This window comes from Oratosquilla oratoria, chromosome 7 (assembly GCF_046742065.1).
Source record: "Oratosquilla oratoria isolate Oo_2021 chromosome 7, ASM4674206v1, whole genome shotgun sequence".
NCBI classification, from domain to species: domain Eukaryota; kingdom Metazoa; phylum Arthropoda; class Malacostraca; order Stomatopoda; family Squillidae; genus Oratosquilla; species Oratosquilla oratoria.
Window position 1 is genome coordinate 35,379,449 of NC_134783.1, and position 63,605 is coordinate 35,443,053.

General features: G+C 39.6%; 1 protein-coding gene across 1 annotated transcript; it reads right to left on the reverse strand.

Moving 5' to 3' along the window:
• Window positions 1-15,765: 15,765 nt before the first annotated feature.
• On the reverse strand, window positions 15,766-59,839 carry Rab39 (RAS oncogene family member Rab39). The gene is made up of 5 exons (XM_076187963.1): window positions 59,464-59,839; window positions 22,927-23,036; window positions 22,622-22,778; window positions 18,726-18,875; window positions 15,766-16,888 (listed from the first exon to the last, which is right to left on the reverse strand). Exons 1-5 carry the CDS (start codon window positions 59,569-59,571, stop codon window positions 16,766-16,768), a joined length of 648 nt encoding a protein of 215 aa, XP_076044078.1. The 5' UTR covers window positions 59,572-59,839; the 3' UTR covers window positions 15,766-16,765.
• Window positions 59,840-63,605: the final 3,766 nt, after the last annotated feature.

A 63,605-nucleotide genomic window follows, 5' to 3' on the forward strand; every position in this document is an offset into this window, starting at 1 on the left:
TACCCTGTGTATAGCAGTGGAGAACACAATGACCCAACGGGTAAAGGAAGTGACCTTGGTAAGAGATGGCATTCCCACAAGATTAGATCTGTTACTAACCAAAAAGCCAAACACCATCAGCTCATTGAACTATCTATGTTGTATAGGAAAAAGTGACCATGTAACAATTGAATTTTAGCTGGAGGATGAGGAAACAGAGCCAAGGAATAAATCACACAGGCAAGGGAGACTCAATTTTAGGAAAGCAGATTACTTAGGGTTGAAAAAATTCTTTGAAAAAGCAAACTAGGAGGAATTCATGAATACCACAGGAATAAGGAGGAAATGGGAAATCTTTCTTGACATTTACAATTGGGGAGTGAACAAATATGTGCCAAAGACCAGTGGAAGAAGCAGAAACAGGACTGGTTTAACAAAAACTGTGAGATTGCAAAAAAGGTCATGGATGTGACTTGGGGGAACTGGAGGAAGAGATGAAGCAATATGTAAAAGAAGCTAGGATGACTACACAACAATTCACAGGGGGGGGAGGAAGAAAGCAATTTTGAAAGTAGTAGATAAATGCAAAGTTGAACTGACTGTTTTACAGTCATGGTAAATTGAGATACGGAAGTAATCACCAAGTTGATAGTGGGTGGTGAGGTCTTTGATGAAGCCAGAGTTCAGGCAGAAATAATGAATGTTTCCAATCGGTCTTTACAAGAGAGCACTTTTTTGGAGGAAAGTGAGGGGAGCAAAAAACTAGGTTTAGAAGATATAAATGTAGAAGTGAGGGAGGTGCTCTCTTGGGATCATTGGATATGACAAAAGCTTCAGGACCTGATGGGATTTCAAGCTGGATACTGAAAGAATGTAGGGAATATCTAGCAGACAAGAATCACAGCCTTATTTCAAGTTCATTGAAAGAAGAGTAATCATATATAACAAACAGTGGGAAACATAGACAGTAGTGAAAGAAAAGTAGAAAGTGAAAGACACACAGGAGAGGAAGAGAGTGGTGGCAACTAGGGACAAAACCCAATGCTACTAAAGAAGACTACACCTAAAGAATTAGTGTAAGATACATACTTATGTGAAGAGACTGGTGCTACATAGAATAGTGCATCCAACCACCCAATGCATGCTGACTACGAGGGACGAGCTAGTGAATGAGAGGGCTACTGCAAGGGAGGAGCTAGTGAATGAGAGGACTAGCTAGTGAACGAGAGGACTACTGCAAGGATGAGCTAGCATATGAGGGGACGACTTCAAGGATGAGCTAGTGAACAAGGGAGACACAAGTTTGATGTCCTGCTGAGGTACACACCATACATGTGAGGGACTACAAGGGAAGCAGTCACTTCAAATTGGCATTAACAACTGAAGGTATGGCCACAGAAGTTCTCTGTCGTGAGCTTGTCTTCTCATGTAATAACATTTCAAAGTTTTCAGGGAAAGAAAACACCATAGGAGTAAATAGTTTTTTAAGTTTAATTGATACACTAACAGTGACAAAAAACACATCAGATAATAAAAATAAAGTAAAATTTTTAAAAGAAAATGTAGATCTTGAGAAGGGTAGGGTTAGGCTTATGATATATTTCCAGCAAATGGAAGATATAAACCAATACGAAGATTATAAGGTGTTCACAAAACATTTTAAGTCCAAGTGTGATCAGGATCCTATCAGGTCTTTGGTTACAACAAAGAAAATAAAATCATGTGAAACAAACACAGAATATTTAGCAACCATTCTCCATTCACCCCTGTCTCGTCCTCTCCCGTCCTTCCTCAACAGACATTCCCTTCTTCCCCAAAGCCCCTTTCACCCCATCCATCCATCTCATCCTAGGTCGCCCCCACATGTTCACTCCCTCCACATCTGCCTTCCATACCTCATTTACTAGTCTTTCTTCACTCATTCTTTCCATGTGTCCAAACCATCCCAATACTCTTTCATCCACCCTATCTCCCAACTCCCTTACCACCTGTGTTCTCCTCGTCACCTCCTCATTTCTCACTCTATCCAGCTTAGTAACTCCCATCATACTTCTCAGACACCTCATCTCAAACACATTCAAACTCCTTCTCTCTTCCTCTCTTATGTTCCATGTTTCTGCCCCATACAGTGCTGTTGGCACAATCACTCCTTCATACAATCTCCTCTTAGCATCTTTCAATCTACATTCTACCTCCACCTCCACTCCACCCTTTCCTGCCACATTTGCACCCAAGTATCTAAAATTATCCACTTCCTCTTGTCGCTCTCCCTTAATGCTCACTTCCAGTCTGCTGCCACTTCCCCTTGTACATCTCATCACCTTACTTTTACCCACATTTATCTTCAACTTTCTTTCACACACTCTCCCAAACTCTGTCACCAACTTCCTCAATCACTCCTCTGATCCTGCTACAAGCCCAGTGTCGTCCGCAAACAACAGCTGGCTTATCTCCCACTTTTCTCAATTTTTTTTTTTTAACATTTCCAATCCCTGACCCACCACCCTTGCATTTACCTCTCACACCACCCCATCCATATATAAGTTGAGCAGCCAGGGCAACATATGTTAATACCTGACGAAGTCCCACCTTCACCTCGAACCTCTCACTCTCTCCATTTCTAATCCTGACACATGCTCTACTACTCTTGTAAAAACTCTTGACAGCTCCTAGAATATTTCCTCCTATCCCACAGTGCCTTCCTGTCTACCCTGTCATAAGCCTTTTCCAGATCCATAAAAGCCCAAAAAACATCCTTACCTTTTCCTATAGCCTTCTCACATATCTGTCTCACCACAAAAATCTGATCTACACAACCTCTACCTGTCCTAAATCCCAGAATCAATTAAGATAAAAGGTTTGAAATTGAACCCAGGGATTTATAAGACACACAAGAACAAGGTAGAAATATTAGTGATAAGTATTTTGAATAAAAACATAGTCTTAAGAAAAGGTACCCAAATAGGATGGTTTCAAGTCTATACAAGACCTATTAAGATTCTAAATGAGGGTATTAAGGTGGAATCCCCAATTTCATCAATCTGTTCGTTACAGGAACAATCAGAATTGGAAGAGAGATATACGAGTCAACTAGAGACTACTTGTCCTGAATTAGGAGTAAGCTGGTCTTACATGTGAAGCACAATAAAGCAATTGCTTTGCTGGGGGATGCCTTGGGCAAAACAACTGTTTTAAAACATCAGATCAAATTAACACCAGGGACTCAACCTGCCTACAGATTACCACATTCCAAGCTAGCCATTATAGATAAATGGATCAATGAAATGTTATTGGATAATATAATTGAACCTAGTCTAAATGAATGGAACTTTCCATTGATTCTGGTGACAAAATCAGATGGCACCATGTGTCCAGTTATTGACTATAGGGAATTGAATAAACAGACAATAACTGATAGATTACTGTTACCAGTAATAGCAGATATCTTTTGTAGTTTGGGAACCAAGAATAGGTATTTTAGCACTATAGATATCAAATCTGTGTTCTGGCAGATCGAGTTGCATGAAGATTCAAGGGATTACACAGCATTTTCTACAACAACTGGGCACCATGTGTTCAAACAAATGTCATTTACATTATGTAATAGTCCATTAACTTACATTAGAAAAATTAATACAGTTCCAGAGGGGTTGCTAGGAAACACTGCCAGTGTATTTCTAGATGATATTTTAATAGTTTTCCAAACAGCAACTGCACACTTTAAGAAATTTGATTTGGTATTCTCAAGAAGCAGGGTTGAAAGTGAAACTTGAAAAATGTAAGTTTTTGCAGGACAGTGTAATTTATTTGGGACATAAGATAGACAGATATGGACTTAGCTACAGTGAATTCAAAGGTAGAAACAGGTAAGAACAATCCAGTTCTGAACAAGTTAGAAGTTTCTTGAGATTGACAGGGTATTATAGGAAGTTTATTACGAGTTATGCAGACATAGCTAATCATTTAAGTTCTTTGTTGAGGAAAGATTTAAAGTTCATTTGGTGATCTGCACAACCAGCTTTTGACTAGTTGAAAGATAAATCTACTAGTTCTCTAGTTCTCATATTTCCTGATTATGATAAGGAGTTCATTCTTTGTACTGATGCATCTGACATAGGGTTAGGAGGCATATTGATGCAAGAGATGGAAAATTGAATCTGATAGCTTTCACATCGAGACTTTGTAATAGTGCAGAGAGAAACTATTCCATTACAGAAAGAGAAACATTTGGAAGTAATGTATTCAATAGAGAGTTTTAGAGATATGATACTGGGATATCCAATCAGAACAAGGACTGATCATACAGCTATCCAGAACTTGTTCAAACATAAGAATCTTAGGGGTAGATTAGCCACATGGTTTACTACACCTCAGTGTTATGAGGTTAAGTTTGAATATATTCCAGGTAGGAAGAATGTTGCAGCAGATGCACTATTTGGAAATATTAGCTAACCAATGTCAGGGTTGATAAATTTCTTCTGCAGTATTAATGAACTAGTAACATTAGATGAGTAAATGATGAACCCGTGAGGTATTCCTCTAAAACTACCAAAAGGGTATTAGAGGAATTTCTTTTGATCAATGGACTTTTGTATAGAAAAACAGTTGTAAGTGGGAAGGATATTTAATTCCACAAACTCTTGTACAATAGGTATTGATATTACGTCATGAAAGTGATTGTAGTTCTCACCCAGTAAAGGATAAAACTTATAGACAAGCACAACTTAAATATTTTTGGTCAGGAATGAAGAAAAACATTTATGCTTATATAGAAAATTGCTTGAAATGCACTGAGATAAAAGGAATAGACCTAAACCTACTCCTATGCTATCATATCTCATTCCACAGAAACCTTAGGAAAGAGTTCACTTAGATACACTGGAATTAGGTCTGAAAATGGATATAAATATGGATTTGTTGCCATTGATTATCTTTAAAGATTTTGTATTTTACAACCCACCAAATAAGAGAGTTGAAATAATTGCTTCAGTAATCTATGATCAGATAATCTGTAATTTCACTTCTAAGATCTTAGTTTCAGACAATGGTACTGAATTTAATAACAAAATCTTGGAAGAATTATGTAGGTTATTTAAGATAAATATCCGGGTAAATCATCCTCAGAACAAAGGGGTTGTAGAAAGGTTAAATAAGAAAAATCTCATTTGTGTTAGAGGTTTGATAAGCCTACATAGTATAACTTGGGATAGTTGGATTCCATGTGTTAAATGTGCACTTAATAAATAAATTAAGATAGCTACAGGAGAAACATCACATTTTATTATATATGAGGAAGACAAAATTCTCCCATATAAAATATTGATTGCAGAACCAAACCCAGCATATAATATAGATGATTACATCTGGAATAGGATACATACATTTCAAGCCATATACCAAAGAGTTAGTGAACACATGAAGGATTATACACACTTGGAAGAGAACAACATACTAAACCCCAAGCAATTTGGATTTAGAAGTGGAAGATCATGTACTACAAACTTAATATGCTTTTACTCAAGATTAATAGAAATAATACAAGAAAGAGATGGTTGGGCAGACTGTGCCTTCTTGGACTTACAAAAGGCTTTTGACAAAGTACCACACAAAAAGCTACTAAGAAAAATTGAAACAATAGGTGGAATACAAGGAAAATTATTGGAATGGATGAAAGACTTCTTGAATGGAAGAAAAATGAGGGTGGTACTTAGAGAAAAGAACTCAAATTGGGTAGATATGATAAGCAGAGTCCCCCAAGGCTCTGTATTGGCTCCGATAATGTTTGCTGTTTATATAAATGACATGGATGAAGGCGTGGAATGTTATATGAACTTCTTTGCAGATGATGCGAAACTATTGAAGAGAGTAAGTACAGAAGAAGATTACAAATCTTTTCAAGAAGACCTGGACAAAGTCTGGAAATGGAGTATAAAGAATGAAGTGAATTTCAACATTAAGAAATGTAGTATAATGGAATTTGGAAAAAGCAAAAATAGAATATCAGGTCAATACAAAATTGGTACAAAGGAAGTTACAAAAGTAAACTCAGAAAGGGACCTAGGAGTAATTATCTCAAATGACATGACACCAGACAAACATGTAAACAAAATAGTTGGAGAAACTTACAACTTAATAAGATCAATGAAAGTGGCCTTTGACTACATGGATGAGGAAATGGTAAATAAGATATTACACTGGTAAGACCAAAATTGGAGTACACAGCATCTCTATGGACACCTAGTACAAAAAGAAAAAATAAAATAAAATAAACTAGAAAGAATTCAAAGAGCGATGACAAAGATGACACCAACACTTTGCAAGTTGACATACGAACAAAGATTGGACAAACTAAACTTACCAACTCTAGAACAAAGAGGAGAAAGAGGTGATCTGATAACCATCTACAGAATTATGAAAGGGATGGAAATCCTTGATAGGGATAACCTACTAAAATGGGACAGAAGAAAAACAAGAGGACACAGGAAGAAACTTAAGAAAAACAGTTACAGAAGAGATCTGAAAAAAGAAAAGAAAAAACAGCTTTCCACACACAGTAATAGATATGTGGAATGAATTGAAAGAGGAAATAGTGAGTGCTAAAACCATACATGATTCTAAGAAAGAACTGGATGTGGAAAGATACAACCATGGGTCACTAAGAGCATAGCTCTCCTCCCACAAAATACTAGGTAAATACAACTAAGTAAATACAAGGGATGAGGAAGTAACAACATAAAATAGCACATAAAATATTTACAAATAGGAGATTTGGTCATGGCCAAAATACATACAATCAGTAATAAACTTTCACCAAGATACTCAGGTCCATATAGAATAATTTATTTTGCAGGTGGAAATAAATACAAGATCTTACACTTAGAAACTAGGGAAGTGTCAATTAGACATGTAGATGATTTAAAAAGGACTAGGATAGAACTTGATAATGATGATAATTGTGACACTGAGGATTGTAAAACAACTCTTCTTGTGGGAGAAGAAACAATGTATAAGTTCTTTGGGGGAAATTGTGAATTGTGATGAGTATTAGGAGTATGTATATAGCATCATGGGGGAATTGTATATTAATACTGATAATTTTCACAGATAAGACTGGATCTGTAATGTTGTTATGCATAGTGCATGCCTGGGATTGGAAACCTGTGCTACTTAGAGCCTTGGTCAGTCATGAAGACCTGGATCCTTGGTCAGTTTTGAAGACCTGGAGCCTTGCCAATGTAAAAACAACACCATTAAGTATTGTATGTTTTTGTGTTCCATGAAGCATTGAAAATTCTTATGAAGCTTCACTAGTATGTGTCAATTGTTTGCTACAACTTCATGACAAACCAAGCTACATTTTCAATTTTTCCCAAATATAACCAGAGAATCTATTATGTCCTAGATTGAAGTCAGTTAAATGTACTATCTCAGTTCTGACAAGTGTGAAACAAATGTGAAATTATGCAGGAACACTCTCCACCATTGATAACACCCTTAATACTGTACAGGTAACCTATGTAACATACCTCAGATAAGTAACTCACCACCTTTTAAAAATATGAAAACCTCCTTTGAGATCTAACACAAACAACTTTTCTAATAATGTAACTATCTTAACTGTGCTTTTCTCCTCAGAAGGAGGAAGACATCAAATACTGTTTGAAACTTTTTCCTTATTTTGTTATTAATAAATTATGACATCTTCAGACATTGATAGTTGTGAGTTTTTGCTGAAACTGTTATATTAAAATGTTTTGTTTTCATAATTTGAATAGGATGTTTTAAGGATCAGTAGGTATTTGGTGTTACATTTGTACATGTTGGAGTAGTTGCATATTTTGGGTTACCATTAAGTTGATGACATCATCCATTGAAGGATATTTCTTTTAACCTTGTTTAGCCAGTTTATGCAGAAATAGTTTTAATAGTTCCTTGTATAAATATTCTTATCAAATGTGTATTTCCAGGATAGTGTTATATGCCAAAGCCCTGTAAGAGGGTAGTAAAAAGGATTGGGCAGGACGACCAAGTGGTAGCTGCTGAGCCCTGTAAGAGGCTGGTAGAGAATACGTAAAAATAGGTAGAGGGGTAGAAGGTGTGGGTTGCATTTTTATGAGTTGGGTGATTGGTAAACAACAATTCATAAGCAAGCAGTCGTATAAATTCGCTCTCTGCCTTGAGTTATAAAAATGGCTGGGTGACTGTATGATGTGTATGTTTTTCTGACCATTTGTAACCTTAGTGGGTTATGCAGAGATCTGAGATTGCTTAAGTATACAATATTGTAAATAGACTTATAACAATGAATCTGATTAGAGAAAGGGTGGTGAAAACTTAATTGGTTCACGACTGTAAGATCATGCCCTTTGGGGAGGATCTTAAATATAAAGTTAAAGATCATTGGACTAAAGAAATCACTATGTCACTGCAAAACTTACCTAGGACTTAAAATGCATGTTCTCAGGGGATTCATAGAGTGTACCTCAGAGTAGCACAATTTATAAGTAACTTGAAAAAGATACAGAAGGAAAAACTCTACATCTAATTTATCCTTGATTGAAGACTAATCACACATAACTGAGGGAAACAAAGTAGAAAGTGAAAGATGTATGGAAATGGTGGTCGATAATCTATATATATATATGTATATGATGATGATATGGTTTAACATCACAAACTCCCCCCTATCAGGAGGCTAGGATGGTGCATATATACATATACAGGTAAACGTCGACTTACGATGGCATTAGGTTTCGTAAGTCGATCCCCACTCTGTTCCGTGGTCACTGTACCTAGCCTACCTGTATATTAACCACCAGAGATACTGAATATAGCCTATTAAACATGTACAGTAGTTTATTTAATTATTTTTATCCTTTTTACCATATTCAAACACTATAATATGTATTTTCAGTACGGAACTTAAATCTCGCGGGCAGCAGCCAATGCCAGCCGTACGACTTGACGTAATAATACTCGCATCATAAAATATAGTCACCGCTTATATCGATCGTTCTCTCTTTCACCCGCGAATTTTGAAAACCACAGAGAATGGGATTTAGGGCACATTTGAGAGAATGTAAAAACACAGGGGCGACTACAATAAATATAATCAAGACGCCGATATGGCAGCGTCGCGAATCCACTTGCTCCTCATGACGCCTACGTGTGCGGCACCGTATGGAAGGGGTTAAATTATCATATCGTCGTCGTCGTCGTCATCGTAAAGTCGAACAATCGTAAGTCGCGGCCATCATAAGTCGACGTTTACCTGTATACAGTCACTATCCGAGTTATGACCTAGATCGGTTCCGACCAACCAGTTGTATGTCGGATTTGTCAAGTCGGATCCCATTCAAAATGGCTGACACGAAGGTTACACTCTAGGATACATGATATCAATCTGTTGCGTTTTTAAGTAACTTTTTCTATTGAATACTATTATATACAAACTGTTTACTGTTTATCAATTTTATGCCTTTTAGTTTCATTTTATAATTTTTTCTTTGTTTTTTAATGTTTTAATACTGTACTGTATTTCAGTATATGTATACAGGTACTGTATGTATATACTATACCTGTATACACACACACACACATGAAATATAACCTTGCTTACAATTTTTAAGGTTTTTAAATTGTAGCTTCCTTTCAATAATTTTTTCTTAACTTTTCAACAGTTATATGCACTCTAAATATATGTGTATTTTAAGATCTATCTTTCTCATCCATTTTAATCCATTTTAAGTGTAAGATATAGGTACAGTACATTTATCTTTGTGTACAGCATTGTTTTCAGTTGCTTAGTTGTTAATATGATATGGTAGGTTAAAGAAAGAAAATACTTATTATAGAGTATTCTTATTAGTGACCAAAAATTCAAATTCACTACAAAATGCAAAATACAAAATATGCCTGTAAAAACAAAGAATTAAAGTTCATTGGTGCATGGTTGTACGTTATCTACACTTTCTTCATGCGTACAATCGAGAGAAAGATCAGGCAGTAGGTCTGGTGAGACAGGAGGGGGGGATTCCCCACAAGAAGGGGTGGTATCGATGCTGGGTGATGCAGAAGGGGGGCATTCCCCATGAGAAGGGGTGGTATTGATGCTGGGTGATGCAGGAGAGGGGGTGGCATCGCTGGTAGATGAGGCAGGCTTGGGGGTTTCCATGCTCGGGGTAACAGTTCTCTTTATAACATGCTCAAATCAGTTTGGATGTTTCGCTTTATCTTCTATTCATAGATCTCTTTGTACGGCCTCATTGTTTCTTGCATTGCTCTCTCTATCTGGGCAAACCGTTCATCATTTGGATCCATGCCTTCCAGTTTTTGTAGCATAGCGTTCATCATGGACATGACTTTGGATAAGCCCTTTACAGTAAACTTTCAGGCACTTCTACAATTTCCTTTTCTGCCTCTCTTCTTTCTTCTTCTATTGCTAACAGTTCTTCATTTGTTAATTCATCAGGCTCCTCAGTTATCAGTTCTTCAATTTCTTCCTTGTCACATCCTAACTCCAGCTGAATTGCCAAGCGAACAACTTTTCCTCAGATATTGCTTAATTCCTCCTGGCTATCAAACTCTTCCACAAATGCCTTAGCTGCAGGCACATCACTGCTAGCAGCCTCACCTTTCGACAACAAGTGGTGAACCTAGTAATGCTCTCGAAAGCGACAAAACCATCCAGCACTCACTATGAATTCATGTGAAGTGTATTCTACACCTGCACGTTCTTTCAACATGCGAAATAAACTTGTAGCCTTACTTTGCACTGCTTGCAACATCACTCTCACATTTCTTTGCCTATTATCTCCCAACCACATGTATAGCAACTTTTCCATCTATGCAATTGGTCCTTCATGCTGTTTTGTGATGATAATTGACTTAATTGGGGCTGCTGATTTCACTGCTTCCTTAATGCGGTCCTTGTCCTTCAAAATTGTAGGCACCGTGGAGTGGGAGAGATGGAGATCTCGAGCGATGTAATTTACTTTTTTTCCTCCTTCATACGGCTTTATCACTTTCAACTTCATCTCCAATGACAGTGCCTTCCTTGCTTTCTTGGTAGAATTGCCATCTGATGAATCGGACTTCCTCTTGGGGGCCATAAAAACGGTGTAAAGTAAATGAATGTACAATTGTACTGTAAAAGAGATGTTACTGCGATGGTATCTACTCACTGAGTGTAGTGGTAGAATGCTGTGAAGTGGGAGATGCTGGAATGCTGTGCTGCCATAACTGTTGTATGTGATGCCAGGCTGCCACAACTATTTTATGCGCTGTGCTGCCAGACATATACAGTAAACTCATAACAGGCATCTGCTAGATGTGGTCGTAAGTACAACCACTCCTCGTTTAACAACGACAATTGGGACCAGCGCGCCGTCGTTAACCGAATTGGTCGTTAAGCGAAAGTGTATACATATACGTACATGTACTGTATGTACAATGTCCAGCAATACATGCATCTTTATTTTCGTGTATTTTCCCTCTTTTATACAGTACATTAAAGCTTTATTTGTTTATTTACGGTGGTTAGGTTCCTGAAATTACCGTATATGACCACATCCGCGTATGCTGACATTCCATATTGAATACCGGGGTATTTTTTTAGTTTCGACCATGGGCGCAATATAGCAATAGAAAATTAATTATTAATTTTGTAAATTAAAATGTATCAACGTAATATGCAATTTTGTGGGCGGAAATGAAAGTAAAAAATACCTTGCTACAAGAAAATATGCTAATGAACGAAGTCGGTAGCATAGGATCGGGACGCCATCTTGTCGTCTGCCAATGTCTCTCACGACGACGACAACGAGGACGAGCCGGATGACATTTAATTTGCAGGTAATGATTTATTAAACACAGGTTAGGTTAGTTTAGTTTAGGTTAGACGAATCTATCATCCTTTAATTTCTTCGACATCGGCATCTATCATAACAAACATGGTGTACCATTCGTCCGACATGACTTCGTTACTTACGAGATCTGTTTTAGCATTTTTTTTTATTTCCGCTCACAAAATTGCATATTACGCTGATACATTATAATTTACAAAACTAATAATTAATTTTCTATTGCTATATTAGGCCCATGGTCGAAACTAAAAATTTACCACTACCGATATACAGTATACTGTACCCCAGGTAGTTTTTGCAGCTTGCAGGATGGTAATGTAGACCTAAGCTTCAGAACACTTTACTTCACAGGTAATATCCACCGTACAAGTTCATTTATAACATCATACAAATTTGCCTCAGCCAACTTGATTATCGTACACGACGTCGCAACTTCGGGAGATTTACGTTAAACGAATATTGGTCTGTCATAAAGCCCGTCGTTACTCCGAGTTGTCGTTAACCGAGTAGGTCATTAAACGAGGAGTGGGTGTATGTATATATCCTTCATCCTTAATTAATTTATCAAACTCTTCCACAAATGCCTTAGCTGCAGGCGCATCACTGCTAGCAGCCTCACCTTTCAACTACACGTGGTGAACCTGGTAATGCTCTCAAAAGCGATGAAACCACCCAGCACTCGCTATGAATTCATGTGAAGCATATTCTTCACCTGCACATTCTTTCAACATGCGAAATTAACTTGTAGCCTTACTTTGCACTGCTTGCAACATTACTTTCTCATTTCTTTGCCTATTATCTTCCAACCATGTGTATAGCAACTTTTGCACCTCTTCCATAACTGTCGTATGCAATGCTGGGCTGCCACAACTATCTTATGTGCTGTGCCGCCATATACAGTAAACTCATAATAGGCATCTGCTAGACGTGGTTGTAAGTACGGGTGGTCATAACTCATGTATATCGTAACTCAGATAGTGACTGTATATATTGTATATATATACTGTATATATACAGTCAACTCCCCATTAACGAGAGGGTTACATTCCTAGAGATGTCGTGTTAATGGAAATCGTGTTAACAGAACATAATTTCTCCATAAGAAATAATGGTAATAGTAGGGGTTACATTCCTGGACAAAGGGAAAGCCCGTCTATTTTGGGATTTTATTGCTAAAAATCCTAAACAAACACACTACTAATAAACTTGAAGGTTACAGAAATAATAAAAAACACACATTCTTACTATATTGGTATTTATTGTGCAATAAAATAAATGTTTTTATGCATGTAAACATTATGATGCATCCCTGCCATCACTGTCGCTTGCCGTGCTCCCGTCCCCAACCTCGCTCCCATCTCCTTCCTCACCCCGCTCTGCCTCCTCACCTCGCCCTGCCTCCTCACCTCCCTCTCCCTCCTTGCCAAACCCTGCCTCCTCTTCCTTGACTGTCTTTTTTTGAAAGAAATGGTGAAGTTTTGTCTGTGTTGTCTTTTTCTTCCTTTGATCTAACATCACTTTGTAACAGTTCAGCTTCGACATAACTTTTCTGGCCACTGTTGCACTTCTGTTAATACTGTATTTGGATCTTTGGCTTCCAAGATATCCAGTCCTTCTCATATAAACGACTGCTTTTTCAAGATCACTTTTGGTCAAGACTCTCTCGGGTTCTGGGGTTTCTGATATAGGCCGAGATGCAGCTGCCTCCAACTCTGCATTCTGTATCGTCTCCATCTCTAACAGTTCTTCGTTAGTCAGTTCCACTGTGTGCGATTCGTGCCATAGTACACGAATTTATGTAACACAAAACTTTGAGAAAATTGTTTATGAGTTCCACACACTGTGAGGGCTGGCTTCACACTGAGGACAAGAGGCAGAGAGCGGGAGTGCGGGAGTCAGAGCATCTCTCCTGAGCTCTGGCAGTGAAATATTCAACTACAGTATGCAGGAAATTCAACTTGCATAACATCAGACATTTCGTGTTATCAGAATATATATTAATCAATTTTAAGTCGTGTAAGATCGAAATTGTGTTAACAGAACTCGTGTTAATGGGGAGTTGACTGTATGTATATATATATATATATACAGACGCTCCTCTACTTACGTTCATTCGTTTTACGTTTTTTCGATTTTACGTTTGAACTGACTGTAAAAAAAATGGTAAAAAAAATTGGAGTGAATTTTTTAGTTTAGCGCGCTCTCCGTAGTTCAAACGATACACGCATGACACTGCGTCCATTGTTTACATGGCACAAACGACAGACTGAACGTGCCTTGCCTCCTCCTCCTCCTCCACCATCTCAATTTATGTTGCTTGAATTTAATTTATTTGAAATTAGTGTTACAGTAAACTCGCACTTATCCGAACGCATTTTAACCGAATAATCGCATTAACCGAACATTTTCTCAATACGGGAGCCATCGCTTCAACCAAACGTATTTGGATCTCAACCGAAAATTCAAACACCCCACCGCCTCTTCCGCCACCCGCGAGCTTCACTAAGTGCTCACACGGTGGCAGTACACTCCATGTTTACACCCGATCGTCTGTTTATACTCTCGAACAGAGGCTGCAGCAGATCCGAGGTGAATATAGAATATGTTTATGAACTATTATAAGCATTTCCATGTGTATGTTAAGTTTACAGGTATGAATATTGCAGCCGACATTACCGCATAAAACTCCACGGGAATGAAACATACAAAGTAGGATTAACCGAACATTTCGGTTAATCGGACATTTCTAATCCCCCCTTGGAGTTCGGATAAGTGGAAGTTTACTGTATTTTACAATGTTATGTGTATAATTAATGATTTAGGGGTGTTTTATAAGATACAGTAATAGAATTTACGGATGTATAGTACAGTATGAACGGTCATACATTACTAGAATGTGCATTAACAACTTACGTTCATTTTCAACTTACGTTCGGCCGTTCGGAACGTAACTAAAATGTAAGTTGAGGAGCGTCTGTATATATATATATATATATATACTGTATATATATATGTAGAGAATGGCAGATTTCCTCTCAGACATATCCTATTAAAAGCAACAGCAAGTGTTAATAATCAACTTCCTCTGTGAGCTCTCTAGCTTCTGAAATGTAGATTTTTGTAAAGGGGAGAGGGAAAAAAGTAAACCTCCAAGAGTCATGGGACAGTGGTTTATACTCAACAACCATGCCAAGTGTTTACTTCACTACAAGTTGCAAGTAAGGTTTGCATACAGGACCCTGTTACTAAGAACTGAGTTCTGAGTGGGATTGCAAAGAATACGAAACCTAACTGGAGCTACCTCATTAGGCTACACTCTGGGAAAGTCTTGTTGTGAAATTGCAGATACTCCACCCAATTCCAGAAAATTCCAAAGACCCTGACAATTCCTCATTATTTCTGTTTCTGGATTAACAAGGGCCCTCTCAGGTAATGAACAAATTCTATGGAGAGGAACTTTATTCCAGTCCCAAAGGGAGACTTAGTGGAAACAAATATTGACAAATGCTCCAAATAATTTATTAAATTTTAACAGAAGCACAAAAAAGTGGGGGTTGTGGGTAACATATATAATTTATATACAAAATGTATGTACAATTGGCATATATTAATAACTGATATACTATATACTTGAATAATATCTCATATATTCTGTATACATCTACAATTTCTATCCCTCTTGCATTCAATCTCCCTTGCTCAGAAGTGGCACCATTTATAATGAAGTAGGGCATGTAATTCTATTCTCTATTCTTTAATGTGTGTGAAGTTGGTGTGACTCAGTCATCCCATTATATGGACGAAAGAGCCTTTATGCATGTATCTATTTTTCTATGTATTCTACTTGAAATAAGCATTGTAACTTTACTTCAAGTATACTGAGTAATAACCCTACACATACTGGATTAGTAAAACAAAATGGTTTAGTCTTACTGACTATATTATATGCATGGGTTACATTAATACAATTACTAATTTACAGAAGATCAATTCGGCTATTTTCAATTTATAAGCATATACAACATTTTAACTGTCCTTTTACAATAAGTATAAAATAACTCAGATATATTTCCAAAGTCTAGATGAATACTCAAATACTATATTCCTAAGATGGATTGCTGCCCTTCAATATAATTCATTAAATATCTATAATTAAATATAATGCATTACTACTATATCTAAAACATGAAAATGAAATGCTAAAATTTTCAAAGCAAGGTGACACTAAAATGAGTAATATCTAGGATTACCACAGAGAACTTCCTTATTTTTTTTGTGATAAATGATCAATGATACTAGTCTTGTTCTAAGAATGAAGTGTTGAAACATTAACTAAGCAACAATGTAACAACCACTATCGGGGGATTCTAAGCAGTACCCTACTTCACTAAAAATAAATGAAATGACTGGGATTAGCGATGATCTTTGGTTATGCAATGAAATATTGCTCCATGTGAATCAAAGTAACTGATCCATTACAGTACACTGCTCAATTTGAGAAAGTTGTCCAGTCCTCTAAACCACTCACCTTAATGTTGTTTATATAATCAACACCCCAATGCTACATCTTCAAACATTGGTAAAAATTAAAGCATATGTCTTTATAAAAGAAATAGTAATGGACAGAACATATTGCCCATCCAACGATAAGGAGGAGAGCATTGTACCATACGCACTGTACAAAAATGAGCGAATTGTCTTAATTGGTATTTCCTCTTACAATCCTACAATCTTTACTTACAACACACTCATTCAGTCCAAGCAGACACATAAAATAACTTTATTATAACAAACTCATGTGACCAAGCACTATACATGGATTCAAAAAGCTTTATACAATCTTCTCATTATATTACAACCATTTAGCATGTGCATCACACATAAAAAAATAAAAAAATAGAAGAAAAAATTATCACAATTCCTTAGCAGCAAAAGCCAGACTTAGCCGGTTCTGCTTCAATAAGGTTGTAAGAGTGGTTTGGCCTGGAGAATCCTGTTTTGATACCATCCCAACCATCCTCTACCTTGAATTCTCCATTCTGAATCTGTGGTACAGAAACATGTATTTGTACAATTACATTTCATTAAAATTTAACAATGAATATAAATAACAAAGTAAATGTTGCCCCAAGCTTCATAGACTGGAAACCTCCTGCCTCACAGTGGCTGGCAGTGGTCCTCAAGCCCTCCCAGAGAGATTTTGTTGTCTGTGTTATATTAATGTGGGGTTGTTTCTACATCAACTGAAAGTAGCAGGAGGAAGAGGGGAGCAATTGCTAGTTGTTAGCTCTTCACATATAAAAAATTAGTGGAAATACAGTTGAAGATATCAGACATCTTGGGGTCAATCGAGAGACTGAGTGTCAGGCCCAACCTTTATTTACATACATACGCATACACACACAAACATATATATATATATATATACACACACACACATCACAAGGCTTCTTTCCTTTAACAAGGGTGGTAGCCAGACAAGGCATGCACCCACTCCTACCCATCAATCATTTCCCTTTTATCATAATTCCTTGTGGATGAAGGGTCAGTGCTGTCCCCTGCCCAGGTTAGAACTAATGTGGCGAGACACAGCATATCCACAACAGAGCCAGTCGCTTCATTTATATAGCAACCCTCCCTCCTTATCCCCTCACACAGAAAGAAATAGGATGAGTAAATATCTCTTTGGGCTGCATCCATTTCTTTTTTATTCACAACCATTTTCCCTTTATGCCTATCTCTTACCTTCTTCCTTCCCTGCTCAACAGACATTCCTCTTTTACTCAAGGCTCCCTTCACCCCATCCATCCACCTCATTCTTGGTCTTCCCCTCAAGTTTAATCCAGCCACCTCTGCCTTTCACACACTCTTATTGCTAGTCTGTCTTCACTCGTTCTTTCCATATGCCAAAACAATCCTAGTATTCTTTCATTAGCTCTAACTGCCAGGTCCTTTTCCACTCCTGCTCTCTCTCCTACTGATCTCATTTCTCACTCTACCCAGCCTTGTGACACCCATTATACTTCTCAAACACATTCAAAATTCTCATTTCTGTCTCTTTTACATTCCAAGTCTCTGTCCATCATAACATTTACTTGTTTCCCTCACTACAGTTTAACTTCATCTTCATTCCTCCATTACCTGCTACAAGCAACTCTAAATAAACTATACACCTCTAGCCTCTCTCCTCTAAGACCTACTTTCAACTTGTTGCCACCCTTTCTTTGTACCTCAAACCACCTTGGTTTTACTAACATTTACTTTCAATTTCCTACCATCACATACTTTCCTAAGCTCTGTTACTAACTGCCTTACACCCTTCTCTGACCCCACCACAAGCACAGTGTCATCCACAAACAAAAACAGGCTCATTTTCCATTCCCCTTCACTATTTCTAACCATCTCCAATCCTTTGCCCATCACCCTCACATTTACTTCTCATATCCCATCCATATACACACTGAATAGCCATGGGGACATGAGAGGCCTGATGCAGTCCTACCTTCACCTCAAACTACTTGCTTTCACCATTCCCAATCCTACCACAAGCACTACTATTATAAAAAATCTGGACTGCCCTTGGCAGCTTTCCCCGATCCCATCATATACCTGCAATATCTCCCACAGTGCCTTCCTATCTACCCTGTAATATGCCTTCTCACAAATCTGATTTATCACTACCTTTCCTAAACCCACATTGCTCCTCACCAATTATTCTCTCTATTTCTCTCAATTAAAACCCTCATATATGCCTTTCCGACTATGCTCAACAAACTAATCCCTCTAAAGCTACAGAAAAAAATCTCTCAAATATTTAAAAGACTCAGAAGGGATATTTTAAGAGATAGATGAAAAATGTTAACAATATTACATAAAACCTACCTTATCATACACCTCTTGTGTTATAATTCTAAATGCTTCTTCCACTTTGATCCCCTTCATTGCACTTGTCTCAATAAATTTGATTCCATAGAAATCTGCAAGTGACTGAGCATCCTCTGTCTGAACCTCACGTTCATCATCCATGTCAATCTGAAAAAAAGAATACATGTACACATGTATATATGAAATTCTAACATTATATCACTTTCAGCTCTGAAACTGCATTTGGCTGTGCAACCTTCCATTCTATGGTCCTTATCTATATCAACTTTATTTATAAGTGCAACAATGCTAATGCTGTTGCTCTTATCTCCTAATATGAAGTCTATTTTGTTCTTTATCATTCCATTTGAACTTCTCCAAGTTCACTTACGACTTACATATTTTTGGAAGAATCTCCTCTCCCTGAAAGTGTTCATTATTCTCATGTTGTAATTCTCTGCAAAACTGACCAGCATCTTGTGTCATCTTTCTCACCAACTCCAAACTTCCAAATGCATGATTCACCTCTCATATTCTTCCCCAGTTTATCACTAGTCATCAGTGTGCATATAATTCTTTTCTCATTCTATTACCTGACTTACATCATCATAGGACTCAATTTCATCTGAACTCTGTGAAGTGGCTGCATAAACCTGGATTATACTTAGAGAATACATATTATACAGCCTCATCGCAATCTGAGTTACACAACCTGATACACAACTAAACTTCACATTACCAGCAATCTCTTAACCTATCAAGAATCCTACTCCATTAAATATTTTTTCACCTCTAAAGTAGAATATCCCAGAGCATTCCATGATACAATGACTCAAATGTCTCCTTGAGATAAACATATGCTGTAAAAAACACTTGTTGAAACATCAGTGCTTTGCAAGAACACAACTAGGATCTGATCAGCTGTTGACTTACCAGGAAGCCTAGACTATTCAGGCCTTTGAAATTAGCAGATGTGAATGAGCCCATGTCAGAAGAACATGGATGAGCACCTTACCTGGCACAATGAGGAGTGTAATCCCATACTTTTTGTTGCCGTGTTGCAGCCCTGCTGGTCACCTTTTCCCTTCCAGATAGGGATGAACCCTTTTTCCAGTGAGAGGGAATGGTACTGGATTGACAAACAGCAGACAGCATTGCATGCAACCTGCAAATCAAGGCCTCTCCTCTGGCTTTCAGCAACTCTACAATGATGTTGCAGATGCCAGCTGCCTTTTCACCCTTCAACTTACAACCTCTTTAGGCCTCCATCAGAGGGTGGAGACTTGCCAACTGAATGCCATCAAGGGGAAGCTGTCTGCTTGGAGGGTCACCTATGAACAACTGCTCAAAGTACTTGGCAAATGGGTTTCACCCTTCCACACCTGACACTAGCTGCCTACCAGCTACTCAGATTGTGCTCCCTTGGGACATGGATTTGGAGAAGATTTTCTTCAGTGCTTGGTAAGCAGGACTGGAATAGTTTGGATTATAATGGCTCTCAACATCCTTGGCAATTCTCTTGACAAACCTCACCTGATCAATCCTCATGAGAGCTCTAAATCCAGCTTCAATCTCAGCAACATCATATGCTCATTGACCAGAATAACCTCTATTATGGCATACTGTAGTCAGCTAAATATATCTGCACCTACTCCAGTGAGGTGGGGCCCATCAGTGCTGCCTGACCAGAGGTAGGTGTAACTCTCATTACTAACCTCATCACTACCTTGTCTTCTCATCTCTGAGAGAGCCACTATACCCAATCTAAGCTTCCTAAGCTCCACTGATAGAAAATATAGCCAATTATCTCAAGAGAGGCAATATTCTAAGTGCTCATACAAAGAGCCCACTGGAAGTTCATTCCACACCTGGCTTGACATGCTTTTGGCTCATTTGCAACACCCCAGCAGTCGGTGCAAAACCACCCCTACAAATGCCATTTATGGATGCCCTATGCACATGTCTAAGATTCCCCTCTCTTACCCCCCCTTCACCAACAAGCACAACAGGGACAGACAAGCTTTAGATACACATTTTAATCCAACAGTCCCAGGGGTTGTGGGAGAGTATTAACACCCACCACCTTGGCACTAGGGGGAGACAGCAAAAGACCATGTGGTATCAACCCAGGTGGTAGCTGCTTGACTCAGGGCATGCCCAACACAAAGGTTCAAGTCAGGTAGTATACGTGTAGTTCAGCCTTAATGGACTGCAGGACTGTCCTATCCTCTGAGTGATGATACAACCTCTGCACTTCACCACGGTGGCTTAATCCGGCTTGGTAAGGTTATATGTATTGTGAGAAGTGCATGAGAAGTTTTGGTATGTTGGAATGGCTGTGGTTGTAAATGAAGTCTGAAATCAGAGTAATCAGTTCAACCATACTGATTACATGCTAGTAAATATATGTGACACTGATCTACTGCACCTATGATGTCTGCCATTGTGGAGAGGGATTGGAAAGCCATGAAAGTGCTTTGCACTTATTGTGGGTTGAACATGGACCTTCCACATTCTGATGCAGGAACATTAACCACTGCTCCACATGTGCTCTTCAAGTCAGGTAGCCCAGTCAGTTTGTCTCTCTGAGTCCACAGGGGCTATCCATCCTGGCATGAACAGAGGACCAAAGAGGTGTGTTGTTAGTCCCCAGCAAACCTCAGTACAACCACAGCAGTAAGACATCACTCAGTCTCCAGGCTCTGCAGGGATGCCACACACAGCCAATACATGAGTTAGTGACGCATGACAGGGTTCAATAGCCAATGACCGAGTTCATCTTCATTTATGATATTTTTCTTTTTCTTCCATCTGGGAATCCAACACATCCTCATCACTGGCCAGGGCTGGTTTTGCCATTGACAGTCCAACTATGCAGCAGGTATTATTGGGTTACATGGTACCAGTAGAAGGACAACTACAGACACTGCCTAACTTACAAATGAGTTGCATTCCAAATGGTCATTCATATCAATAATTGTTTGCAAGTTGTTTTTCAACATCATTTTAAGGATACTGTACTATATATGGTTATGTATGATATAAAATCATATATGCTTGCTGCTTAGTTGTTTTGTTACAAAAACTTGATCTATGCATCCTGTTCCTTTCCTTCAAATCCACACAGCTCTATCCCAACTACTCCATTCCCCACCTCATTCACTTAATCAATACCCTCTCATACTCCTTACTGACAACATTTAACAGACTATTCCCTCTAAATCTGCTACATTCACAATTGTCCCCTTTCCCTTTGTATAGTGAAACTATAAATGCACTCTCCCACTCCACTGGTGCACTTACTTTTCTTAGGCACACATTAAAAAATCTCACCAGTCATTTCAATATAACTACTTTTCTCTTTATTAGACACTTCACATGACAATTCAAACTAGGTACCTTACTAGCTTTCAGTTTCCATATTTAAATACTCTTTGTATCTCCTCTTTCCCTATAGCTCTACCATTCTCCTCTCCCATCACATCTTCCTGGCACCTCCCACGGTCACAATCAATGTCTTTCTGTCCTCCACTACATTCAATAACTCATCAAAGTATCTTACACATCTTCCACTTACTGACTCCACTTCCATTAACATCTGTCCATCTCCACCCCTTACCTTCTCCTCTCTACCTGACTTGCCCACCCTCACTTTTTACATTTCCTTCCAAAATACCAACAATATCAATAGCAACAACAGAACCTTGGAATAGAAATGAAATTAAACTATTATGAATGGAAACTGACAGATGTGCAAATGAAATATCATGGGCACTTCTTTTTGAAAAATTAAACTAAGTGAATCAGTGTAGATACACTACAAAGAATATAAATATATGTACACAACATAACCAAAAGGAATTGTTTACATACAATATAGCTCTTCTGAAATAAAAATATAATTATCAGATTACCTTTGTGCCCACCAGTAGAAAGACTGCTTCATGAGGTTGAATGTGCCGCTTAGCCTCCATTATCCACATAGGCACATGTTCTAAAGACTTTTTATTACACACATCAAATACAACAAGAGCTCCAACAGAATTTCTGTAGTATGTTCGTGTAATGGATCTGCAATGAGAGGGAAAAAAAAAAAAAAAAAAGTTACAAGTTGATAAACTTCCTGTAGGATATACAAAGTAAATTATATTTCTAAATTCTCTTAATCTGGAAGTACATTTTTTTAAATTACTAATATTAGCTGGTATCAAAATCCTACCTAAATCTTTCTTGTCCAGCAGTGTCCCACAACTGTAACTTTATGCGAGTTCCATCAGATACTTGAATTAGGCGAGCAAAGAAGTCAACTCCTACAGTGGGGTCTGAAATCTGTAAGAAACAAAAATTGTAGTGATATTTTTTTAATTAGTACCTGCAGTGACCAACTAACTTTATTTCATATAAATGCTGTACTAATCTAATCATACATATAACTGATAATGGCCTTCATAAAGAGCTCCTCACTCTAGACAATAAAGCCAAGAAACATTCTTTTATTTCTGGAAACTAACCTCCACTCACAGAAGAATCCTGATAACTTTTAACTTCTATTATCCTTCTTTTCTGATACCCTCCCTAAATCTTTCCTTTACCATCTATTTGGTGTGATATAGTCCCCAAGGATTGAAGCAATGCTTGTAGGAGACAAGTAGAACTGGGCAAAAGAAGAGAGTCCCAAGTACAGAGACCAGATCTCATGCCTTAGATCTGTTAGGCTAAGAATCAACAAAATAGAGCCAGTCAGGATGGGGACACCCAAGCATGACCTCTCACCATGTTGCCATGATGAGGTGTCATAAGTGAGACAGGTGGGATGACAGTAATGATCCAATAATAAATTGGTGGTCAAATTAGCAATGTCACACTCAGGGTAATTCCCACTTCTGCCCCACCCTGAACAGACTCCTTAGAGCACATTGACTACAGTACTATAGAATATGCTGAATGTTCTATGAAACATCATGGACAATTTCATTGCATTTTGTTTTTGTTTTCATTTTCTGTAATGTTCTAAATTTTCTTGTTAATATAAATTCCCAATGTCTATTAGAAATTCATTTCTTCCCCTTTTCTTTCACCAGAAACCCACTTTTCGAAAGCTAGAAAGCTTGCAGAAGAAATTTATTACTAATTCGTTTGTTGCAACTCAGATAACACAATGTAAATTTTTTTTTCTCAGTTCCTGGCTTGTAATCACTTATAGTAAACCCTCAATATAACAGATGATATGGGGACAGGAGTCTGTTGTTGTATCCAAAGATCTGTTATAACTGAGGATCCCTTATATCCGATGGAAATACAGGACAGATCTGTTATATCCCAAAGTTTGTCCAGTATTAGAAATTAGTAGAATTAGAAATTACAGTAAACCCTCGATATAACGGACAATACGGGGACAGGGGTCAGTTGTTATATCCGAAGATCTATTATAACTGAGGATCCCTTCCTATAACAGATGAAAATACATTATAGCAAGGGTTTGTCGAGTCAAATTTTTTGTCCGTTATATCCGATATCCAGTATATCAAGGGTTTACTGTATGTTACTTAGGTCCCCCCCCCCCAAAAAAAAAGTTATTAAATCAGTTATAAGTTTGGGTTTGTAAAAATTCTAGGCTAGTCACTAGCATTCAACCTAACAAAATTTTAGAATTACAGACGTTCCTCTACTTACGTTCATTCGTTTTACGTTTTTTCGATTCTACGTTTGAACCGACTAAAAAAATTGTAAAAAAAAAAAAAAAAGTGTATTTTTTAGTTTAGTGCGCTCTCCACAGTTCAAACGATACTTACGCATGACGCTGCGTCCATTGTTTACATGGCACAAACGACAGACTGAACGTGCCTTGCCGCCTCCTCCTCCTCCACCATCTCAATTCATGTTGCTTGAATTTAATTTATTTGAAATTAATGTTATTATCTTACAATGTTATGTGTATGATTAATTATTTAGGGGTGTTTTATAAGATACGGTAATAGAATTTACGGATGTATAGTACAGTAACAACTTACGTTCATTTTCAACTTACGTTCGGAACGTAACTAAAACGTAAGTTGAGGAGCGTCTGTGCATTAAAAGCAATTTATGTTATATTTTTGAGTGCAATTGGTGCTATTTAGTGCTAAAAATATTTTTTCAAAATTTGATGACTAAAGCCTGAATTACCCTACTTATTTTATACATGCATGTTCATTAAACATGTTTATAATTTATATTTTCAGATCTTTAAGATCTATATTTTCTGGATACATATATTTCTATATTTTCATATGGTTTCAAAGGGCTGCTGGACCCCCCCCCCCCAACTCCTTTTGTTATATATGCAGATAGTACATAAAGAAGAGAGGTAAAAAATTCTCCTTGGAAATGTTGGTGAAGTTTTGTGATGCCTACCAGAAGTACTTCAGGATGCCAGCTGGGAATCAAAACAAGCCCTGGACCCCTCACTATTGTTGTGAACACTATATGAAGATGCTGGAAGGGTGGCTGTGAGGTGAGAAAAGGTACCTGAAATTCTCCAACCCACAGGTCTGAGTATTGCCAACAGACCACTCCACAAACTGCTTTTTTTGCATGGTGGATGTTAGCAAGTGGTGGAAAGGAAAGAATGCTGCTGTGCATTACCCAGATCTCTCATCATTAATTGCTCCAATTCCTCATGGCTCCAAATATCCCGTGCCAGTGCCACCTGCTCCAGGTGAAGTCCAAGACAAGTATTTTGATGAAGAGGAGATGGATGCTGAGGACTTGATTTACGTGCCTAAGGTACCAGAGAAAGTTCCTCACTTCCCAAATCAAAAAGAATTAAATGACTTGGTCAGGGATATGACCAAGTCTAATGCAGAGCTATTGATCTCTAGGTGCTTGAGTCTACCTAGTTCTCCAATATGCTCAGTAGGATTGAGAGAACAGTATGGAACTGTTTCATAGCAGTTGTCAAGGGCTTCCTGGGCAACCAAAGAGCTGAAAACTACCAGCAGCTGGTGCAGGATCTGGTAGAGGCTTTTGGCACCATGGGATGCAGGATGTCCCTAAAACCTCATATGCTGGATGCTCAGCTGAACAAATTCAGGGACAATATGGGCACTTACTCAGAAGAACAAAGTGAGTGATTCCACCAAGATATGAAGGAAATATAGTGGAAGTATCAGGGCCACTACAATGAGAAAATGATAGGAAACTATATCTGGGGGCTGATGTGGGAGTGTGACCTGGACTACAACCATAAATCCAGGAAGTCCAGCCATTTCTGACATTTAAGTTGCTTTATAACTCATTTATTTTTACTTGTTTGTTTTTGATAAGTTTGTCATAAAATAAATATATACTATGTTGATTTAATTATATGAATTGATCAATTAAAAAAAATCTTGAAAAAATATAAAAAAATCAAAATATCAAAGTCCTGATCACAAACCCAAACTTCTGATTAAATGATAGTGCTTTTTTATGATAATGGAATATAACAAACCAGAAAATGACACTTAGAACCGGGGAACAAAAAATGTGTTACATGGTATGACGAACTTAGGCCAAAACATTTGCTAACCAAATTCACCCGTCTTCTGTCCTCTCCCATCCTTCCTCAACAGACATTTCCCTCTTTCTCAAAGCCCCTTTTACCCCATCCATCCATCTCATCCTAGGTTGACACCTCATGTTCACTTCTTCCACCTCTGCCTTCCACACCTCTTTTACTAATCTTTCTTCACTCAATCTTTCCATGTGTTCAAACCATCCCAATGCTCTTTCATCAACCCATCTCCTAACCCTCTTTCCACCCCTGTTCTCCTCCTCCCCTCCTCATTTCTCACTCTATCCAACCCAGTAACCCCTATAATACTTCTCAGACACCTCATCTCAAACACATTCAAACTCCTCCTCTCTTCCTCTCTTATGTTCCATGTTTCTTCCCCGTACAGTGCTGTTGGCACAATCACTCCTTCATACAATCTCCTCTTAGCATCCATTCCCAAATCTCTATTTCTCATTACACTTTTTAATCCACCAAGACATTTACTCACTTCTCTCAATCTACACTCTACCTACCTCCACTCCTCCCTTTCCTGCCACATTTGCACCCAAGTATCTAAAACTATCCCTTTCCTCCAGTCTCTCTCCCTTAATATTCACTTCCAGTCTGCTGCCACTTTCACCCCTTGTACATCTCATCACCTTACTTTTACCCACATTTATCTTCAACTTCTTTCTTTGGCTCACCTTCCCAGACTCTGTCACTAACTTCTTCAATCCCTCCTCTAATCCTGCTACAAGCGCAGTGTTGTCCGTGAACAACAGCTGGCGTATCTCCCACTTTTCTCCATTTTCTTTAACCATCTCCAATCCCTGGCCCACTAGCCTTGCATTTACCTCTCACACCACCCCATCCATGTATAAATTGAACAGCCCAGGTGACAACACATCGCTGACAAAATCCCACCTTTACCTCAAACCACTCACTCTCACCATTTCTAATCCTGACACACACTCTACTACTCTCATAAAAACTCTTGACAGCTCCTAAAAGCTTTTCTCCTATCCCATATATCTGTAATAGCTCCCACAGTGGCTTCCTGTCTACCCTGCCATAAGCCTTTTCCAAATCCAAAAAAGCCCAATATTTGTCTTACCACAAAAATCTGATCTACACAACCCCTACCTGTCCTAAACCCACACTGTTCTTCACCAATTACTCCCTCTATTACTCTTGTAATCCTCTTAATCAAGACCCTCCCATAAGCCTTCCCAACTACACTTAACAAGCTGATCCCTCTGAAACTACTACCAAAATAATTATGGTAAATGAGCCAAAGCACTGCTCAGCCAGTGGAATTATGTATTTACCTAGTTGTATTATACGGGAAGGGAGCTATGCTCGTGGTGACCTGTCTTTGTATCTCTCAGCATCAATTTTTTTCTTAAAATCTTGTATAGTGTTTGAACACACTGTTTCGTTGTCTAATTTATTCCATGTATCTATCACTCTGTGTGGGAAGCTGTTGTTCCTTTTTAAATTTCTTCTGTAACTATCTTTTTTTAGTTTCTTTTCGTGTCCTCTCGTTTTACTGTTGTCCCATATTAACAAGTCATCCCTATCTAAAGTTTCCATTCCTTTCATTATTCTGTAGATAGTTAGCAGGTCACCTCTTTCTCTTCTCTGTTCCAAAGTTGGTAGTTCTAATTTGGACAGTCTTTGCTCATATGTTAGTTTGGAAAGAGTTGATGCTAGTTTGGTTGTTGCTCTTTGTAGCCTTTCTAGTTTTTTAATGTTCTTTAATGTGTACCAGCATATATGTATGCTCCAAAGTATCATTCATTAAATGGGGTATATATTTGTTATCTGAGGTTTTCAACTGTGTATATACAGTATGTATACATATATATATATATATATATATATATATATATATATATATATATATATATATATATATATATATATATATATATATATGCATATATATATCTGGAGTGTTTGGGGGTGCCAGGAGGCATTGCACCCTTGTTTTTCAGGGCAGTTGCCTCTGTTGGGAGGGTTTAGGAAGTGTGGTCACCACTGGCACCTTAACTCGCACTTGTCTGGCTCCTAGTGCCACACCACAGGTAACTATCTCGATTGATAAGCTAAACAAAGTGAGGGGCCCAGTGCCTTATGGGTTAGTCCTGGAAGACAAAAAATTAGGTGAGCCAACCCTAAGCAATCTGCATTGGAGAGATGTGTTAAGCATGCATCAACAAACTGACGACCTGGCACACTCCTGCGGCTGGACTTAAGCCAATTGTCTGGGACCCCTTCCCTGCCATTGGATTAAACAAAGGACAGCCAAGATGGTGGACCAAAGCTAGTACATCTCCCTACCACCTTAAACTTCATCAGCTCAAGTTCATCACCCTTAGCACTTTTATTCATCACCATTCCAGTCATTCTCTACTAGTCATCACCCTGAAACTGGACTGCAGTTCACCTTTAGTGTCTCTCCAGGTGATTAGTAAGCCCTGTTTAGGGATGGCAACTTCTGTGGTCAATTATCTATAAAAAAAATATATATATATATATATATATATATATATATATATATATATATATATAAATATGATTTTTGTTGCCTGTCAGCTTCAAGAAATATGGTGGGAACACCAAAACCTAAATAGCCTTTATAGACCTTGCAAATCCTTTTAATATGGTTAATTGTACATTACTGTGGGAGGTGCTTCGAAAATTTGGCTGCCCTCCAAATTCCTAATCAATCATACTTTCTGCCCTCCATGAAAGTATGAATGCTGTCATTGTTGCTGGAAGGAAAACATTTGACCCTTTTGAAGTATCTGTTGGGGTAAACCAAGGCTATGTATTAGCCCCTGTAATATTCAACCTTTTCACTGCAGCTTTGACAAAGGATGGAGTATCAATAAACTTCAGACTAGATGGAAGTTTGTCCAACATCCCCTGTCTTAAAGCTAGGATAAAGGTCACCATAAAATCCATCTTCAAACTGCAGCACAGTGATGGTTTTACCTTTATATGTCACACAGAGGAAGGGCATCAGAACATCTTAGACTCTGTAAGTGCGATCTATTCATAAATAGGATTGATGATCCCTGACAAATCTGAAGTCCTTTATCAACACACATGGCACAGTGCCCTCGTAAACGAGGATCCACAAATCTCCATTAATGGCAATCAACTCAAAGTGGGACCCCATTTTACCTATCTCAACTACAACCTAACAACTGATTGCTCCATCAACTGTATTACAGCTTTAGCTGCATTTGGCAGATTGTAAAAATGTGTTTTCCAGAACCACAATCTAACTCTTGCTACCAAATATTCTGTTTACTCTTCAGTTTCCCTTCTCCTTATGCTCTATGATTGTGAAGCCTGGACCTTGCATAAACACCAAATGAGAAAGCTAAAAAGCTTCCATATAAAATGCCTACAGCGCATTCTTGGACTCCACTACTGGGACAGAATTCTTCACACTGAAATTATACTTCAAATCAGCATAAGAACATAAGAAAGGAGACTCCCAGAGACTAAGGCCTACACTAGGCAGTTTCATGCCTTCCTTAAGAGAAATTCTACAAAGGCAGCTCTGTTGGACTGACCATGTCATCTGCCAAACCAGACACAGACTGCCCAATATCTTGTATGGAGAACTTTCAACTGGAGGACCAAAGAAAAGGCTGAAAGACAATGTCAAAGCCTCAAAAAAAAAAAATATATATATATATACATATATATATATATATATATATATGACATATATACATACATATATGTATATATTTTATATATATATATATATATATATATACAGGTAGTCGTCGACTTACGACCTATGCGACTTGCGACTGATTGACTTTACGACCACGAGATAGTGCAATAATATTTAACATTTAATAGAGTAATAGAATTGCAATGTTATGTCTGGCAGCGCAGAACAATTACTCCGCATGCCGCGAGACTCTAGTATGATAGTTTTGGCAGGCTGCCGACAGCGTCAGCATCCCAGCCAGCTAAATATTCTTTCAATTTTTTGTTTGAAGTAAAATCTTTCCTAATTTTGCATTGCATTTTGTATTTTTGTATTTCTATATGTTTTGCAATTAATAAAATGTAACAATATCTTTTTATGCCTAGGCTAGTTTGTCGATAACAGTATGTTCGGTACAGTACGTAAACGGAAAGAATGTGTTTTGAAATAAAAAAATTTCCTAATTTTGCCTTGCATTTTGTATTTTTAATGTTTTGCAATTAATAAAATGTAACAGTAAAACTTCTTTATGCCTAGTCTGTTGTCGATAACAATATGTTCGGTACAGGATTTTGTATTTTTATGTTTTGCGATTAATAAAATGTAACAGTAAACTTTGTTTATGCCTAGTCTGTTGTCGATAACAATATTTTCGGTACAGTACGTAAACGAAAAGAATGTGTTTTGAAATAAAAAAAAATGTCCGAATTTTGCCTTGCAATGATTTTATTGTAACCAACAAAAAAGTATTTGTAGGTCAAAGATAACAGGACTTTATTCAGTATGCATAGGCCTAGGCTACGTTTCCTAACGAAAATTATAAAAAAGTTAATGAATATTAAACAACGTAGCTCAAAGATAATAAGATTTTATTCAGTATGCATACGTTTCTTAAAGAAAGTCTGATGGTAAAATAATAAAAAGGTTAGAAAATACTCGTACAGTATTAGATATCATAGGTTAAAGATGATAGGATTTTATTCAGTATGCTTATGCCTAGGCTACGTTTCCCAAAGAAAATCAGATAAAATTATAAAAAGGTTAAGAAATACTATACAACATAGTTCAAAGATGCTAAGATTATTTCAGTATGCTAAATATAATATACAATATATATATACAGTAACAAAAATATTTAAAGGGTAATATATACTGTATATATATATAAAGACTGACTTGCGTCCAGATCGACTTACGACCTGTCTGTCGGAACCGAACTCGGTCGTAAGTCGACGACTACCTGTATATATATATATATATACTGTATATATAAATATTATATATATATATATATATATTTATATATGCAACAGTAATCATATAAAACACGCGAATAAAGATATTTTACTTGAAACCACGAGGAAATCGAAGATCGGAATACTGAACATTTTCATCTATTTAAGACATTTTCAAAATGTCTTAAATAGACAAAAACATTCAGTATTCCGATCTTTGATTTCCTCATGGTTTCAAGAAAAAAAAATATATATATATATATATGCTTGTGGTAGTCCTTCGGTAACGAAGATGACGTACTTATCCCCTGAATGATGATTAGTAAAAGGATTAGAATTGTAGTTACAATAAAAACAATAATAGCAGTAGTAAACAGCAGTATTAGCATTAATCATGGTTTAATGCTTATTCCATCTTTGGTATAGTAGTTTTGATATCAGTTTTAGGATCTAGTTTCTTTGAAGGTGAATTCTTTGGTGACTTCTTAGGCCAAACTCGGAGGCACAGATCCTACCGCAAGTGGGACAGGGAATTCCTTGTGCCGGGTTAACAAGACCTCGTGCCATGCGTTCATGTCTGCGGTTTTGTCGCTCGATCCTGATATTCGTGCGAGCGGCTTCAAATATGTCGACAGCCTGATGGACTGTTAATCTCCAGCTTTCTCGGTCACTGGCCAGAGTTTCAAGTTGGTCAACAGAGATGTTGCATTGTTTGAGGGTGGCCTTTATTTGGTCTTTAAATATATATATATATATATATATATATATATATATATACACACACACCAATAGGCTTCTTCCCCCTTACGAGTATAAGGGAGCTAGCCAGCTGAGGCATGCACCCATTTTCCACCCAACCCTCCTATTCATCACCCATTTCCCTTTCATCTTAGCTGCTTATAGGTGAAGGGTCAACCCTGTCCCCTGCCCAGGTCAGAACCAATGCAGCAAGACACAGCACATCCAAAGTAGGGTCAGCTGCGTATTTACACAGCAACCCTCCCTCCTTGTCCCTTTGTGCAAAAATAAAGAAGACAAGGAGAGATCCCTTTGGGCCATGTCAATTTATATTCCATTCTCTACTCTCACCTCTTTCTTGCTTTCTCCCTTCCTGCTCAAACGCCGTTCTCCATTTACTCAAAACCTCCTTTTCCCTATCCATCCATCTCATTCTTGGTCTACCACTCAGGTTCACTTCATCCACCTCTGCCTTCCACACCCTTTTTGCTAGTTTTTCTTCATTCATTCTTTCACTGTGCCAAAACCACCCCAGTATTCTTTCATCTGCCAAAGGGCAAAAATGTCAAGTGGAAGACAACAATGGAAGTCGCAGCCTCAATCCAGCATTTAGGTGGTTCAGGATATTGGTCATCTGATTGTCAACCCTAGAGATGACATCACTTCGCAGCACCCTGAACAACCATGCAGCCTTCTCTAGGAACACCACTGCTTGCTCCACAAGGAGTGGGGTCCTGAAATAGATGGACTAAACAAAGCATATCTACACTCCCAGTTGGTTAACTGTGGTCAACAGGCACTTTCTCATGCAGTTAGACAATATCAAAGAAGAGAAAGTATGCACCCACCTGTAAAGGTGCAAAAGATATGAAACTCACATACTGGAACATCAGATCCATGCTTGACACATCCAACAACAACCACCCAGAATGCCACTCTGCTTTAACCACTTCACTGTGACTCAAATTCTCACATGCAGCATTGGCTGCCATATGTAATTTGCATCACACTACTCGCAGTATGAAATATAAAGTTGCTGTTGTATTACTCATTCTCTTTTACTCTGAGTAATAATAAAAACAGAAAACATGATCAAACCAGTTCACAGAATAAGGGGATAACTCATGTACAACTACAAAAAAAAGTATAATCAAGACACTGACGCCGGCATCCTCATGTGCCCACCTGTGCCTCATGACACCTATGTAGGTGTCATCGTACCAAGGTACAGTGAGTCCTCCTTATACAGTAATTCTTTATCCAGTAAATTCAGTTATGGTATTTGGTAATTACTACCCTCGATTCTATTTACGGTAAGAAAAATTCACAGATACGGTATCTGCTAGATATTTTGAAGAGGAAAGAGCAGGGAGAAGGTACGTCTGCCATATCCTATTATTACATGTTATAATGGGTTCGGTATATGGTAATTTAAATTTGCAGTAAGGTTTTCAGGAACGCATGCATACCGTATAACTGTATACATCACCATTCTCATGCAACACCACTCAATGTCCAACCTCACAGTCTGACTGGCGCCTACCATATCCGCTCAAATCGCTGAGTTTGCATGTTACCAGCCGAGCGCACCAGCCAAGCGCCCACAAACGGACTCACGAACACACACACATAATGGATGCCATTAGACACGACCCACATAACACACGGAAACATTACATATTAACGAGCCACCCCCTGGATATGTATATATTATGACTTATATAAAAAATATAGTAGGTAATTAGTGGGTTGTCCTAGCCATGTGAGGCGATGGACTTTCAAGGTAGAATTATTAAACAAAAGGATAAAACGCACCTCAAACTTTGCTTAGTCAGCCGTTTCCGGTCAACAAAAAGGCTGTGCATGTCTCAAGAGACAGGTTAGGTGTGAGGTGCTCCAGAGATTAACTCAAAAGAACATTGTGTAAGGTGGTCTAGAGACAAAAGTGTATAACCAAGAAAAATGTGTGCCAGTGATGTGTTGTAAAAAGTGACTACAGTATAGTGTATACGATGGTATCATGATAAACTCTCAATTATAATAAAATAATAAGAAAAGGAGTCGTTCAGAGTTTATCTTGCCCGCACTAAGTCCTGCCTATGTTACCCCCAAGGAAAGGAGGTTACATTAATGGCGGCAGCGGTGCTCCCACGCTCTGAATAGAAACTAGGTCCTTAGCCATACAATCAAGGTTACGCAACCACTCAAACTGGCGAGCGTTAGTTTCATTTCACATCTCCGAAGAGACAAGCCATCATATACCACATAATACTAATTACACTCGCGCCTACCACAGAAGGCCGAATAAAACCTTCAGCCATCAAAGACTCAAGCCACGCCTACCAGCTCCACGCAGACCACCCGTGTCAAGCAAGCAGCACGTCTACACACTCCCCCTCCACCAACCACCCCCTCCGAGACGGCAATCTGACTTCTAAGATTGCAGCTTGGCAGTCCAATCTTAGAATCGGTGGTAAAGTCGAAGGCTTTCGATTTCAAACCACCTGGTGGCAGTGACCTGCCAGTCCTATACTCTGTAGACAGATGTCTGCAGTGATACCTCTGTCAGAGTGAATAACCGTTCAACCCTACACGGCACCCCTTCAAGATTCCAATCCAACTTCAAACAAGACTCCCAATCAAGACATTATACTTCAAGCAACCACAAGATCCAATCTCCGAGAGAGGATACTCCACCTCACCCCCTACCGTCCTCAGCCGAGAACGACGCAGACATACAACATCAGCATATCGGTCACCAACTCCTCCGCCATTTCGAACAGCGCACCACCTCCTACATTTACACACCACGACTTCAGTCAAGACGCAGTGGACCCAGGCCGACGAGACACGTCCACAACTACCGTCACCAATCACCGTGAGTATAAAAATAGACTCCCACTAATTTTCCCGTTCTTTCATCAGAACCGGACGAGCATCTAGTTCCACCCCCACTCCCCCTCATTATCACCTAGACCTAAAAGCTTCGCCCTCATCCCGGACCAGGAGCTTCACAGCAGTTAGCGGGTCAGCATTCTCGCTTACACACACCAACCACCGACCGCCACCTTCGGCCGCCTACATTTGCTTAGCACCGCAAAACCGCCCCTGCTAGACATCGACGTACCAGCTGATAGGGCTCGCCATATTTAGGTACCCCTATTCATTGATATATCCTCTGTATATTTCTAGATAGCCTGTCCACGTACCAAAGGCACGTAAAATTTACGTTAGCCTCCGTAACATTAATAATTAACAACAGCCTAACTTCATTTTCTTTTTTTTAAATAACAATACATCCACTAGTGGATTAATAACTTAAACGAAACAAAGATCATTATACTTAAGTTTTTTGTTGTTGTAACATCACTAAGATAACCACTCACTTATCTTTGCAAATAATTAAGTTAAGAGATTAGTCACTACGTAACATAGTACTATAATAACTACTTAGTGATAAAAAAAAATTCCTCCTTACATTTAATACCTTTTCAACTTTTACAATAATTAATATAGTTATAATAATTATATGTACCTTTTTTTATAATCTTATCCAATTACTACTACAAACCCATATTATATATCCCATTGTATACCCATTTATATTTTATATCTTTTCAACTTTTACAATAACTTATATATATACTATGTCATACTTTTACCATATTGTTATATGCACCTTCTTGTATATTCCCATTGTATACCCATTGACACCCTCTAATCTAAATAGAACACACTACCTCTTAGGTAAGACATACCAAATTCTTTTAAATTAACTATTTCAACTTAGAACTCCCATCTCACCTAACTACTTCCTATACCTGTTAAGTGATACATGCATCTCTAGTTAGACATTAACATGGCTACAGGTACGAGAGCCAAGGTCAGAAATTTAATTGAAGGATTTCTTTCCGCATCTAAAGAAGAAAAACCCTCTCATGACTCAGACCATGCCACGACTAAGGCAGATTCTCAAATAATTCCTGAGGATTACTTTGACAACCTACCCTTTCACCATGACCACTCACAGGAAGACCCTTTTAACCCGACCCAACTACAACACCCCCCCCAACCCCCTCCCCCACTCCACACCAAAAGTTCAAGTTACCCCTCAACTAGACCCTCAACAACGACCCCCCCACACCTCACCGCAACCCCAAATTCCCCCTTATGTAGACCCTCAACAACGACCCCCCCACACCTCACCTCACCCCCAAGTTGCCCCTCATGTAGACCCCCAGCAACAATCCCTAAATCCTACAACCCATGCATACGAGAACTTAGCCTTCCCTTCTCCCAACTTCCCGTCAAATCCAACAGCCTTCACCCAACATCCCTACCCAGCACCTAACCTTGCCCCAACCCCATTGCAACATCCTCACCCACAACTCCAACCTACAGTAATCAATAATTACCAAACCATTACCCCTCTAACCGAAATCCCCACCTTCTCTCAAGCTAGCGGACTCTCCATTACTGACTTCCTGACGGCATGTGACCTTTTCTTTTCTAAAAATCCAAACTACTCTGACTTAGATAAGATCAATCTATGCCGCCAGAAAATAGAAGCATCAGATGAGCACCGATCTACCGCTCGGATGTTAGACAATCTGATAGCCACAGGGATCACATATAGCGATTATAAGCAGCATTTGTTAAATGTCTTTCAGAGCAAACAAGCAAACAACATTAACTTTCTCTTCACATTTCTAAATAACACTAGAACTCAAAAACAGACTAACATCAAAGACAATGTAGCCAACGCAATCAAGGAAATTAGAGAAAATCTAGAAAATAACAGCCCTTGGATCTGTACAACCATTACAGGAAAAAAGGCAGTGACATTAGAAAACTTTTACACATTCCTGGAGATAGGCCTTTATCTTTCCCAACTCCCACCAAAGTGTCAAAGAGAAGCCACAAAAAGGGATTTAAACACTAGAAACCCATTAGCTTACACATACATATTAGACATAACCAACGCTTGCAACATCTCCCTCTCTGACCAGCACCATTTTGCTAGACTAAATAGCCTTCAGTCACACCAGCCCCCTAGCTCCAATACAGCGCAACCATCTAACTGGTGTTCCTACCATCTTTCAACAAGTCACAACACCAGAGACTGCATACAGAAACAACAAATGCAAGCACAACACCACACTACCCCTTGCTCAGTTCATGGAACTACTTCCCACACGGATTCTCAATGTAGAGCACAGCAATACCAACACCCGCAGGCACAACACCGCACTACCCCTTGCTCAATTCATGGTACTACCTCCCACACAGATTCCCAATGTAGAGCTCAACAACAAATCAAACAACTCACGCCCCCCCCCCCAGACCCCCCAACATGTCAAAACCAACACGGCCAGGCAAATACGGCAACCTACACAAAACCACAACTCACTCCAACGACGAATGTTCTCAACAAAAATCAACCACAACCTCATCAGAGAACAAACAAACAAGTTACCGCACCTCGACAAACACCCTCCTCCCACACAACACATACAACTCAACACCGATTGGGGGAACGTGCACCAGCCTCACGCACCAGACCACCATAGGAACGTCCGACACACCACACAACTATATCACCCTAAAGGTGACATTAGATCAAACTACTGTTGACATGATGGTTGATACAGGAACAAACCTGAACCTCATCCCCAGAGCTCTTTACGAAGCACTAAATGACCCACCCCAAATCCAGTATTCAAATACGGAAGGCCTACTGATAGAAGGATCAACCATATCACTTCATGATATGATTGATATAAATATAGAAGTAAACAATTCCCAGGTAGGCTTCACATCCTTCCACTTAGCTGATGAATGGCGTCTAGACCAACAAGGTATAATAGGTTTAAAGTCCCTACGAGACTGGAAGTCCATCATCAACTTAGATACCAACAAAATATCCTTCCGAGATCAAAGTAATGAGTCAACACTTCCTGAAACACCCGACCCAGACACACAACCTCTTTCATATCTATCTACCTTAAATAAACCTTCTCCAACCAAGAGCTACTCATTCCGTCCACCACCTTATGTCACCTCAAAAGCACTGATGTCTAACACAGTCATCATACCCCCTAGACATTCAATAACAGTTCCACTATACATACCCAGAGCAATAGAACATCAGGATGTCATAATTGACCCAGATACGTCAAGAATAAATAACATAACCCTAGAATCTTCATGGGATGTAGTGTCAGAAAATAAACACCCTAGCTATGTTAACGAATCTCTCAGACCAACACCGCAAAATTAAAGAGAACACATACATTTGTTCAGTCCATCTCCACAATTCCCAAATCCAGGAACCACTCCCTCAACACATCAACACCGTTAGACAAACACAAACCCTCACTCCTATCCACCCCAACCAAATCACAAAATCAGCCAATGGAGAGATGCGTGACAAATTACAATACATCCTACAAAGGAATAGATCGGCTATCGCCTTAGAAGGCGAACCCTTAGGCAAATGTGATATAATCAAACATCACATCCAAATTCCCAACAACACCCCCGCTTACCGCATACCCTACAGTAGGAAAACACAAGTCAACAACAGTGTGCACGAGATGTTACACCAAGGTGTAATTTCTCATTCGGACAGTCCGTGGAACAGTCCCCTCTTCCTAGTCCCTAAGAAAGACGGAACCTTACGCCCTGTTGTAGACTTTAGGAAAGTTAATCACCTAACTCAATCTGACCCACACCCCCTCCCCGCCATGCAAGATGTCTTACAATCCATTGGTAACGGGAATTCCGTTTTTTCCACAATTGACCTTAAGTCAGCCTTCTGGCAGGTGGAGCTCACGGAGGAATCAAAACCCATAACTGCATTCTCCACTGATAAGGGACACTTCCACTTCGAGCGTATGCCCTTTGGCCTTAAGAATGCCCCCTCAACCCAACAAAGATTAATGACTCGCATTTTCAGCGACATGATAGGAATCTCATTATTCGTCTACTTAGACGACCTCATCATCTATAGTCCCACACAAACTGACCACCTTCATACACTAGAGATTGTCCTCAAAAGACTCAAAAACACCGGACTGAAAATCCAACTAGGAAAGTGTAAATTCCTACAGACGGAACTCACCTTCCTAGGTCATAAAGTCGATGCCAGGGGCATCCATACCACCACAGATAAAATAAAGGCCATAGTCAGTTTCCCAACCCCCAGAAACGCGGATGAAACTTTCTAGTTTCATAGGACTAGCATCATACTATAGACATTTCATACACAAATTTGCAGAAATTGCATCCCCTCTGACCAAATTCACGAGGAAAGGAGAGACCTTTAAGTGGTCTGAACCGGAACAGCAAAGTTTCGACACCCTTAAACATGCTCTTACCACAGCCCCTGTCCTAGCCTTCCCTGACATGAAGAAAGAATTCTTTCTGTACACCGATGCCTCCTCTAAAGGAATAGGCGCAGTCTTACAGCAGAAAGATGAAAACGGGAAAGAGCACCCCATAGCCTACGCAAGTAGAGTACTGAATAAGCCTGAAAGTAACTATTCAACTACCCACAAAGAAGGACTTGCATTGATATGGGGCTTGAAACATTTTAAATATCTTATACTAGGGTATAAGATCACAATCTTCACAGACCACCAACCCCTAGTCTACCTCTTTAATTCAAAAGATCTACATGGCAGAATAGCTAGGTGGAAAACCACCTTATTAATATATGATCCCAAGATTACATACCTAGCTGGAAAGGCTAACATAGTAGCTGACTCACTTAGCAGACAAACTCACGTGTCAACCCTAGCAAAAACAACCTGTATCCCTATGCAAGACCTTAGAGAAGAAACAGACAAAGACCCGACATGGTCTAAAGTAAAACAACATCTACTTTCAAGAACACCCTTACAGTCCCGACCACCTGTCCCAATAGAGGAACTCAAACTGGTCGACGGAATTATAAGGAGAACCACTAACAGCAGGGAAGTAACAATCATTCCCAGAGCCCTAGTTCCCAAGGTCCTACACATATTGCACGACAGTGCAATGGGAGGCCACTCAGGCAGGGATAAGACACTGAATACCGCCAGACAGTCATACTTCTGGATCAAAATGAAAAAAGATATAACCACACACATAGACTCGTGTGTAACTTGCAACCAATTCAGAGGACCTGACCCAAAACAACTCAATATCAAAGACATTCCACTCCCAGCGGAACCATGGGAAACACTTGGCACTGATCTACTAAAAATGCCAACGAGCCATCAAGGTTCCAATTATGTACTCACGGCAGTTGACTATCTGTCAAAATACACCATCCTAGTCCCTTTACAAGACAAAACAGCAGAGACTGTGGCCAAAGCATTGGTTAACAACATATTCTGTAGATACAATATCCCAAGACAAATGCTGTCTGATAACGGTTCTGAATTCAAGAATGAGGTAATGCGCGAAATAGCACATCTTTACAACGTAGATCAAACCTTCGCCACTGCCTACCACCCACAAGGGAATGGATTGACTGAACGCACTAACCGAAAAGTGCTTGAAATCCTCAGACCTTTGGCCAACGATCTTACGGACAGTTGGGAAGATTGGCTACCACAGGTACAAGCCAGTATCAACAGCACAGTCAACTCCGCAACAAAGATGTCCCCCCATGAGATCATTTTTGGCCAAAGAATGCGCCTACCCTACCAAATCTTCAACCAACCAACCCCCCCTTATACAATCTAGATAACCTTACCCAATGCCTAAAACAAGGCATGCAAAATATATACAAACAAGTCAGGGAAAACCTCAAAGTAGCTCAAGAAAGAACAAAAACAAAACAACACAAACGGTCATCTCCACTAAACATAACACTTGGAGACACAGTCATGGTCAAAGACTCTAATAGAACTAACAAACTCAAACCCAAGTTCTTAGGCCCCTTCACAGTCACAACCTCACTCCCCAACAATGTTTTCCTGTTAACGGATCCTTCCGATCACACAACCGTAACCATACACGGAGAGAAATTGAGAAAGGTTAAACTTAACCTCGACCCAACCCCACCTCCCAACTACAACCCACCTACTGCACTAATACATAACTCACCCAGGCGCAAGTTCCATCACATGACACTACGTCGACGCAACTAAACATGCACTCTAGCTCTCGCCCCTGAAGATGCAGGACGTCATGCACCCCTCAGTGGAGGTTAAAATGGCCAATTTACAATAAGAACTCCCTTCCGCATATCTATCAAAACTTCTCTACTTCCTTCCGACCACTATAACCTTAGCGAGAGTCAGATAGACATATCCTCATTCACTAAAACATAACCTTCATCCACAGGATGCCTCCCATACTTCTGCTACCCCTTCTCGTCCACCTCTCCCTCTCCACCCCCATACTGATACCAGGAGCAATCGTCAACAACCATGGCACCACCGCATGCGTAGAGGATTCCATAATGGTAAAACTAAGGATTTCACCTGAACTGTTGATAAGACCCCTCATAAAAATCCACAAAAACTTATTACAAATAGAGCAACAAATCTCCACCCAAATACCCAACACCACAGATCAAAACTATGAAATCTCAATGACACTATACCACAACGTCAACGCCCTACACGAAAAAATGAACACAATTAAATACACAATATACCACCTTCCCAACCCAGAAAATGAAGACCCAAAGAACAGTAGAGTCAAACGTGGCCTGTTCGATTTCATGGGCATCATATCTAAATCCCTGTTCGGGACTGCAACTGAACAAGACATAAAAACAGTCCACTCACACATAGGAAATATAACAGAAGTACTACACAAACAGGGTAAAATCATAGATCTAAACTCTAAAAACATCGATCTCCTCGCCACCTCAATAAATTCAGTAATTGAAAAAATCAACCACCTCACAGCATTCACAACTTCCCAGTTATCTAAGATTGCAAATTCACAAATAGCCCTTTTCTTCCTTCACCACCTAAATGAACTAGACAAACAACTAGACAGGCTACTGAGTCACAGTAATCTTATCCAGAGAGATATTTGGAACGCCCACGCAGGTATAGTCAACTCTCAAATGATCACTCCAACCCAACTTAGTCAAACATTACGACAAGCTCACAATACATTGAAACTCACCCCCTTCTTCCTCCAGAATGAAATACAACACTACTACCCCATCCTAGCATCAACTATCTTTCAAGAATTTATTCTTATCAACATACCTATGGACCCGATCAAGAGATTCTCCCTTTGGGAAATTTATCCCTTCCCCTACCCTTATCAAAACCGCACAATGACCCTCAACCTACCAACCTCCACCATCCTAAAATCAACAGACGGCCAGTGGATTTCACTGACCTCACCAGAAACCATGGCAGCTTGCAAGATAGCACGACCCAACTTCCATATCTGTCCAGCTTACCCCTTCCATTTCCAATTAACCAAGTCTCAACCTTGCCTCTCAGAACTCACAACACCCAAAGTCAATTTTTCCGAGACATGTGATTTTCGCTTTTCAGACAACACTCAAATACACCACACCCACGTAGGACATAAACACTTCATATTTCTTCCCCACCCCACATTAGTATCAGTAATATGCCTACACAAACCACCCTCCCATCATAAGATCAACAGCCCTATCACTCTACCAGACACCTGCCACATCTATATGATGGACTCAATGCTCCTCCCCAACAAACTCCATTACCAAGGCACTCTCAACACCACCCACGATCTAGGTCCCATAACCCAACTAACGCTTCCACCCCTCCCTAAGATCCCCGATACCATCCTCCCAAGTAAGATAGACATGGTACGTCTCCTAAATAAATCAACTACTCTTGATATGGACTCCTTAGATCTACACTATAAAATTTTACCCTATGCCTCCACTGCCCTCTCAATCTTAATCATCATTTTTATATTAGTGATACTAACGAAATTCTTTTGCATGAAATAAGACCATCAAACAGTTTTTTTTTTTCTTTCCTCTCCCTTTCCCAAATTGCTGTAAACCTAGGATAAGTTTGGTCTTGTGTCTCATCCAATATCTTGAATACCATAACAACATATATACTCATACAAACTCGTGATAAGAGCTTTCCAGAAAACATAGATTGTGATTTACAACCAGTGAATTGTGAAGTACCATATGAACTCCAGTATGATATTTGAAAATGTGATTTCCTACAGTGATATGTGAAATATCGTATAGACCCTTGTATGATGGTAGAAATTATGTGTAATGTTGGTGAGACACAACCTTATTCCCTATTCAGAGACACAACATCGCATACCCATCCTTCTAGTTCAATGTGCCCTCTTGGGACCTCATAATCACCTCAACATCACCCCCCCCTCCTCCACATATATCCACCCAAAGATTTTGTGTCTCTGGCTATATAACTATATAATAGTATATATGTATCAATATTTTGTTAACCATGTAACCTTAGGTGCCGGGAGCCACCTAACCCCAGGGGGAGGGCGATATGTATACATCACCATTCTCATGCAACACCACTCGATGTCCAACCTCACAGTCTGACTGGCGCCTACCAATATCCGCTCAAATCGCTGAGTTTGCATGTTACCAGCCGAGCGCCCACAAACGGACTCACGAACACACACACATAATGGATGCCATTAGACACGACCCACATAACACACGGAAACATTACATATTAACGAGCCACCCCCTGGATATGTATATATTATGACTTATATAAAAAATATAGTAGGTAATTAGTGGGTTGTCCTAGCCATGTGAGGCGACGGACTTTCAAGGTAGAATTATTAAACAAAAGGATAAAGCGCACCTCAAACTTTGCTTAGTCAGCCGTTTCCGGTCAACAAAAAGGCCGTGCATGTCTCGAGAGACAGGTTAGGTGTGAGGTGCTCCAGAGATTAAATAAAAAGAACATTGTGTAAGGTGGTCTAGAGACAAAAGTGTATAACCAAGAAAAATGTGTGCCAGTGATGTGTTGTAAAAAGTGACTATAGTGTATACGATGATATCATGATAAACTCTAATTATAATAAGATAATAAGAAAAGAAGTCATTGAGAGTTTATCTCGCCCGCACTAAGTCCTGCCTATGTAACCCCCAAGGAAAGGTTACATAACGAAGACTTACTATAGTTAATTGTGCACGTCAAACCTTAACATTGCCATTGCTGCCCTTAGTAAAATTTGCCTCTGGTTTGATGAGAACAATGAGGGAATTCTAGAATTAGTGGCAAAAAGAGATCTACATATATATTGAGTGGCAATATCGTTTACATACAGTTTAATCGTTGCTCCAGTTGTTCCGTCCGTTATCTTACCTGTTTTTGTCTCTGGAAACCAAATCGAGTGCTGAATACTAATTAATAACAAATATGAGTGCATCAAGAGTGCCTACAACAGCTAGGACAGTGAAAACAAGAGCTTCAAGTATGGAAACTGGACAAGATAGGGACGGGGCAGTTGGAGGGAACGGCTGTCAGCGGACTGAAGGGATACAAGATGGCGTCGGCGGTCATGCGGAAGACAAGTTTGACAACAAAAAGGTCTGCCCAAATTGCAAAGGCCAGATTAGTGATGATGATCATGTACTGGAATGTAATTTATGTGACATGTGGCACCACATAATGTGTGAGGGTATATGTGAACCTGTGTATGAATTTTTGAAGAGGAACGAAGAGGGATCTATCCACTGGTATTGTTCAAAATGTAATGCTGTAGTTGGTAAATTTGTTAAACAGATTACCTCCATATCAAAGAGACAAGATGAGGTCGAAAAACGTATGGATACCTTGGAAGTTAGGACCAATGAAAAATTCAGTGAAGTGACGGAAGATATTGTTAAGATAAACCAAAATGTGAATATTGAAATCAAGTCAGAAGTGGACATTGTAGTGAAGAAGGAGCTCCAGGAATTCAGAGGCGAGATGTATAATGAGATTTGTAAACTAGTGGAAAGGAAAATGACTGAAGGACAAGGGAAGTGGCAGAGAGAAGTGAGGGAGGTGGTATCTACAAAAGTGAAAGAAGACTTTGCTAATTCATACAGTGACATTTTGCAAAAATGCGATGGCAGAGCAGGTATTGGGTATGATGACAAGACAATACTGGAAAAGGTGACAAGAGAAGTCCAGGGTAGAATGGACAGGAAGGATAACCTTGTCATTTATGGAGTCCCTGAGGAAATGGTAGGAGGCATGGATTTAGCGATTAGGTCCGAGAAGATTCGCCATGACAGGCTTGTGTTTACCAATTTGTGCAGTGAAATAGGCTTAACTTGTTATAATAGTAATGTTGAAGAGATAAGAAGGCTAGGCAGGTATGAAGGAGAATCAGAATCTGGAAAATCTAGACCCATACTGATCTCTCTTAGAGGTGGTCTGAAAGATAGAATAATGAGGAACCTGTATAAACTTAAAGATGCCAATACAGGAATTTTCAGGAAAGTAAGAGTGTCACATGACATGACCAAGGAGGAAAGGAAGAGAGAAAAAGAGCTGAAAGAGGAGGCCCAAAGGAAGAACGAAGAAGAAGCAGCTTCGGGAAACTTCTATGTGATAAGAGGAAGCCCGTGGAAAAGATACCTGTTGAAGGTGAAGAGAAGAGAGGCAACGAGCAGAGCTTCGGAAGGAGTTGCAAGAACAGAAACAGTGAGCTGTGGGGACACGGGAGAAGGCCGGATAGATATGTAAGCAAATACAGTCAAACCTCGGTTTTCGAACATAATCCGTTCTAGAAGGCTGTTCGAAAAGCGATTTGTTCGAAAACCGAAACAATTTTTCTCATTATAATCAATGTAAATAATTTTAATCCGTTCCAAGTCTAAAAAACAACTTTTTCTAATTTTTTTTTTACTATTTTACACCATAAACTGCACTGTATACTGTTTACCATAAATAAGTGTATCCCACTTCTTTTCTTAAACTTTTCAAACCACCCTCTGCTTGCTTATCAAACCCTTCCGGAATAATGCTAGGATCTTTTTTTATCAAATCTTCATACAATTGTCTTGCTTTGGCACAAATTGCATCTTCACTAAGAGTATCACCTGCTAACTGTTTCTCATTTACGAAAATCAGCAAAAGTTTTTCCACTTCCTCCAATACCTGTGGCCTTTGTTTGCTAAAAACACTTGATCTTTTAGCCACATCACTTGCTTTAACCTGGTCTTTATTTTTTAGGATGGTGCTTATCGTCGATTTCGCCATCCCAAACTCCTTAGCCAACGCAGACACACGAACGCCAGATTCATATTTCGCTATTAATTCTTTTTTAAATTCAATAGTTTTGCGCACTACTTTCCTCTTTTCTTCACCACTTGAACTTGCTTTCTTTGGACCCATGATTAGGGGCTAATACACGATGCAAAGATGAAAAAAAGTCAGATTTACGTAAATAAGAACGAACACGTCTGCTCGGAATGAACTTTGATCGCAAATGCGCTACGGAGGAAGCGTCCTTAGCATTCGAGTTCTCTCGGCTCGCGAGTGAGCCGCGTTCGGGTACGCTCGGCTTCTTTCGGTTTGTTCGAGAGCCGAAATTTGGTCGAGTTCTGAGACGTAAAATTCTCGAAATTTTTGGTCGAAAACCGATTTGGTCGAGAACAGAAGCGTTCGATAACCGAGGTTTGACTGTATGTTGAAGCGTCTAAAAACACTAGTGCTAATGAAGAATCGACAAATTGGGTTAAAAATGTTAAAGTGTTATTTTGTAATGTTGATGTGTTTTCCTATGATAAGATTAACGAACTAAGGACTATTTTAAGTGGGGAGCTAGTACCTCCCCAAGTAATTGCAGTACAAGAAGTTAAGCCAAAGAATTTTAGGTTTGAAAGAGACATAGTAGAGTATGCTATAGAGGGGTATGAAATATTTGGCAAAGGCGGAGGTTGGTAGGGGAATGTTGCTGTACATAGAAAAAGGTATTCAGTATGACATTGTGGAATTCAAGGAGGAAGCTACTGAATATATTGCAGCAAAAATTAAAGGAAAAACGGGTGTAGGGGATGTGTTAATTGTGTCTATATATCGAAGTCCGAATAGTGAGGCAGAAAACAATGGGAAAATTATGTCACTGATGCAAGAAATAGCAGACTACAACATCAAACATAAAGTAATAGTGGGAGATCTTAATTTACCAAATATAGAGTGGAAGAACATGACCTGCAAAACTGGTGATGATGACCTAAGTCTAAGGTTTATTGAGAAAATGCGAGATTGCTACTTTATACAACATGTCGCCGGAATTACTAGATTCAGAGGTTCAGATGCAGGCAACATACTTGACTTGATTATTACTGATGACAACATGATCGTGGAGGATATTGAGATAAGAAATCCACTTGGTAGGAGTGATCATGGATGTGTAATTTTCAGATGCAACATGGAACCACAGGTAAAAAATTGTAAGGGACTTGTGTATCTTTTTGAAAAGGCGGATTATTGCAAGCTAAACGGAATGTTGAATATTAATTGGGATGAGTATCTGGATACCGATGATATCGAGGACATGTGGTGCAGATTTAAAAGTAAACTACAAGAGTCAATAGACAAATGTATTCCAAGGAGAGAACTTAAAAACAGTGGGGAATTAAGGAAGAGAACAAATCATAATTTGCCAATGAATAGAAAGCTGTGGGCAAAGATTAAGAAAAAACAAAGATTTTGGATGCTATTGAAAAAAATGAGGGAAGGTAGAGAAATTAATCAGGGCGAGTATGACAAATTATATGAGGAATACCGACGGATTAATAATCAGGTAAGAGCTGAAACTAGGTCTTCTGTTAAGAACATGGAGAAGACTATTGCGCAAAACGTCAAGTCTAACCCAAAGATATTTTGGAAGTATGTCCAGTCGAAAACAAAAGCTTCAGTCAGTATATGTAATCTGTATAAAGATTTGAATAAAACTTCTAAAACTAAAGATGACAATGAAAAGGCAACAGTACTTGCAGACTTTTTTAGCTCAGTGTTTACCAAGGAACCAGAAGGGTTAATACCAGAGGTGGAGGTCAAGGATATTCCAATGTTATCACAGATTGAATTCTCTAGCAAGGATATTATCAGTGTTATAGATAAACTACAAAGGAATAAATCCCCTGGGCCGGAAAGGCTTCATCCTCGAATTCTGAAGGAGACGAAAGATGTAATTGCATATCCGCTTTGTAAGATCTTTAATCTATCACTTTTGAGTGAAAGACTACCCATAGATTGGAAACTAGCGAACATCTCGGCAATATACAAAAAAGGTGACAGAAGCGACCCAGGTAATTATAGACCAGTTAGCTTAACATGTGTCATATGCAAGTTATTGGAATCAATAATTAGGAAAAGGATTCTGGAACATCTCAAGGGCAATAAGCTGATTAGTAACAAACAGTATGGATTTGTGAAGGGGCGTTCGACGGTACTACAAATGATCACGGTCTTGGACAGATGGACTCAGATTTTGGATGAAGGAGGAGCTGTCGATATTGCATACTGCGATTTCATGAAGGCCTTCGACACTGTCCCCCACAGAAGGCTAGTTGAGAAGATCAAGAGTTATAACATCAGAGGAAACATTTTGTCATGGATAGCAGACTTTCTCAATGATAGAAAACAAAGAGTGATTGTCAATGGAGTTGAGTCAGAATGGGAGGACGTGGTCAGCGGTGTACCTCAGGGATCTGTGTTGGGTCCACTACTGTTTGTTTTATATATTAATGACTTGCCAGATTCTGTAATCGACAGCGAATTATTCTTGTATGCAGATGACACCAAAGTATTCAGGAGGATTCATGAAAGCCAGGACTGTGAGAAATTGCAAGAAGATCTCGTGAGGATGAGAAGCTGGTCAGAGAAGTGGCTGATGAGATTTCATCCCAAGAAGTGCTGTGTGATGAGAATCGGGAAATCAAATGTGGACAATAGGATATATTCTATGGAAGAAGAATTGACAAGAATCAAAGTAGAGAAGGATCTGGGAGTTGTAATTGATGACGAGCTGAAGTTCACAGCACACTTGGCTGAGAAAATCAATAAGGCAAATAGACTAGTTGGGCTAATAAGAAGAACTTTCTTAACATTGAACGAGACCATATTCAAGTCATTATACACTGCACTAGTCCGACCACATTTGGAATACGCTAATCAGGTATGGTGTCCATACAAGAAAAAGGACATTGAGGCTGTGGAAGCAGTTCAAAGAAGAGCAACAAAGTTGGTCCCTAGCCTGAAGGATTTGCCTTACCCTGAACGATTGAGGAAATTAGACCTTCCTACACTATCATACCGTAGATCAAGAGGGGACATGATAGAAACCTTTAAAATTGTGAACAATTTATATGATAGTGAAGTGAGCAGGGGATTATTTATTGAACTTGCCGGTTCAGTGACTCGAGGACACAGCAAGAGGATCTACAAGCAGCGCCCAAGATTGGACATCAGGAAATTCACTTTCTGCAGTCGTGTTGTGAACAACTGGAATAGTCTTCCTGATCATGTTGTGAATGCAAATTCAGTTGTGAGTTTTGAAAAGAGATTGGATAGTGTATGGAAACATCAAGATCAAATATTCAATTACACAGCTCAAATAAATAACAAACACCTAGACCACAGCGACCACTAGACCCCAGATGACCTAAGTTTTAGTCATTTAGAGCTGGAGTCACAGGCTTAATAGCCTCTTCTGGGGCCCTTCTATGTCTATATCAAACCTCGAGATATATTTTTTTTATATATTTTGTTTTAAAATAACTCAGCAAGGAAAATAACCATACTACAATAATTTTTCTATGTTAGAATATCAAATAAATCAGTATACCCCTCACTTAAGGTTTTCTATGGTGTTAGGGCACTTCCATTTTCTGTGGTTTCATGTTTTGATGTGTTTTATTTATTTTACAATGTACAGTTGCCCCACTTAGTTTTGGCACAGTTTTAAAAATGTTTTGGATAAGAATAGCAACTCACCCGGTATTCTTTTTAATTACATTTTCATGTCTGTTTATTCACAGTGGCCGTGAAAAGTTTGGGCGCGTAACAAATGTAAACCACTTGTGACATTTAAATAATCATTTAAAGACCTATAAATGGCTTATTACATACCTTATTTACCAAGCGATTTTCCTTTAAGCTTTATGACCTTCTCCAAACGTGCCGGGATGCATCTTGCCAGGTTTTGTACGTGTTGAGGAATAATATTATCCCAAATATCCTGTATTTCTGTTTTTAGCTTAGCTGTTTTTTAATTATATGCCATACGTGCTCAATGGGATTTAGGTCTGGAGAATTTCCAGGCCATTTTTTTAAGTAACCAACGCCACAGTCTTCTAACCATTGGGTAACAGACCGAGCTGTGTGAGCAGGAGCTCCGTCCTGCATAAACCAACTAGCATTGCACTTTTCAAAACTTTCAGGCAGGTTATCACACAATAACTCGAAATAAGTGTGCTGATTTACACTCTCATTTTGTGCAAGAAACACTAAATTGCCAACTCCACCAAATGCAAAGCATCCCCACACCATAACACTTGCAGCATGTTTCACCACTTTAGCTGTATAGCGAGGGTCATTAGGGTCAGACCCCCTGGGGCGCCTCACACGCTTCGACCTGCAGCCCGACGACACCACAAACGTTGACTAATCACTCCACAATACTCGTTCCCAGTCTTCTAAGGACCAGTCCTTATATTTCTTGCAAAATGCTATGCGATCACGTATGTTTTTTGCACTTTGGAGGGGAAGAACTTTAGCACAGCAACTACGGTATTGTAAATCTTTGGCTAAATGATCAGAAATACATCTTACAGACACATCATGCAGCAGTGCAGGGTTATTTTCTTTCAGTTTTCGAGCTGTGAGCGTTGGATCTTTATCTAACTGCCTCCTAATAACCGTAGAAGTACGATTTGATATCTTCCTTGGCCGACCAGAGTGATGCTTTGGAGTAGGAATGATGTTACTTCCTCCGTCTCGAAATTTCTTGGTCTACTTTTGCACTTGACGCACTCCAATTCCCACACGAGTAGCAATATCTTTACACTTATAACCCTCCTTATAGAGGGTTATAATTGTAACAACTGTCTCTTCCCATTACGGAGATATCAAGGCACAAAAACAGAGACCACCGCAAAAAAAAAATACTACTCCCCGTGAGAGATGTTTAGAAACTGACTCCACGTGACATCGAGTGCGCCTAAACAGAGTTGCTAAGTAGTGCGTATTGTCTCGGCTAAATACGGGTACAAACGCTAGCATTGAAAAATAACGAAAAGTTTGGGCGTAAAGTTGTATTTTTCGCATGTTTTGAGTTTAGCTGAAAGTTGGGGAGCCTATAATTTTGCGCCCAAACTTTTCGCGGCCACTGTACATGCTTTGTTTTTCTTTTCTTTTTTCTTTGCTAAATAGTAACTACCTTAACCCCTTCCATATGGTGACGCCTACGTAGGCGTCATGAGGAGCAAGTGGTTATGTGAGGATGCTGACGTCGGCGTCTTGATTATATTTATTGTAGTTGTACCTGCATGACCCCCATACTCTGTAAACTGGCTTCATCACATTTTCTATGGTTATCAACATTCACGGGTGAAAGAGAGAACGATCGATACAGCCATGACTTTATTTTTTTATAATGCTAATATTATGACGCAACATCATATGTCTGGCAGCTAATGCTGCCCGCAAGATTTTGGCCCGGAGTAAAGTGGTTAAAAAATGTGACAAACAGCGAAATACTAAAAATGGTGTAGCAGACGACACATTTTTCTTGACTTACTAATGACATCTATCACTCTTATTTGACAAGTAATACGATTAATATACGTTGCAGAGGAGAGAGAGAATGCAGAAATCTGTTCACATAGTGGTTGATGGTAGACTAACAACCAGCTTCAATCTGTGAGTGGTGTTGAGTGCAGTGACAAACTAACCAAAACTAACTCGTGTACTTATAAGTTATGTTATAACCCTATTATCAAATAAATTATTTTAATCTATTTATTCAGCAGAGGGCTTGTGATCCAATTATGTTGTGATGAAAAAAATAATAATAATAATAATCGCTGTATTTTTTTTTATATAAAAATCTTGTTTTTTTGTGATTTTTTTTTAATCTCATCCAAATTTGTTCAGATATTGTATATTTAGTATATAAAAACAGGTGCAAGTATGTTATTCATCCCTCCACATATGTGCATCTATCTTATTCAAAGAGGCATTAGACAGAGTATAAAAATAAACAAGTAATTGACCATATAAAGTCACTGTCAGATGCTGCAAGCCTGCAACAAGTGTAGATACTGTATATGGGCCAGTATGGCTATTGGCTGGCTACCTTACAAAGTTTACCTTTTATCTTAGCATACTCTTCAAAGATTAAACACTCCAATTTCCCGTAGTGACCCTGGACGTTGCCTAAACACAGATCCGCCACTTGAACATTGGAAAAGGGGTTAACATAGTAATGGGGGGAAACTGTTGTACTCCCCACCACCCATCAAGGCTCAGAGCTTACTTTCTACCTGACTTTTTGCTCGCTATCCCTTAACTTTAACCTACAATCATACGTAAGTCCAACTCTGACTCCAGGGGCCCCTTATTTTCTTCCAACTCTGACTCCAACTCCACAGCACTGGGGCAAACCTCCACAAGATCTTCATGACACAGTCATCATTACCCTATATATGAACAATGGGGGAAAATTGAACTGCTCCAACTATTGAAGGATAACTTTGCTCTCTGTTGCAGGAAAAATTTATGCACATATACTGCTGAACAGACCCATCATTGCCAAAGACCACCTCCCAGACTAATGTGAATTCACAGCCAACAGGAGCACCTTGTTCTCTGGCAATTCCAAGAGAAGTGCCAAGAGCAAAACAGTGGATTGTATGTAACGTTTGTCAACCCAACCACAGTTTTCACCACCGTGAACAGAAAAGGATTGTGGCATATATGGAATGCCTTGGTTGTCCCCTAAAGTTGATCAACATGGTTGCCCAGCTGAATGAAGATCAGTGCAGCCAAATCAGACTCAGCAGTGAACTCTCCGAATCCTTCCAAATGACTAATAAAGTGAAGTAAGGTTGTGTTTTGGCACTAATTGCCCAAGTCTTTGGGATGGAAGTCAATTTAAAGAAAAAGGATGTTCTATATCAATCTGCATCTCAAGAAGAGGACTGCCCTCCCCACGTGTCCATTGGTGAGACTGAACTGAAAATAGTCCAAAATTTCACCTACCTGGGGTGCACCATTTCACTGGATGTCAAGATCACCAGTGAAATTAATAACAGATTGGCAATAGCAATCAGTATCTTTGGCAGACTACATAAACGAGTGTGGCACAACAAACATCTGAAGAATGGAATAGAAATCAAGGTGAACAGAGCTGTCATTTTGACCACCCTCCTGTATGGCTCAGAGTTGTCAGTGTTGGAAGAAGATATATTACACATGACAGGATGTCACAACTACATGTCACAAGACATTACACTACGAGAAGATAGATATCAAGCATACAACATTGTATACATCACAGCAGCAGCACCAAACTGTTGTTTAGCATCAGGTCTAACCAGAACCTGACCAAAGGCCAATTAACTGTAATTATGCCGACCTGACCTTGACCCTTAGGACACCTGGTCCACACAACAATATGCCATTGAGAAGCATACATCCACAGAAGGAATTATCCTTATATTCTATTTTTCATCATGTATGATTAAAATATGTGATGTCCTTTCTATGTATCATAACTGTAAATATTTTTATTTAATAGGCCTACTGAGTGTATCACTCAACCATATAAATACCTATTTCTGTTACAGTGTAAATGTTTCTGTATGACCAAAAATTGATGTAGTGGCAACCATCACAGCTTTCGTGGTCAATTGCCTTGCTTCTTGCTGCAGTTCACAACTGGCTCTGCACAAGACAACTGGCTACGATTTACTAGAGTAAATCTGTAGAACAACTCGGCCTTTATTTCTTCCACTACTTACATTGCCTCCAATACTTGGTCCACTACTCATATCACCTCCAAGGTGTGGATCAAACCTTTCACATTTTCTGGTAGGCAGCCTTGGGATACAAAGATTGCCACAACCCAACATTACTATAAAACAATCAACTCCAACGTAGCCAGAAACATTACAAGGAAATCAACTCCAACATAGCCAGCAACATTACTAACTAGGCAACCCTTCTTCATTGCATCATCCAGCATTATACTTACATGGCTACACCCTGCTGTCATGGACAAAAGCCCCACCCCAGGTCCACTACCCCGCCCGGACAAGTTGACCCCCCACCTGCCATCACCCAGTAACACAGACAAAAGCTCCATCCCATGACCACTACCACATGTGGACAAGTTGACTGCCCACCCACCATCACCCAGCACCACAGACAAAAGCCCCATCCTAGGACAACAACCACACGTGGACAAGTTGACCACTCGCCCACCATCGCTATACATGAGCCTATATCCAGACTCATTTTTCCAATCCCTCCATGGGCCCTCCACTTCTCTAAGGAATCATCTTTCTACACTACAGGTCCTAATATATATAAATATTTTAACTGTATTACATTGTAAATTTTCACATTTCCTCTTATATACATATATCCATATTTATTCTGTTTTATACCAGTGTACCATCTGTGTTCATCTCACCTCACCACGAGCCAAAATACCTAATCACCCAGGAGCCAGACCATCACCATTTCATCTTCGGTAATTAGATACAATTTCCATGGTAGGTTTCATCTAGTTGCTACTCTCTGTTACCTTTGTGTTTATATTTTATGATGCAGTCCCAAACATCTCAACCCATACACAATCATTGTACTCGTCCCGTTCTGCCAAAATCTCAATCACTTCAAACAACTCTCCACACCCCCATCAAAAACAAAATCTCATAACAATAATCAGGGAAGAGAATGGTTTACCAAAATTTAATGTACGGAACATTCCCATGCACAACTTTCTCTCAGAAGTTGAATCTGTAATCACACATAGAAGCATCACAATGATAAAACAAAAATTTCCATTCTCAAATCAAGGATAGATCACAAAAACACACTCACAGGTGATATAATCCAGTCTGAGATTTTTGAGGAAACAGACACATATCCAGAATTTGTTCAACATTTCAAAAACTCTTTTACAGCACTTGATCAACTTGGCTCACTTTCACCCCTCTATGCAGTGGCCACAACATATAATACTCGCCCACATAAAACAGAGAGAAGTAAAAATTGCATCCACCTTCAAAAGCGAGATCAGGGATAGCCTCAAAAACTCAGACTGGGTTACAGACGACAAAATCTCACTCAAACATGTAGTTTCACTGCTAGCCTATTTCCAACTACTTTCTCAATTACACCCAGACACAATCCAAAAAGCTGGCACAATTCCATTCACACCATGCACCACACTAGGAGAATTTTCCAGGTAATTCTCAGATATGGAAAGAACAATTACTCACATCCACAGCCTGTACCAATCACCCCCAGCCACACAGTTGCCCACGTAACACAATCAACATCACATAACACGAGGTCAAGACAGACATCTACTGCTCACATCAGCACTCTGAGCTCTCTATCACAAACACTATTCTTTTGCATCTACTACCAAAAACCAGGACAGAGCACAAACAGATGCTACTACAGACACTGGTCCCAGCCAAATTGCTACTGCAAGTACCATGGAACATGTTACCACATGAGTGACTACTGTCATGTGCTCTTGGCACAAAGACAACAAAGACCTGCTTCACCACAATGCTCCCTGCCAGAGACACACATAACACACCTTCTGTATGACTACAAAACACAAACACAACACGCAAGTCCACACAAGGCATTCCATACCCGGAACTTCCCTAACCAACCCTACCTGTGCTTACCCTGAACACCCTGGACACTTCCTTACCTTCTATGGTATTCAAGGCAACCTCAAACAACACAAAACTCACCATATTTCTAGACACTGGACCTCCTGTTAACCACTTCACTCCGGGCCAAAATCTTGCGGGCAGCATTAGCTGCCAGACGTATGATGTTGCGTCATAATACTCGCATTATAAAAAATAAAGTCATGGCTGTATCGATCGTTCTCTCTTTCACCCGTGAATTTTGATAACCATGGAAAATGTGATGAAGCCAGTTTACTGAGTATGAGGGTCACGCAGGTACAACTACAATAAATATACAGACGCTCCTCAACTTACGTTTTAGTTACGTTCCGAACGGCCGAACGTAAGTTGAAAATGAACGTAAGTTGTTACTGTACTATACATCGGTAAATTCTATTACCGTATCTTATAAAACACCCCTAAATCATTAATTAAACACATAACATTGTAAAATAATAACATTAATTTCAAATAGATTAAATTCAAGCAACATAAATTGAGATGGTGGAGGAGGAGGAGGAGGCAAGGCATGTTCAGTTTGTCGTCTGCGCAATGTAAACAATGGACGCAGCGTCGTGCGCAAGTATCGTTTGAACTACGGAGAGCGCGGTAAACTAAAAAATTCACTCAAATTTTTTTTTTTACAATTTTTTTTTACCGTCAGTTCAAACGTAAAATCGAAAAAACGTAAAACGAATGAACGTAAGTAGAGGAGCGTCTGTAATCAAGACGCTGACATCGGCATCCTCACGTACCCACTTGCTCCTCATGACGCCTACGTAGGCATCACCGTATGGAAGGGGTTAACATTATGTCCAAATTCAGTTTTAACAAACTCCGTTCAGAGTGCAAGAAAGTCACCATCCTTGTGTCCCATTATCCAACTCGCCAACGTTGATGGTGTACCATTCCCTATCCTTGGAAAATTTTCCTTGTATATTAACTTTAAAGATCAATGCATTTTCCTGCTGACATCCTCATAGGCTTGAACTTGATGAAGCAACTTGATATAGTCTTATATCCTGCTCAGAATGGTATAATTTAGGCAAACCATTTCCTCCTTGCATTGCATTCACAAACCCCCACCAACCATTAGCAAAATACATGTGACTGAGCTCCAACAGCCAAACACAAACAGCTCCAACACTTGCTCAACCATTCCAAAACCCCCTCAGGATTCCACCTCTCCTTCCTTGCTCACAGCTGTCAACATGCATTCCAAACATAACATTCATAAAAACATCTCCCACATGTCCAAATCAGCAAAATGTCAAACAAAACACTCATTCAATACTGTTGATAATTTATCGACCAAGAAAGATGTCTTACCCCTCATTGAAGATTTCAACCTTCAATCTGCCCTAGTCTCACAAGCATTATCTACTTTCAAACACACTCATGCAGTAATCATCGGCTAAAAAATGCTGTTCCCTCATGAGTATACAAAATTATATATACACAAGTCTTCTAAGCCCCAAACACCGATATAATCTGTATGCCAGAGACAAGCTGCGTGAATGGTATCTCCCTACTTCCTGCCATCAGCTCAACATCAATGGTTACACATGCATATTGATTGCAAATGATATTAATGCCCCCTCCATCTCACAGTTGGCACTAATATTTATGATTTCTTGGTATATCCCTCATGTATACAACTCATGGAGGACAAATACCCCACTTCACAAGTGTGTACCACAACTTCTGACATGCAAAAAGCACAGGAACCCATTCATGCATTGAATTTCAACCCCATAGACTTCCCTGATGCACAAGAGGACTTAGTTACTCTTTGCAACAAATTTAGACATACACAATGGTTCCTTCTGCCCACTTGGTGATTTCATAGAATTAAACAAACTATCCCACATCGCCTCAAATGTGTGGATCAAACCTTTCCACATCAGGCATTGCAATCATATATGATTACTACATTTCAACCTGTGTTATCTCTGTATCATACTCAGCATACAATGGAGTGACTTTATCAATGATGTTGAAATACTGGAACTGGCATAAATGCCCATTATTGAAGTCATACTACTGAAGGTGCAACTATGCTGGGCAAGACATTTCACCAGAATGGAGGATCATCACTTGCCCAAGTTCATCCTGTTAGAACTCTGCACTGATCATCATGATAGAGAGGCACTAAAGAAAAGATAAGGGCTGCCTGACAAAATCTCTTGGTGTCTGTTCTACTGACCATCACCAGACCTTTGCCACAGATCATGACACTTAGTGTCAAACCATCAATGAAGCTGCATCCTCCTTTGAAAACTCCCAGAGGACCACCTTCAAGGCAAAAGATGCAAGAGGAAGAATACAGAGGCTGAGCCATCAAACCTGGGCCAGACTTTTAACTGCTAACTGGTCCTGCTTTTCCAGAATTGACCTTGTCAACCACAAGCATGCCTGCAACAAATGCAGATCACATCCTTCATAAATCTATGTTCACAAAGCAAAACCAAGAAGCTATGCTACAAACTATTTTTTCTTGCAGTCCATCAGTATCTATGTGATATAATAGGATGGAAAAATAGGGTAAAAGGCTCTTGCTCTAAACAGTGTGCCTACTGTCTTCATGTGATGTTCTTTGGGGATGATCTTGGTTTCTGTGTGTAGATGTTCTATTGGGGTGGTTTTAATGAATCGTAATACTATTCTTAATATTTTGTTTTGTAGCTTATATGGTGTCTATATTTTCTCTTTCACCATTGAAAAAAATTATTAAAAAGCATTAAAAACACAGAATGATGTCATCATCTACATTTTCAAATAGGGAATTCATGTGACTTGCCTCATTTGGTCATGGTTTCAAACTGTATATTACTAGAAAGCCACAGATTAGCAAAAATGTGTTTTTAAGGATGATACATGACCCTAAAACTATAACCTTGACAAATTGTTTCAGATGTTCTGATGAGCATGATCTCCTTCCAACCAGGCATTATTTTGGGACCTCTAATCCACCCTTGTATCAAATGCTTTGTATTTTGACAGTGAAATAGAATCACAGTTTTTGGCAATCTGTATTGGAAATAATTTCCTTAAACAATTTCTATGGTGCCAAACAGAAAAATCAAAATCCTTGCATGCAGTACACTATAACAATAATTATAATATTTCCTGATAGGGTACAAGGACTAGGCTGGGGTTGTTTGGCTAGGTTAAATTGATTGGTCATATATCAAATACTTGCCCAAGGGATATGGTTAGAATCATGAAAACATAATGATAAGCTATCTTAGAGAAAAGTACTTTTCACCAGAAAACTGCACCCCAATCTTTCTCAAATATTCACCCCCATAGAGTGGAAGGCATTGAATAATACATATCTTTATTACAAGTAAAGAAAATACCTCTAGTCACTAGTGCTCTAGTCTGTATTCGAGTAACAGCATGGCACACAATAACAAAGATATTAAGATATATCATTTAATGGTAAAGAAAAAATCATGCATATGTTTATGCAGTGCATGGCAACCTAGACAGAACATTAAGCTTTAGTTGGATGATCGTGAAATTCAAGGGCCTTTTACATTTATATTAAAGGTAATTTCCGTAGAAACACATGTGTTATGATTATAATCATAAAATGAACACTGAACTGTTTTCCTTACCTCGAAAAACTTTCCGTCTGTGAAGTATTTTAGAAGTGAACTTTTTCCCACTGTTGAGTCCCCTATTAGAATAAGTCTAAACTGATAATCAAAAATAGGCTCAACCATTGTTTCTTTGTTTAAATCGTAGTTATAGATACACCACCGTAAGCACAACCGTTTCACCTGCAAGGTTGTTGTTATTACTACACAGCTGATTGTAAATATTCCAAAAATATTTTGTTAGTACTAAATAAATTTACTTGCATCATCATTGAAATTTATTGCGTTGTGTTCAAATTTATTTAAATGCGTATACAAATGAGAAGCTTGTTTTTATACTTTCTGATCATAAACTAAAAAGAAAGTCTCAAATAAAAGACTTTGTTGGATGTGAATGGGGTTCACGGTCTGTGAGAAATGTTTACACTCATTGCGCATCCGTCTGCGCTACTATTGGTCCGAGTTTCCCGCTCGGTCAAGTCACGTGACCAGTTGCGCCAATGAAAACTGACCAATCTGCGCGGATTTGAGGCAGACGAGCTTTAAAAATGGCAGAAAGAGGTGTTGGTAGACGAATTACCGTGGAATATAACCATGAGGATAGTGAAAATAACAGTGGATGCTGTCTTAGTACAATCAACAACTCTCTCCCCGAACTAGGCCGATGGTGAGTAAGATCTGAGTTCTTTCCTGTAATCAATAAGTAAGAGCTTTGAGTATCTAACACCTACCAATTGATCTCAAGCCAAAAGAGAGGCTAGCCTAGGCCTACAGTTCGGAAAGTGTTACTGGACACTTGGTGATGCTATGCGTTTTCATGGCATCTGACACTGTTGAGATAATTGTCAAAATGTTTTACCCCAGTGGATTAGGTATGGAGTTGTAGAGCTAATCACTGACAGGCACTACACACATGAAATGCTGCACTTAGACCCAATTCAAATTCGTGCGCTTAGTAAGCGCCTATCGGCGATTGCATTTCTTTTTAGTGATGCATTTCCAGTATGACAGATGCTGTTAACAATCCTTATGATCATGATCTGTAGTGTCGAGATCCTCCATCATGTAGCGGGCATAGTGGTTGCCCAGAACATGGTCTGGATCTTTCACATTCAGCTTGAGAACCTATGGCAGGAGAATGCCCAGTCTTGGGGCTTAGTCGTTAATCAAGATGTTTACTTCCCGAAAGAAAAGGATAATGGGGAAGAGGAAGATGCCGCTGTACGGAGGTCCCCCACCCCCATCCCCATCCGTAGGCGGCAGCTTTAAGCAACGGAGCTGCTTGTGTGTGTGAGTGTGTGTGTGTGTGTGTGCGCGCGCGCGCGCTTTGGACTAATTCTAGGACAGGCTTACCATGGGAGCCCAAGGCTGTGTGGGTAAAAAAAGTAAGGTCTCATAGTGCCATAGAAAGTACCCATAAGAGGGTGTGAGTGGCTCCATCTCACGAAGAGCGAAACGTTACAGAGGCGGGGCGGGGGTGGGCAGGAGAGGACAAATGTCCCTCCCCCTTCCCATAGCTGAACTGTCACAAGGAATCTTGTCACGACAGCTGACGGCTGCTGAGGCTGAGGGGTACCAAACCCCCTATCAGGTCAGCCTGGGAACCGGTCGAAATCCGGGGGGGGGGGAGAGGTTGGTGGTGGCTACGGCGGTGTGATGATATGATGAGGATGATGTCTGGTGGTAGTACTACAGTCAGGCGCCGATACTGTGCCGCTTGGAGGCTGCAACATCGGTTGGTTGTAAGCAGAAGCGTCAAGATGCTCTTCCTTGGTCCCGATATAAAGATGTTACACATGGTGTTTTGGAGTGTGTGTGTGTGTGTGATTCATTCACCATTGTATTGGATCACGTGTTGGACTCGTGATCGACTGCTTCATAGCTGTCGATCCTAGGTGTGAGGTGAACACACGCGCGCGCGCGCACACACACACGGCTAGACGGCGCGGTGATAGCATTCGCAACTGCTACTACAGCGGTCCGAGTTCGAATCCCGCCCAGGGCTGAAATAATTTTAGTATTGCTACGCTGCGAGCTGATACTCCTACTCTCGTGGGCGGGGAGTTGCGTGCGTGTGTGTGTCAGGTCGCAGCATTACCCATACATCGGTCATACATGAACTTTGAGCTCTCATCCGGGAGGGTAATACCTGACGATCATGAGTCCAACACATGATCTAAGACCATGGAGAATTACACGCGCGCGCGCACATAAACGCACACACACGCGCGCGCCCGCATATAAACGCACACACACGCGCGCGCCCGCACATGAACGCACACACACACGCGCGCGCGCGCATAAACGTACACACACGCGCGCACGCACGCGACTTTTTGCCCACCAGAGTTGGAGTGCCGGCTGGCAGTGCAGTGATGTGTATGTGTGTGCTTGTGTGTTTATCTTATTATGATTTGCAAGAATGGAGCTAAATTCGAGGGGTCCTGTCCTTCCTCTCCATCTCGGCTCGATTGGGCTGCTTCGAAACTGCTCCCGGTCTTGATGGATCTGCTGCATCCAAAACTGTGACATTTTATAGACATTCTTTTTTTCCAGCCCGTTCCCACAAACTCCTGACTCTCTTGTCCCAGACCATGATTCTCTCTCTCTCTCTCTCTCTTTAATGAGAGAGAGGTTTCACCATGGTTCACCGTGGTCTTAGCGTCTTGGACTAGGGATCGACAACTATTGCCCTACCTGATGTGTGTGCGTGTTTGTATACGTGTACGCAACACAACTTTGGATGAACTCAGGAGGGATTTCGTCGTCCTCTTGGTGTCCCGCCGTCGACAACGAGTTTCCCGTGACAGTTATCAGATGTCCTAAGCTCCCCCCCCCCCCACTTCTCCCCTACATTGTTTTCTTCTTAAAGGAGGAGAAGCTATGCAGCATGGCTGACTTCGCCTGGCGAGCTGATGCGGAAGATTTAGAATTTTCAGCTCCGATGTCGCTGGGGAGGAGGTGCAACGGGGACGAAGGCAGAAAGGAAGGAAGCAAGGAAACAGGGCAATCGCTGGTTGTCGTCTGCTGTCTAGCTCCCCCCCCCCTCTCTCTCTCTCTCTCTCTCTCTCCACTTTCTCCACACCTCCTCTCTCTCTCCCGATCTAACGCAAAAGTGAGAGCTGAAAATTCTAAATCTTCCGTTCGTTCCTGGAACTAGATGCCAGCACCTTGTGACCATTTTTCCAGATGATGTACGTAGATGGGGAGGGTGGGGGGAAAGGCAATGGGGACGAGCGGCACGGAGGTCCCTCCCTCCTTCCAGTGGGACCACCCGCCGGCAGGCGTTCTTAGTTGTGACACGTTACATAGGCTGACTAAAAATGCATCCACACACACACACACACACACAGGTATATATATATATATATATATGACATGAGTGGGAGTATGAAACACAAGAGCCTTCGACTGAATAAACAAACTAAACCTCCTGTGGTACCTACTCCCACTTACGTCAACGTGTTAGAATATGTGTGTATATATATATATATATATACGTATATATATATATATATTGGAGTAACGCGGCAAAATATTTTCTTTAAGGCATATTGAATTGTATGCAACAGCAAATTGAGCTCTGATGAGTTTCCGATGAAGAGTTTCAAGTCTTCTAAAGATCTCTCTAGCATGGAGAGGTAAAGAAAAAACCAAGTTGCCGATAGAAGCCATCTAATGGGTAGAACAGGATACAAGACGTTTCGCTAATCACAGTTAGCATTTTCAATTGTGACAATAGCAAAGAAATGGATGATTATAAATACAGAAAGTAAACACTAGGAAAGATTACAAAGAGTTGACCGTTATTTTGGTCTAAAACTGGGAAAGGACACGTTGAATATCGGTCAACCTCTTTGTAATCTTTCCTAGTGTTTACTTTCTGTATTTATAATCATCCATTTCTTTGCTATTGTCACAATTGAAAATGCTAACTGTGATTAGCGAAACGTCTTGTATCCTGTTCTACCCATTAGATGGCTTCTATCGGCAACTTGGTTTTTTCTTTACCTCTCCATGCTAGAGAGATCTTTAGAAGACTTGAATCTCTTCATCGGAAACTCATCAGAGCTTAATTTGCTGTTGCATACAATTCAATATGCCTTAAAGAAAAAATATATATATATATAATACACACACGAGGTCTGTTAAAAAATACG

Excerpts from the sequence above, each read along its gene's own strand:
- Rab39 (XM_076187963.1), bottom strand. The coding sequence starts at position 59,571 with ATGGTTGAGCCTATTTTTGATTATCAGTTTAGACTTATTCTAATAGGG. Across the intron at positions 23,037-59,463 it reads CAGACGGAAAGTTTTTCGAG|ATTTCAGACCCCACTGTAGG; the intron begins GTAAGGAAAACA and ends TGTTTCTTACAG. Across the intron at positions 16,889-18,725 it reads CACAAGAGGTGTATGATAAG|ATTCAGAATGGAGAATTCAA; the intron begins GTAGGTTTTATG and ends TCTGTACCACAG.